The sequence below is a fragment of the Homo sapiens genome (genome assembly GCF_000001405.40).
Source record: "Homo sapiens chromosome 4 unlocalized genomic scaffold, GRCh38.p14 Primary Assembly HSCHR4_RANDOM_CTG4".
Taxonomy (NCBI): Eukaryota; Metazoa; Chordata; class Mammalia; order Primates; family Hominidae; genus Homo; species Homo sapiens.
Genome location: NT_113793.3, coordinates 1 through 64,979, shown reverse-complemented (window position 1 = coordinate 64,979; position 64,979 = coordinate 1). Strand labels below are relative to the sequence as shown.

The following is a 64,979-nucleotide window of genomic DNA, read 5'->3' as shown; positions in this document are numbered from 1 at the left end:
AACAGTGAGCTATGATCCCACTACTGCACTCCAGTCTGGGGAACAGAGTGAGACCTTAGAGTGAGACCTTATCTCAAAAAGAGAAAAAAAAAATAAAGAATTGTTTCATTCTTTTGTTTTTCTTCAGCCAAGTAACCTTGAATTGGTAACACCACAGACAGTAAGTCTTATCTCAACACCAGTAGACAAATCAGCAGATTCAAAGTAGGCAGGGAAAAAAAATAGATAGGCAAAAGAACTGAGAATTTTTCATTTTAGGGTTTTTAAAAATAGTAACTATTTGAGTTCTGAATTTTCTTTCATGTAATTTGGCCATCAGGTTTAAAGTGTGCGTGTAATCCCAACACTATGGGAGGCTGAGGCAGGTGGGTCACTTGAGGCCAGGAGTTTGAGACCAGCCTGGCCAACGTGACAAAACCCTATCTCTACTGAAAATACAAAAATTAACTGGGTGTGGTGGTGTGCACCTGTAGTCCCAGCTATTCAGGAGGCTGAGGCAGGATAATCACTCAAACCTGGGAGGCAGAGGTTGCAGTGAGCCGCGATTGTACCACCATACTCCATCCTGGGCAACAGAGCAAGACACTACGTCAAAAAGAAAAAGAAAAAAATGTATATATATATATGTATAGGCTGGGCACAGTGGCTCATGCCTGTAATCCCAGCAGTTTGGGAGGCCAAGGCAGGTGGATCACTTGAGATCAGGAGTTTGAGACCAGCCTGGCCAACATGGTGAAACCTCATCTCTACTAAAACCACAAAAATTAGCCGGGCATGGTGGCGCACACCTGTAATCGCAGCTACTCAGGAGGCTGAGACAGGAGAATTGCTCGAACCTGGGAAGTGGAGGTTGCAGTGAGCCAAGATCACACCACTGCACTCCAGCGTGGGCAACAGAGCAAGACTCTGTCTCAAAAAAGTGTGTGTCTGTTTGTGTGTGTGTGTGTGTGTGTATGTGTGTGGCTAGAATGGTCCATAATATATAGCCAGCTCGAGTCCCAGAAAACCTAGCAAGCTTAAGGTTAGAGCTTCTCATTTTGGCCTTTTCAAGATTAAATCTCCTTTAGTAAGCCCTTCCCCTCTAGGGAGGTACTTGCCGGAGCTCTGCCTGAAGTTGGTTTTCTGATGCCCTGTTTTTTTCTGTTCTGAATGGTTTATTTCTCATTATAAGAGCTCAGCAAAGCAGGCAGAGTTAAAAAGCAGAGACACGAAGGCTTTAAAATCATGGACTTCACTCCTACACTGAATCTCAGGTCCCCAGAAAGACAGAAACACCATGGGACCACAGCAAAGGCAGAAGGAGGAGTGAGAGAGGGAGGTGGACAGAACAACAAACAGGAGTTGGCTCTCATTTTTTCACGCGTGCCATTTTCTTTAGGTTTTTCTAGTTTATGGAGTCTCTTTGTTCCAGTTGAGCACACAGATAAACTAGAGATCTCACAAGGCTTTTGCTGAGAACATCAAAGCCTTTAACCTCTGTTGGGCCAAATATTTAGACCAAAAATACAGACAGACACACAAAAGCCAGAACCAGACCAGATTGAGTAGCTCAGTGGCTACAGCCTTTATTCCCTTTATTCTTTAGGATACGAACTCAAACCAGATTCAGGGTTCTAACCCAACCAGGACCCCCCTGGGGTGAAACTGAAACCCCACAGTCTAGACAAGGCTGGGGGTCTTTTTTTATTTTTTATTTTTGTTGAGATGGAGTTTCACTCTTGTTGCCCAGGCTGGAGTGCAATGGTGCAATATTGCTTCACTGCAACCTCCACCTCTCAGGTTTAAGCACTTATCCTGTCTCAGCCTCCCAAACTGGGATTACAAGCTTGTGCCACCACGCCCAGCTCATTTTGCATTTTTAGTAGAGACGGGGTTTCTCCATGTTGGTCAGGCTGGTCTCGAACTCCCAACCTCGGGTGATCCGCACACCTAAGCCTCCCAAAGTGTTGGCACTACAGGCATGAGCCACCACGCCCGGCCTGCTTGTTCTTTTCATTTCATCCTGATCTCCGAATACAGGAGAGTAGCTGATTTGGTGTTCGCTAACAAGCACAGAAGCTTTGTTACATTTACAGTGTCATTCTTGGCAAAACCTGAAGTTTTGACTCCCGGGTTCATGCCATTCTCCTGCCTCAGCCTCCTGAGTAGCTGGGACTATAGGCGCCCGCCACCTCACCCAGCTAATTTTTTGTATTTTTAGTAGAGACGGGGTTTCACCGTGTTAGCCAGGATGGTCTCGATCTCCTGACCTTGTGATCTGCCCACCTCGGCCTCCCAGAGTGCTGGGATTACAGGCGTGAGCCACCGCGCCCAGCCAGAAGCTCTAATTTCAGTGATGATTGTGCTTTTTATCTCTTCCTCAGCATCTGGCTCATGATAAAATTTCAGGTGTCTTGATGGTATCTAAATCAGTTGTTGATTCGGTCCTGGAGAAACACAAGCATAACCTCTATGCCAAGTTATAATTTTACCTATTTCCCAACTTTTTGTTATTGGATCTCTCCACCAAACCAGTTGTTCTGCTTCTGTCTTTGCAGCTGGTTTCTGTAGATGCTGTTCAGCTGCTGGCAACATCTGGCCTTTGGGCAGGCTCAAAAATTTGAAAGTTAATAATGCAAGATTCAATTGTGTATGGGCTATCCCGTAATCCCTGTTTCTCCCCCTTTTTTGTTTTTATTATCAGTTGTTCATCTGTATGAAATCTTAACTGAGCATTTTCAATTAACTGTGTGGAATGACCCATGTATGAAGAATCAGAAATCACATTAACAGGCATATCAAAAGCAGTCAATACCTCAATTACAGCTACAAGCTCTGCCTTTTGAGCTAAAGTATAGGGTGTCTGGAAAACTTTACCTTTTGATCCAGAATAAGAAGCTTTACCATTACTAGACCCATCTGTGAAACAATGAAAACGCTTAGCAGGCTGCAGGTTGTTTACTGCAGGAATTGTAAATGCAAACCGTTCACAGTCTAGCTCAGCTAAAAGGGTAGTAAAGAAACAGTCTTTTAAATCTGTGACTATTAAAGGCCAATTTTTTGGAATTATAGTAGGAGAAGGCAATCCTGGCTGTTATGTTTCCATAGGTTGTATAACTGAATTGATGGCTCTTAAGTCAGTTAACATTCTCCATTTACCTGATTTTTTCTTAATTATGAAAACTGGAGAATTCCAAGGGGAAAATGTTGGAGCTATGTGCCCATTTTCTAATTGTTCAGTAACTAATTTCTCTAAAGCATCCAGTTTCTCTTTGCTTAGCAGCCATTATTCTATCCAAATTGGCTTATCTGTTAACCATTTTAAAGGTATAGGTTCTGGAGACTTAACTATGGCCACCATCAAAAATGGTATCCTAATCTTTGGCAGGAACTTTGTCTTTCCGTTTGAAGCAGTTCTTTCAAACCTTGCAATTTTTTTTCTACTCCTATACCAGGGACATGCCCCATTTCGTGCATCATATGTTGACTTTGAGGGCTGTGTAATTGTTATGGAATTAGAACTTGTGCTCCCCATTGTCATAATAAATCTCTCCCCCGTTAATTTATAGGTACAGAAGTTGCAATTGGTTGAACAGTCCCAGGTTGTCCATCGGGCCCTTCACAATGCAAAGTATAGCTACTTTGATACACTTCTGGAGCTTTAGCAGTTTCCACTGTGTTAAATTGAGTAGGCTGAATTGGCCACATGGACGGCCAGTGCTATAGAGAAAAAATTGAAATGTCCACTCCTACCAAAAAAAAATAGTATCTACCAAACCTTTAAAGTTCTTTCCCTGGATAGTTATTTCACAGATAGGATGTTTATCAGTAATTTGATTTACCCAATAAGCTGCCTTGCCTTTTTTATTTGTGCTTCCAAATCCTCCAGTTCATTTAATTTCACTTTTTCCCATTCCCACATACGGCTCACTCAGGAGCTGTGCTATGCGCACTCCTGGCTGTGCTTTCCAGGGAACAGAACTAAATATCACAATTTGAATTTCCTCATTGTAATCTGAATCAATGACTCCAGTGTATATTTGTACCCCTTTTAAACTTAAACTAGACCTTCCTAAAAGTAATCCCATTGTCCCTGCTGGCAACGGTCCACAGACTCCTGTTGGGACCTTTTGCGGGGGTTCCCCAGGCAGAAGGCTCACAGCTATTGTGCAGCAAAAATCTACTGCAGCACTATGGGCTGTGGTGGGGGACAGATAACGTATGGGGGTGAGAGAATGGCCTGAGCTGGAAATGCCCTGGTTTAGAACAGGGCCTGGGATGGGCCCCTCAGGGAGTTTCCCAAAATCGGGTTCAAATCTTTATCAAACTTAGAGTGACACTGATTAGCCCAAAATTTCCTTTTTTACATTTTGGACATATTTCAGGATCAGCAGTTTTCTTTTTCCCCTATCTGGTGGCCTGACTCCGTGATTTTTTTTTACATTATTTTTAGTATGACCACGCTTCCCACAGTTAAAACAAGCTCCAGGAAATAGAGTATTTCCTTTATCCACTCTCAGTCCTGCCATCGCCTGTGCCAACAAAGTAGCTTTATGTAGATTATCTCTGATATCATCACAGTCCTTGTTATAATCAACTAAATGTGCTTTCCCTCTGATAGGTCGCAGAGCAGCCTGGCAATAAGGATTAGCATTGTCAAAACCAATAACTGCAACACTATATCCTAAGCAGCCAAATCTGCAATCATCTTTTTAAGAGACTCCTGTAACCAAGCTATAAAATCCACATATGGTTCTCTTGGTCCCTGTTTTATAGCACTAAAGGAAGGGTATTGTTCTCCACATGAAGTGATTTTTTCCAAGCTCTAATGCACACTCCTCTAAGCTGTTCTATGGCATCATCCTGCATGACCACTAGTGCATGTAAACCAGCCCAGCCACCAACCCCCAAAAGTTGGTCTGCAGTTATATTAATTTGAGGTTGGGCCCAGGAATTGCGAGCAGCCTGAATGGAAGCTTCATCTGCCTACTAAGTTTTAAACTGTAAGAACTGAGCAGGAGTTAGACAAGCTCGAGTAAGAGTGTCCCAGTCAGTAGGAATCATCCGACTGGAAACAGCAACATTCTTTAACAGTCCCATTTCAAAAGGAGAACCTGGTCCATACTGATTTATAGCTTGTTTAAATTTTTTGAGTAATTTAAAAGGAAAAGGCTCAAATGTAGCTATAATATTTCCCTGTTGATCTGGGGAGTGTATTCAAACAGGGAACTGCCAAGCCTCTAAATCCCACTTTTGTCTAGCTTGCTGTATTCCTGCCTGAATAGAACTAAGAGCAGTCGCTCAAGGCGCTGCTCGAACAGTCACCAGGGCAACTACTTTTCACCCAGTGTCCTCCAGAAAAGAAAGATCTGGAGGGTCGTTTTCTTCAAAATAATAATGACGGTGTGCAGAAGGGTAGGGATGAACCTCTCCCTCCTTTTATGCTTTAGCTTTAGGTGACAAATAAACCTGGTCTGTAACCTCTACTGTTACTTTGTTATACTCTCCTTTCTCCTCATCATCAGTGTGAAAAAGTTCCAAGGTAGAACGAACCACAGCCCACACTTGTCCTATTGCTACCCTGATGCTTCAGAGCTCCCCTTCTAACTCACCACGGGGATTGCTTTAAGAGTACTCGGGTGTCCTCCAGCTAGTTCCACATTCTCCAGTCGTTGCTCCAGTGATCCTTTGACCTGTATTCGAGTCCCCATGTATGGGCACCACTTGCTGAGACCAGGTCTGTTGGAGAGACCCTAACCCAGCAGCACTAGAGGAATTAAAGACACACACACAGAAATATAGAGGTGTGAAGTGGGAAATCGGGGTGGAGGGTCTTACAGCCTTCAGAGCAGAGCCCTGAACAGAGATTTACCCACGTATTTATTAACAGCAAGCCAGTCATTAGCATTGTTTCTATAGATATTAGATTAACTAAAAGTATCCCTTAATCTTAAGGCACAGATCACTCATACTATTGTTTGTGGCTTAAGAATGCCTTTAAGTGGTTTTCCACCCTGGACGGGCCAGGTATTCCTTGTCCTCATTCCAGTAAACCCACAACCTTCCAGCGTGGGTGTTATGGCCATCATGAACATGTCACATTGCTGCAGAGATTTTGTTTATGGCCAGTTTTGGGGCCAGTTTATGGCCGGATTTGGGGAGGCTTGTTCCCAACAGTTCTTCTGGGTAAGGGTGCCCTAACTCCTGTGGGGACCTTCTTTGGTGGCTCCCCAGGAAGTAAGGAGATGGGAATTGTGCTGTAGAGGTCTACAGCAGCACTGCTTGCTGAGGCGGGGGACAATTGCTATACATTTGTAAGGGCAGTGGCTGTGCTGGGTATGCCTCAGTTTGTTGAGGGGCTTGAGGCGGGTCCCCCTTCCTATTTCCTGAAAGAGGTTGTCCATCTTTGCTAAATTTAGAATGACACGGACTAGCCTAGTGATTGTCTTTCTTACACCAGGGACGTACATTGGGACTTTTCTGTTGATTGATGGTAGTAGTTTTCGTCTTTTGAATTCCTTTCTACATTCCTTTCTTGTGTGCAATTTGCCCACAATTAAGGAAAGAGCCTGAGAAATGAAGCATATTTTTTCCTTACTCTTAATCTAGCCACAGCCTGAGCTAAAAGAATAACCTTATGTAAGTTATCTCCAATGCCATCGCAAGCCTTAATATATTTAGTTAAATGGGCCCTCTCTGGGATCTAATAGCAGTTTGACACTGTGTATTAGCATTATTGTATGCAAGAAGCTGTATTACAACATCCTGAGCTGTTTTGATCATTTACGGCTTTATACACAGCCTCTTGGAGCTGAGCAATAAAATTAACATATGGTTCTTTAGGTCCTTGTCAGACAGAACTGAAATAAGGATACTTTTCCCCTGTAACATTTATCCTTTTCTATGCATGTAAGCACATGAAGCACAGCTGAACAATGGCAACATCTTCCATTAGTGCTTGATTCTCTAATCAACCCCAGTTAGGGCCAACTCATATTAACTGATCAAAGAAAACAGGCACAGGTGGCTGCAGTTGTGTGTTTTCTTTTGCCTGAGTTTGAGCTTCATCAGCCTACCAAGTTTTAAACTGCAAGTACTGAGATGGAGTGAGAACAGGTTTTGTCAAAGTATCCTAATTATATGGTAGTAATCTATTATCAAGAGCCATATTTTTAAATAAAGTTTGCACAAAAAGAGAGTTCAGTCCATATTGACTAATGGCTTGCTTAAATTCTTTAGTAACTTAAAAGAGAAAGCAGCCTAATTAGCTATATTCTGTCCTACTTGCTGGATTATAGTAACGGGAAATTGCCATGCTTCAAGGTCTCCCTTGGCTTTAGCTTTTTGAATAGAATTTTGTCTACCACCACCAATTGCTCCAGATTTTAATGTTGTAACTACAGGAGCAGTAAGTTTTTCAGCCAATTTATTTTCTCACCCATTTAGAGGAGAGAGAGGAGGTGGCCATTCACTTAATTCGGCAGGTGGAGCCAACGGGCTATTAAAACATACTTTTTAAAGTTTTTCTTTCTTTTCTTTAATCTCCTCTGGTAGCTGCTCCCCACACTCAGAATTTGAAGTTAGTTTTTTACACTCATCCTCCTCTTCCTCATCTGAGTCTGCCTCATCATCTGTTTGAAATGGCTCAAGGGCTGCCTTTATTAGTGCCCACACTGACCATACAGAACCTGGAATTTCTGCTCCATCTTTATATGCCTTTTAAAAAATCTCTTCCAATTCTCTCCCATTCATCCAACTTCATAGTCCTTTGTTCTGGAAACCATGGGCAAAACTGCTTTACTGTACTAAAGAGTGATAACAAATTCTAAGTACTAAATTTCATTCCCCATCTTTGTATGTCCTCGGGTGTCTTTTGATGTTGTGTCCTCTGCTTTCACATGCTCCAGCCTTCCTTCACCGGGTCTTTGTCACCCCATGTTGGGTGCCAGGAATGTTGGGGGTGATCAGACCCAACACTAGGTCATGGGGGTGATGAAGTCCGGCAGAGTCAAAAGAATGAGAAAAAGACAGTTTGAGAGAGAAAGTGGGACCAGGAGACCATCACGAGTGTGGAGTCTGCAAAGTCCCCAAGCTCTGGGAGCCTACGCTATTTGTTGGTGCTCAAACAAACAGGTGGTGAGGATTTAAGGGTTGAAAGGAAACGGTGTATCAAGTGAATGAGAAACATATGGCCCTGCCTCAGCTTCTCTTCCAACACTCAGCTTTTCTCCCAACACATTCCCCTTATGAACAGGAATAAAATAGGGATGCCTCTTCTCACCACTCCTGTTTAACAAGTCCTAGCCAGAGCAATCAGGCAAGAGAAAGCGATAAAAGGCATCCAAATAGGAAATGAAGACAAATTATCTCTCTTCACTGATGATATGATTCTACACCTAGAAATCCATAAAGACTGTGCCAAAAGGCTCCTAGAACTGATAAAAAAAGTCTTCAGCAAACTTTCAGGATTAAAAAAATCAACATATGGAAAGAAGTAGCATTTCTGTACACCAAAAATGTTTAAACTGAGAGGTAAATCAAGAGTGCAATCCTGTTTACAACAGCAACCCCCAAAATAAAATAAAATAAAAGAAGAATATGTCTAAGCAAGGAGGTAAAGGATATCTAAAGGGAGAACTACAAAACACTGCAGAAAGAAATCATAGATGACAAAGCAAATGGAAAACTATTCCATGCTCATGGATTAGAATGATCAATATTGTTAAAATGGCTATACTGCCAAAAGCAATCTACACATTCAACATTATTCCTATGAAACAACCAATGTCGTTTTTCACAGAATTAGAAAAAAAATATTCTAAATTTCATATGGATTTTTAAAGAGCCCAGACAACCAAAGGAAACCTAAGCAAGAAGAACAAAGCTGGAGACATCACATTACTTGACTTCATACTATACCCTAAGGCCACAATAGACAAAATAGCATGGTAGCGATATGAAAACAGACACAAAGACCAATGAAACACAATAGAGAACCCCAAAATAAACATGCACCTACAGCCATCAGCTTTCCCAGGATAACACAAAGAGAGCCAAGTGGCACCTGCACATTACACTGTGGAAGAAAAACCCAAGCTCAAGAAACCCCAACTTGTATTATGGGAAGTTCACTTGGCTGTACCCTTCCCAAGAGGGAGAAATTATCTGCATTATACTAGACAGTAAACAAACTTTTCCTTTGTTCCAGAAGGAGGTACTGGTTTTCTATTCCAAGGCTGTTTTCTATACAAACATTCTTGAAAACAATCATTTGGAACAAGAAAGTCAGCGTCCAAACTTGCAAAATTGCGGAAATTAAAGAGACCCAAAAACTGTTTCTCTACCAATTTCTATTTTTTAAAAATCACATTTTCCCCATATAATATGCCTTTAATATGTGATCATATTCTGAAATTGTCTTAGCATTTACCCCCATTTCTGAGTCCAGAAGGATACAATAAATTTAATTTAATTTAGTAACACTTCAAATAGTAGTGATTGTAATAGCAGAGCTAGTTTGAAGCATAAAGAAAAAATAATAATATTATTAGGTGACACAAATAATGCTAACCACCTTTCTAAATGTCATGGTAAGTACAGTGATTATTTTCTTTTTTTCTGACTCTTTTTTATTGTATTTTTTATTTTTTTTCCCATAGGTTATTGGGGTACGGTGGTATGTGGTTCCATGAATAACTTCTTTACTGGTTATTTGTGAGATTTGGGTGCACCCATCACCCGAACAGTGTACACTGCACCTTATTTGTTATCTTTTATCCCTCGCCCCCCTCCCTATTAAATAATAGACAAAAAATAATGGGTTTAGAATAAATGAGTTCAAATGAATTGTCAAATGTATGTGGGGAAAGTGGAATCAGTTTGTGAGAAAAAGCAAAAAACTCAACAGAAATTCTGATAAAGCATCATCCCTTCATGGCTAGAGCTACCAGGACACTAGAACACCAAAATCAGCTAGGGAAATTTTGTAGAAGTCCCAGATGTACTAAATGTTCTGTGAATACACAGAGATATAATTATAACTGTTACCTGCATGTAGAGTAAAGATGAGAAGGCATTGGTCATGGTGGCAGCTACCTCAGGAGTTACAAAGCAGACGTGGTTACAGGACAGTGTATGTCAGGGCAAAGCTGTCCTAGGAGGCTATTAGGAGCTGCTTACGGCACAGACATTGTAAGTCAGATGGTCTCATTACTTTCAATGACAAAACCAAAATTACTTTTGCATCAGCCTAATACAACGGCCTGGCAAGAGCACAGAAAAAGTCCCTGTGCTGTTAGGTGGGGACCTCTGATGCAGCACAATTCCTTCATCCCCTTCTCCAAAATCCCCCTCTTCCAATTCCACTGAAGAGAAAATCTGATGGAAGTGCTGTGTAAGTAGGCTCAGATATATCTACCACTATAGATAGTAGAGGTGATTCATAAATCCAAGCCTATCAAATACATCATAAATAAGTTACACATTTAATTTTTTTTTGAAATTAGGGATCATGATATAAAAGTTATCAGAATCAAAACTGTCACTAATGTTTAAAAAGAAAAGAAAAAACCTGGACAAATAGATTCAGAGAAGGCCTTGAAGAGAGGGTTCTCGTGCTTCTAGGCCTGATACAAACTATCACAAAATACCACAAAATCCACAACCTTGCACAAAGGCCATAGCAACCTTACACAAAATACACTTCTGTGAGGACATCTGTCCAGCAACCACCTGCCCAAACTTCAACTGACATCGACCTTGTTGTTGATCTTTATAGTCAAAGATAACTATAACAAAAAGTCATGCATATTCCCATTGCAGTGCCCTCCTCCCTAAGATGTGTCTTTTTCCTTTAGAGAGCCTTTCTCTGTTTGTTATTTAGGTTTACAATGAGAAGGCGTGTAAAGTATTTTTATTGTCTTCCTAGGAAAAAATCACTGACTTACAATATTTATATTTATTTATTTACATTCTTGTGGATGAGGAATTAAAGATTTCACAAGTTTTCTTATTGAGAAGATGGAAGTTTTCATGTGAGCAAAACTGAATATGTAAATTGATATGTAAATTATGCTGCAGATAATATGCTCAAATGTTTACTTGTATTTAATTTGTTACACATGAATATTGCATATGTAAGATAATATACTAAGAAATTATCACATTTAATGAAATGCTTTAATCAAATTCCTGATTGAATTTTTGATATCAATATCTTTTTCCTTGTTTAATCCATCTTTAGAGTGAACAGGGATGTCTAGGCCAAAGTCCTCACTTCTATCTAAATTGTCTGAGTTACAGAACTTTTTGAATTTATTATGTTGTCACAGGAAGTTTCTTATTGCTTGTTTAAAGGAGTCTCTCTCAATATGACGCAGAATCCAAAAGCACTGAAGGGCATATATCCTGAGTTTCTGTTACTGAAGCCAAAGGTTGCCAATTTCTTGTAGATCCTGCCAGAGTTAAACTTCATTTAAGTAATCATTAAAAGCTGCATTTATTCCCTCACTTGAACTTTTGATTTCACACTATTAGGACTAATCCTCTAAGTCTTTGCTAAGTTATGTTCCTCCTTTTCTTGTGGCTTGACTCTGATGCTCTCTATATGCAACATCAATTGACATAAAGTACATTCAGGGCAAGAGAATTTCTTTAAATATTACTTTGTTATTCAAAATAATCACAAAAGCACTCATCGTAGGAAAACTTGTGAGGACTCAAATATAGGGAAATAGTTTTTCTTTCTAAGGCACAATTCTCTAAAGAAGTTCACCTTAATTTGAATATACATGGGAAAATATCCTTGTTCACTAATAGTCTATATTCACTCTGTTTTCTTCCCTCATAGACCAGCCGGTTCACTGTTATTCTCCAAATGATGTGTGCCTCTCTGGAGTCCAGGCTATCTGCATATCTAATTTTTCCCACAAATTACTGTTTTGAATTGCACTGAATTCAATTCAAGGGGATGTCATTTATAAACAGTGCAAATATATACTGCACGAGGGATCTTAGAAATCATACACATGGTTTGATCCATAAGCTCATATGAGCGTGCAATGTCAACTTTTTCATGTTTTTTTAAATCCACTTAAATTCTATTTTAAGCCACCATCTGCCTGTGCTGTTAGGGCAGTTAGCCTTAAATCATTTTAAGATGCTCCCCTCTAAGTACTGTGATAGTGATAGAGATATCACCAGTCAGGTGTCCTAGGAAGCCGACTCCGAGTTGGAGATTTGCATGCAAGGAGGTTGAAGTGATATTCCCAACACCTGTGGAAGAGTGAAAGCAATAGGATTGGGTGGAGCAGGAAGTCGGCTGGAATGCAATCACTATCATGGCCGCAGTCCACTCTACAAGGATCTTGGTGAGTTTACCTAATGACCTCGAATTGGAGCAAGAGAACCAGGTCATTATATTTCTGTACCAAGCAGTTCTCGGATGTGGGATGCCTTGAGAAGGGACATGAACTTGGATGAAGGAACTTTACTGTGCTGTGAGTATTGTTGCCAGGAGTCAGCTGTCAACACTCCCAGGAGACGGGAAATTATGCTTTAGTCACTGAGGCGGCATGTAGTGTCAGACCACAGCCTTGTTAAACAGAGCCAGAATTTGGAGGATGGTTGGTGGGTTTAACATTTGGGGCTTGACATCTTGTCCCCACAAGCTGCTGCTGGCCTCTTCCTTGTCCATTTCTGTGTGACCTGTTTAGGAGCCGCAGCTTACTGCTTCTTCTTTACCATATTTGGAATGCAAAAATCTACACGTAATTTGGCCCATGGACCCTTCTGCTTAGACATATCCTTGTAGCTATTTTTTTTAAAAGATGACTATGCCTTCTAGAATATTTCTAAGAAACTGCCTAAGTCACCACTGCTCACCAAGAGGCCTTTGTTTTTTCCTCTTCTTAACCATGGGAAAGGAATGTAGGAGGGTAGAGAGTGGATATTTTCTAACCTGGAAAAAACTCATTTTACCCTATATGATTTTTGTTAGCAAATTCCTTCTTTGCACTTACTCCACAATCTTTCCAAATTCTCCCAAATGCTCAAGCTTTTAAAAAACAAAAGACAGAAAGATAGCAGGTTATTAGGTTTTCCAACAAACCTTTTCGTTCTATTCCTTTACATCAGTGAGCTTAGAATAACTCTGCTCCTGGAACTGGGAAAGGCACTTGGGAAAAGAAAGAAAAAAAAAGCTCTCAAAGTTTAACATCACAAAACATTATACTCACTGCTATTTTATTATTTATTTATTTATTTATTTATTTATTTATTTATTTATTTATTTTTGAGATGGAGTCTTGTTCTGCCACCAGGCTGGAGTGCAGTGGTGCGATCTCGGCTCACTGCCACCTCCGCGTCCTGGGTTCAAGCGATTCTCCTGCTTCAGCCTACTGAGTAGCTGGGACTACAGGCGTGTGTCACCACACCCAGCTAATTTTTGTATTTTTAGTAGAGATGGGGTTTCACCATATTAACCAGGATGATCTTGATCCCCTGACCTTGTGATCCGCCCGCCTTGGCCTCCCAAAGTGCTGGGATTACAGGCATGAGCCACCGTGAGTGACCTTGCTTTGTAATTTTTACATCATATATCCCCTTTGTTAGACCAAGAGCTTGTAAAAGCCAGAAGACATACACCATTTATAGTTCAATTAGAGATGTTCACTGATAAAACTGATTCTTCCATCTGAGGGTGGTATTTGTAGTTACAGTAATGTAGATGACAATCTAAGTTATGTTCTATAAACTGTGTCACTGACATCTCAATCTACAGCTAACTTTAATTTTTTAAAAGCAGAGGAGTGGGTTGTATAGGTTTAGAAATACATTCATCAAGCTAGTTAAGTGAGATAGATTCAAACCTTCAACTCACTGGAATATTTACCAAATTGACTATTCATTAGCTAAAGGAGCCATATAAACAAGGTACTTTTTAAAATTCAAAATTATGTAAGGTTTTGTTTCCTTTTTATGCTGTTATGAATTGGATTGTAGAGGTTATAAGGTAAAATAAGGTTACTTTTACAGTAAAGCATACAACACATTGTCACAAGAGGGCAGCCTTTGAACATGAATTGCTTCTCAGGCATTCCTTGAAATTTTGAGACAGTTACTTTAATTAACACAACTAAATAATAAAACACTACAGAGGATCTAAGAAGATACTTTGACTTATGCATATTGTTATTTTTTTATTACTGCTAGTGGAAGATGTAATCTACAAGGAAGGCAAGGGCTGAATTTGTTTTATGTAAAAAGACAAATTTCTTTGGGTTTTAGCTTTCAAACATCAAGATAGTAGGTCAATGTCTAAATGAGTGTATCAAAGTTCTCACACTAGCACATGTAAATCCACCTCTTATCTACCCAAAACTCTAACCAAGCAAAGGCAAGTTGGAAGAATCAGACAAATGTAAGGGCCTAGGATACATAAATGCCACTGGATTTTATGTTTTTAACTTTCAACCTCCCAAGTTTCACTAAGAGACATGTTATTTGGAGAGGTTGCTAAAGTGTAGTTGTATGATGTCTCTGTGTACGGTTGGTCTGGACCTCTTTCTGTCCAGTGGTTGCCCTCAACTGATTAGAGTCACCTCTCTAAAGATCATGCTTACGTCCCTGGAGCAGTCCACAGCACTATGAATGTCTGACCTCCACCTTTTTCCAATTAATATTTCTGTACTTACTGAATTGGAAAACATACAGGTGTTTTTTGCCTGGACACTTGTGGTTTTACAACACTCCCCCCGCTTCCGCACCACTGCCCCAGGTGATTTTGTTGCCAGCCAAAGTGTGAGAACTACTGGCAGATGCTGGCAGACAGCAGCAAAGGCCCAAATCCTCTGTGTGATTTCAAGACCCCTATCTGGTTTTCAGCCATATTTCCTTCTCCTTCTCACAGCTGAGCCCACTCCTCCTCCCTCACCACCTGTAGGCTATGCTTTCCAGCCTGTGTCCAGGATTAGTCCTGATGTAAGGCACTTGGGGTTTAAGGATCTCTCTCTTCAGTCTTATTTCCGCACCATTGCTGACAGATATATTCCAGTTGTAATCATGGGGCTACCTCCTTTTCTTTCCAGTCCCATGCTCATTTTCTCTATCACTTTCTACCTTGTAATAACCTAAATCTTCTGGTGGGCAAGCTTCTTCCTCAATCAAATTTGTGTTTATGATTGTGTTGGGGATTGGCTTAGTAATCCAGGTACTGCTGCTGCCTTGAAAGCGGAGACTGCATCCTTCTGTCTGGATATCTTGAGTTTCTGGATTGTAAACCTTATTAGGGCCCATTTTTCCTAGAATTGGAGCCTCTACTTTGTTCTTGCTACTTTAGTTCACCCAGAAAGCACGATCTCTGCCTGAATTTCAAAGTGTTGGCTAGCTTAAATATCCTTTTGTGAGACTTTCGTCTTCCTGCGGGGTGATTTTTTCATCTTACATACCATTGCTAATCTTTTTATCTTGAATGTAATTGAAATAGTTTTAATCTGTGTTACCAGCAACAAGAACCCCTTTTATGAGTTGGAGAGGCCAGGTCAGTCTCATAACATGTGTCCCCCTCCGTGTGTTGAATTTATGTCAGAGCCAGGTTCTTTCCTATTTGACGTCTCTCACCAAATTCCAGTGTTTGTGTCCTAGGAGGTGCCTAATAAATTCTAGAGTTGATAGAAGCTGCAATTTTTGAGAAATTAAATTAGCAAGTAGAATTAGATTATATACAACCTAATCAACTTTTTTTTTTTCTGAGGATGACCAAGATTTGGGCTTCAGTGACAATAGTTGTCCCCTAAATATTTATACTCAAAATCTAGGATCACCAGTACAATGTTGAATAGAGGTGATGAACACACACATCCCTTTCTTGTCCTAATCTATGTGGTTTAAACATTTACGCTTTCACCATTAAATATAGTATTGTTTATATGTTTTGTTGTGGATGCTTTCCATCACTTCGAGAAAATTTCTTTATCTAGCTTGCTGAGAGTTTTTTTTTAAATCAGCAATAGATATATCTCCAAAGAAAATATCCACATGACCAACAGATACATGAAAAAAATGCTCAGCATCATTAATCAGGGAAATGCAAATCAAAACCACAAAGAGATATTGCCTCAAGCCCTTTAGAATGGTCTTATTAAGAGAAAAAGATAACGAGTGTTAACAATGGGGAGAAATTGGAACACTTCTACAGCGTTTCTGGGAAAGTAAAACTGTGCAGCCTCTATGGAAAACAGTACGGTGGTTCCTCAAAAAAATTAAGAAAGTAGAACTACCATATGATCTAGTAGTCTCACTTCAGGTTATTTATCTGAAAGAATGGAGATTGGGATGATTCTCAGGCTCATTGCAGCATTATTTACACTAATTAAAATGTGGAAATAAGGTTAATGTCTATTGGCAGATGAAAAGATAAAGAAAATGTGGTATATTCATACAACGGAATATTATTCAGCTTTAAAACAAGAAAGCCCGGCAATATGCAACATGGATGAACCTAGAGGACATTAATGCTAAGTAAAGTAAATCAGTCACAGAAGGACAAACTGTATGATTCCACTTGTATAAAGTATCTAAGATAGCAAAATTCATTAGAATCACAGATTAGAATGGTGATAGCTCTTTAAGTTGAAGTCAATTTTGCATTCCTAGGTTTTGTAATTTTGGTATCAGGATTCTGACTCATAAAACAAGTTTGGAATTTCCCCCTTCTTTATTTCTGAAATAATTTAAAAATTTTATTTTTTTTAAACGTTTGAAAGAATTCACCAGTGAAATTCTTTAGATCTGGGGTTTGCTTATTTTTTTATTTATTTAATTTTATGTTTTTATGTGCAGGTATTTTACAATTAATTTAATTACTTTAATAAATGTCAATTACTTCATATGTTCCATTAAATCTTGTGAATTTTTTTATAAGTTTTTTTCAAGGAAGTCACCCTTTCATCCAAGTAATGAAAATTTGTATATAATGTTTCACAATATTCCATTATCTTGTTAATGTCTCTTGTGTCTACAACTGTACAATCTCATTAATCCCTGATATGTATAATTTGCATTTTCTTTCTTTCTCACAGATCTAACTTTTGGCCATGTTGATTTTCTCCTGTTTCTGTTTTCTGTCTCATTGATTTCTAATTTCTGTTTTATTTCCTTTCCTCTACTTGTTTTGGACTTAATTTGCTCTCTTGTTTTAGATTTTCTTTTTAAGGTAGAAAATTAGTTCACTTGTTTTGAACTTCTCTTTTCTAGAATAAGCATTTATACAAAAAATTTACTCTGGGTCTGCTTAACTTTATCCCATACATTTTGATATAGTATATTTTATTTGTATTCAGTTCAATGTATTTAAAGGTGTTTCTTATGATTTCTTCATTGAGCTAAAGGGCATTTTAAGGTGTATTTAAATCTTCCAATAGTGTAGACTTTCCTGGGTAGCTTGTTTTTACCCATTTCAACTCATTTTCATTATGGTCAGAAAGCATACTTTCCATGATTACAGTGTTTTGAAACTTCTTGAGAGATATTTTGTGGTCTATAGCCTATTGATAAATGTTTCATGTGTAGCATAATAGAACATATATTCTATTGTCTTGGTCAATATCGATTAGGTCAAGCTGTTGTCAAAATTATTTTATCTTAATTTTCTTTAGTTATTCTGTCAGCAATACAGCATTATGTCTTCATAATTACTTGACATTTTATCATTATGAAATAGCTGTCTGTTGTAATATTGCTCGTTTGGAGGTCTACTTTTTCTTATATTAATAAAGCCACATAAGATTTCTTGTCCTTGTTTTTTCCTTGGTATACTTGGAAATTATTTTACTCTCAACTTATCTATACCATAATATTTGGCATGCATCTCTTATAGGTACTTTTATTATCCAGTTGGACAATCTGTGTTTTATTTGGAGTATTTAAATTACATTTGAAATAATTACTGAAAAGGTTGGATTTAAGCCTACTATTTTTTTTTTTTTTTTTTTTTTTTTTGAGATGGAGTCTGGCCCTGTCACCCAGGCTGGAGTGCAGTGGCGGGATCTCGGCTCACTGCAAGCTCTGCCTCCCGGGTTCACGCCATTTTCCTGCCTCAGCATCCGGAGTAGCTGGTACTACAGGCGCCCGCCGCCATGCCTGGCTAATTTTTGTATTTTTAGTAGAGACGGAGTTTCACCGTGTTAGCCAGGATGGTCTCGATCTCCTGACCTCGTGATCCACCCGCCTCGGCCTCCCAAAGTGCTGGGATTACAGGCTGAGCCACTGCGCCCAGCCTATTTTGCTCTTATGTTCTATTTGTTCCATCATTTTTTGCTCCTCTTTCTTTCATGCCTTTTTATATTAACTGAACAATATTCAGCGTTCCATTTTAATTCCTTTATTGGCATTTTAGAAGAATATCTTCATATAATGTGGTGGTTCTCTAGGGATTATAATAAACATCCTGGGCTTATCGCAGTCCACTTAGTGTTAATAGTCAGCGTTTTCATGTAACATAAAGAAAAGTTGCGGCAAAATTGTTGCGTTTAGTCTCCTGTCAGAGCTATTAATTTAGAATATTTTACACACATTATCAATAGTACACTTAATTTTTTATTCAAAGCATCAGTTGTTTGTTATAAAACTAAAAAAAAAAGCGTTAGTTTTTCACGTTTATGCACATGCCATTCCTAGAGCTTCTCCTTGCTTCCTGTAGGTCAGAATTTCCATCTGTTGTTATCTTTCTTTAGCCTAAAAAATTTCCGTTTGCATTTCTTGTATCTAGGTCTGCTAATGACAATTGTTTGAAGCTTTCTTTTATCTGAATAAATCTTTCTTTTCTCAAGAATTACTTTATCTAGTTATAGAATTTGGAGTTGACAGTTTTCTTTTGAAGATGTAGTTTCATTGCTTTTTAAAGTGTCATTTCTGATGACAGGTCATCTGTCTATTTGTTTCCACGGATGTAAATTATTTTCTCCCTCCCTTTAGCTACTTTCAAGATTTACTCTTTTTTTTGCCCAGTGGTTTGACTATGGTATGTCTACATTTGGTTCTCTTTATTTTTATTCTGTTCTTTGAGTTTCTTAAACCTGTAAGTTGATATATGCTGACAATTAGGAAAACTTTTGGTCTTTACTTTTTCAAATAGCTGTTTCTGTCTCATTTACTTCTCTACTCTTTCTAGGACTCCAATTATATTAGTGCTAGACTGGCCCTATTTTTATTATTTTTCTTCCTTTGTATTAACTGTATTGGGAAATTGTTCTTGATCTGTTTTTAAGTGCACTGATAATTTTTTGTGCCATCTTTAATTTACTGGTATGAACATAAAATGACATTTTTATATAAGATATTCTGTCTCTCAGTTCTAAAATTTGTCCTATTATCTCTTTATCATTTTTACTTCTCTGTTGAGATTCTCCATATATTCCCTCTTATGACCATCTATTCCTTAAATCCTTGAATATGCTTATAATAGCTTATTTTAAATTTCTTATATTCTAATTCCAGCATGTGGGCCATTTCAATGTCTTAATCCATTGTTTACTTTTTTTGTTATGTGTCATATTTTCCTGGTTCTATGTCTAGGCAGGTTAAATTATATGTTAGATTATGTGTATGATATTTTGTAGAGATAGGTTCGTTTATTTTCCTTTGAAGAATGACTCTTTTCTAACATTAGTCTTCTTTCCGTAGTCAAACACCAAACTTTCACTCCTGAGCTATATGCAATGGTTGAAATCTCTGCTCTGTACTAGCAATTTAGCTGTTGTTTTCTGCTGGATTCTATGGAGTCTCCTTTTATGAATGTGAAATGTAGCAGCCATGATATATCTGAATGAAGTTGAAGTGCTGATTTTAGATTTTTACTCTGTGATATTCTCCTCTGTGACTTTCAGTTGTGTGAGATTTCCTCCCATGTCATTCAAATTTCCCAGTTGCTCTTTTCTGTCAGCCTGGAACTCTGTGCTCTTATTCCTCAAGCTAGTAAAACTCACCGCTTTACTCATAGACATCTAATTTTGCACAGACTGGGAAGCGTCATCAGGTGTGAAGTTGCATTGATGCAAATTTAAATCATTGCAATTTTCTTTATTCAATGGTCAAATACTTCATCATTAGTGGAGTATTCTACTATTTCTGCCTGTTTTCTGTTTCTCATTACCATCAAATGTGTATTTAATTTTTTTAGAGTTAATAGTTTTTTCCCTGCATTTGGGTTAGACCTGAGCTACTACCATATTTTGTAATTCAAACTTTTTGTCTAACAATGTTTTAGAAAACTCTTTATTTGGAGGGAATTCTCAAACTTCTAAATACTCTACAAACATTAGGATCAGTGCTCACATTCCCAGTTTCCCTTGTAGCCAGATGTACATATGGAACATGGCCTCAGCTAATGAAGCATACCCACATATTTGAAAGTAAGAAAAGTGTTAAGAGGAACTGTAGATATCATTTTAGTTGATGCAAGGATGGAAAAAATTAACCAACTTTCATTGGTGAACTTTGTCTTCAATCATTGTTTTCCCATGGGTAAGTGGCTAATTTTCTGGCCTAGAGGTGGCATTGGTGTGTTGGTAACAATTGATTTGATGATAACCTGCTTTTGTCTTTTTAAAAATTGCTAATCCACCATTGTTTCTGGTCCTGTTTTATATTTATGCAGTGTATAATGTCTCATGCAAAATTTAGTTATTTGTTTCTCAGCTTAAACTGGATTTTGATGAGCAGTTTTCACCTTCAAATGAAAGAAATGGCTTTGGTTGATGTTAGACAAAAATAATAAGAAGGAATTAAAGAAATATGTTTGTCCTCTTGTAACATTAAATAAATGAAACTGAAAATTCAATAATTCTGCTTCATAAAAAAATAGAAAGTTTCTACTGTTTTTCATTATTTTTGAGGCTGTATCATTAAATGAAATTTCTGCCTCATGGAAGGTTTTTAGAACTATGTAATAATACCATACAGACCATTAGGAGAGAAATGAATAAAAACTGAAAGAAGTAAGCACTGTGTGGTAACATAGATGGTGCACAGTTGTGTGCGTGGAGCCCTAATACATTTGACCATGGAATTTATACAATAAATATTAGTTTCCTGTGAACCTGCTAATTAATATGACTTTTGCAGACATTTCCTTAACCTAAACAGTTTGGGTTTCCTGTATATAGACTGCATGTATTCTCACCTTTAACCTTTCCATAATCTTCCCTAATTACAGATGTCATTGGTTCTTAACAGCAAAAGAACAGCAGTAGCTTTTAAAGTTATATTATTTGTTTTTTACTAATATGTGAAGTGATTTTGTCTTTCATTTCACCTGTAGAGCTAATTATGTCTTCTAGGTTAACAAAAATTCCAGATCATACCATCATTAGTTTAAACTTTACAATGAAATCCTTATTTCCATTTATTACTAGCCTGCATTATAGCAATATTTAGCTAATAAATTATCAAAATATTACTTGAAAGGTGAAAGAGTACCTCAAGTAAATGGTGTAATTTATTTATTTATCAGAATTTTAAATTAATTGTTCTGTTTAATCTCAAAGTGGTACCAATGAAGTCAGGGCATAAGGACTCCGTGGTTAATAAAATGGCAAGAATTAAAAAGGATTATTACATTTTTTCCTCATACTATGATGGCTATAATTTTTTAAAACAGTAGAAATGTTTAATTTTTAAAGGCTACTAGTGTCTATTTCATTCAAAGATGTGAGCTCTTCAGTTCAACTTGTTGTTTGAAATTTGAACAGCTTTTTCTTGCTCTTGTTCAATACAGTTATTTAACAGTCCAGGCAGGCCTCCGGAGTTACATATATGTATGTGGCTATGTGTGTATATATACACAGAAGTACAAATAGCATATAAACAATTTACATAAGACTTTTGCTTTTGATGAAAATTCTTCTAAAAGTGAATATAAATTAATAGCATATGGAGCCTACAAAAATTGTCTAATAGGGAACTAGGAAAAGATAATTTGTGAAGAAAGAGTTTGCTAAAACAGACTTTTTATTTTTACATGTAATAACTTTATATTGAAGGGTTTCCAGAAATATAAAATGTTATAGGGCACTTATCCTGAGACACACGAAGGAGACAAGGGATAGAGCTAGGATGGAAGTGAAAATAAAGGACAAATAGAGATAGATACTTAAGTGGAAATGAAACACTGCATGTTCTCACTCATAGGTGGGAATTGAACAATGAGAACACATGCACACAGGAAGGGGAACATCACACACCAGGGCCTGTTGTGGGGTGGGGGGAGTGGGTAGGGATAGCATTAGGAGATATACCTAATGCTAAATGACGAGTTAATGGGTGCAGCACACCAACATGGCACATGTATACATATGTAACTAAACTGCACGTTGTGCACATGTGCCCTAAAACTTAGAGTATAAAAAAAAAATCATCAAACAGGTGGTAATTTCAAAACATGGCTTTTCCAGGCAACAAATTTTCTGAATGTATCGCAAAAGAAGATAAATTGCATGTCTATGTAGATCATGTCAATGAAATAAACAATAAAGTTACTTATTGGAATATTGAAAGTGGTTGATAATAAATAAATTATTTATATTTATGGTAAAAGCAATAAACTTGATTTTTAGGGGGTTCAATGACTTCCTGAAAATATCCTCTCACAGATTTTCTCAGAGTGTCTAGTTGGCAAAACACAGCTCCAAATAGCTATTTCTGTCAACGTCTACAGAACATTTACATTTTGATTTCCAAAAGTTTCCATTTCTACTGACCTTACAAATTTGTAAAGTGAATGCCCACCAGGATAAAATATTAAGTAATAAAATTAATTGGATCCTACAAGTGAAAACCTAGGCAAGGAAAATCTTCTTCCTTCTTAATGAATGATTTTTATGTCTCTTCATTCTTGTCATTCTAGGTAAAGCAACACTCTGGAGACCTTCTTCTGAGGCATTTCACCACCAGAGTAAGTGTGATGTATGACTAATTAGTCCACCCACAGGGAGCTGGTGAAATTAAATGGGAAGTTATTTCCTAACTGGCATATCTTGGAGTAAAATTAATCTAATAACAGCTTTCATAAGAGAACATAAGCTTAAAAGACAACATTTTTCATTCAACTTTACCAAACAAAGTGCAAATTTAGGTGTCCAGTTGTGAAGTTTGGTTGTGTGTGGATTGTACGGTGAAGGTACCAGTGGACAACAGTTGCTCATCAAGCAAGTTTATACAAAAGCTTTTGGACAAGTCCAACTCTAGATAAAATTCGAAAGTATTTCATGCTTGTGTTCAGAGTTTCTTTTTCTCTCTCCAAGGTAACCCACATATCAAAAGACATATGGGTTGTGGGTAGAACTTCCTAAAATTGCTGGTGAGAAGTGTGCCATGCATAAGCATACTTCACTAGCTTGAATTTTCTGTTAGCCTCACAGGCAACAATTACAATCCTGTATGTTTTTCTATCTCCAGACACTCCTGAACATAAAAAGACCAAGTAACATCCCTGGTTAAGATGTGTACAGGTTACAAGACATGTCTAAATATATTCACCAAGAGGTTTATTATTTTCACAGTGGCATTCACTAAATCAGTTGTCAGTGTAGCATTACTCAAGGAATACGCAGGGTCTTTAATTTATCAAAGTTTGGAGTGCACCCCAAGTTGGATCACTGAAGCACGTAACTATAGATAAGGTCACTCAAAAGCACAAATCCAGGTAATAAATATTCACTAGTAGTTTATATGCATTTAGCAATTTGAATGCTGTGAAGTGTAGCCCAGAAAATCAATCGACATGGAGCTATTAAAGAGGCATTCATGGCACCTGCACTTTGAATCTCTTCAGACTCAGGTTAAACAGGAGACATGGTAGCTCATATATACTGCAAAAACCCTTCCTCTTTCCCTTTTTATCTATGAACCTGCACTTTTCAATGTTATATAGATGCCTGAAGGTATGAATACCCTTGATCTTGGTAAAAAATGGTACCACCCATTCAGCAAAATCTCACTGATCAGTGTCTATGTTACCTCACTGAGTTAGCCTTTTGTGTTGTTGTGGCCCAGAATGACAATGTTGACACAATCCAAACCAGTAGTTGGAAAGTTAATGTTGGATGCGTCTTTGACAATTGATGGAATGACCTGAAATCAAATGTGAGGCAGTGGAGACACAAGAATGCTATTCAGGAAGTTAGTGATCTGTGGAGATACTAAATGAAATATCTGGAAGGAATTGTAATCTTGCAACTATGCTTTTATGTGTTTTTTGACATAAACAATTTCTATTTATGGTGGAGCTAGAGTGTCCATTTCCCATGAAGTTCCCATAGTGTTAACTAATACAGTCATGTGTCACTTAATGACAGGGTTGTGTCTGAGAAATGCATTGCTGGACAATTTTATTATTGTATGAACATCACAGAGTTTACTTACACAAACCTAGATGCTATAGCTGATTACATACCTAGGTTAGGTGGTATAGCCTATTCCTCCTAGGCTACAAACCTGTGCAGCATGTTCCTGTACTGAATACTGTAGGCAATTGTAACACAACAGTTAAGTATATCTATACTTACTTATATCTATACAGTAAGTGTATCTATACATGTCTAAACATACAAGAGGTACAGTACAAATACAGTGTTATGATTTTATTGCACCACTGTCATATAAGTGCACTATCCTTGACCAAAATGTTTTTATGTGATGCATGATTGTAACAAAAGAATTAATTAAATATAATATCAAAGTGCCTATTGAGATTTCAATGAAGAAAGGAATATTTGTAAATTCTGATTACCTTAAGTGGGAATTGACTTTCTTCCTGTTTCCATGGCTGTTCTTGTGAAAGAGCATAGCTTTCCAAAGACCTGAAATCTCTGACAAATCTTGCAATTCTCTATAGCCTGCATTATGAAGGTCACCTGGTATCAAAAGGGGCAAAATGGTAGATTATAAAGACCTGTACTTTCTTGTCACTTCCTAAACATAGCAAGCATTGGTCTATCTTGAACATTTCTGCAGTTATAAATGAGCCTTGGGTCATGATTTTCTGCCTTTTTATCATAGACAAGATTTAATTTAGGAGATGTCCTTTTAATGTGTAATGTGAATAGTAAGTGACACTTATGAAGCCTATTTTCTTCCAGCCATTTTAATTGTCAAATCTGTCCAGTCAAGATGCAATGTTAGAGGCTTCACTGACAACACCGTCTGTGTGTGTGTGTGTGTGTGTGTGTGTGTGTATACATACATATGATTGAGCAGGATTTATTGTAAGTCAAAACAGTCTCAAATTTCTTAGGACAATACAGCTTCCTTGGCCATTCCCTTGGAGCTCTGAGTTGAGGAGCTGGTGATGTGTATTTCTTTTGCATGTTCTCCACATTATCCATATGCAGGCCTTCCATGGGCTTGGTTTTGGAACCAGTGATGAGGAAGATCATTAGAATTGTTGTTCTCAAAAAGATTCCTCCATTCTTCTGCATAAGCAATGGCAATTTTCCCAGACCAATATTTCTTCTTTTGAAATGGTAAATTTTGAATATTAACTGGTTAGTATAATCCCATAAAATAACAAAGTTTGAGCCCTATGATCTGTGTTTTAGGCTCAAGTTGTGTTTTATGCTAAATCATCATTTACTCCTTGTATGATCTTTTTTTTTTTTTTTGAGACAGAGTCTCACACTGTCACTCAGGCTGGAGTGCAGTGGCACAATTTTGGCTTACGGCAAGCTCCGCCTCCCAGGTGCACACCATCCTTCTGCTTCAGCCTCCTGAGTAGCTGGGACTACAGGTGCCCGCCACAACACCCGGCTAATTGTTTTTTAAAATTAAGGATGAAATAAAAGCTGCTCCCCTATATTACATTCATAAATCAGAATTACTAAAGCAAGCTATGTATTTATTAGAAACACATACTCCAAATTTAGCATCTAAGACATGACAATCTTTCAAGAGACATCAATTTACTTTTTAGGGTCTATAGCTATATTTGTATTCATGTTATTGGTGTCCATATATTTCATTAGATGTTCTGGGTAAATTGATAAATGAAAATAATATATGTGATAAGGAGAACAACCTAGGCCTCCTGGAGGGCCCCTTACAACTCAGCTGGTGTTAGCAGAAATGCCTGGGTGTAACAGTGAGAAACAACCTTTCAAAAGTGTTGAGCAATTTTTCAGGCAGAGGAATATGTATACCAATCCAGGCAGCAAGATAAGTGGAGGTCAGTTAAAAGATCAGGGTGTGATTAAATTTTTTTTTTTTAGGTTTCTACTGAGAGGAAATATAACACTCAGTTATTATTTTCTCCACATATCTCTGGTTATTTTGTCACAACCTTTTATGTAAGCTACTACCAAACACTGGGTTATCCAAGATCTATGGGTCGTGTTCAATATTTGCTTTTCCCTCAACTACTAACACATTTGATTCCCTTTGTAACTTTCTCCCCTATTTCTCCTTTCAACCTGTTTTCTCCAACCACACTGAGTTAATAAGCCTCCTATATACTCTCATAACCTGTTTTATCTAAGGAGATTTCCTTTTTCTACTATTATACCCATCTCATTCCCTAATTTATTTATTCTTATTTCTCACTCTATTTTTTATTCTTTTAGGCACAGCTCATGTCTCATGACTTTCAAAAAGTTTTTCTTCTGATATTCCCAGCTCGAATTAGGTACATCCCAATCAGTTTCCTTAGTCTTACAACTCTGCATATTATTGGCTTGCAATCTGTCTTAGGCTGGGAATTAGCTCCTTGTAGGCAGGGGCTAGAATTTATTTACTCTTATGTCCATAATGCCTGACACAGGAACTATTCTCACATACAAATTGTAGGGCCATAATTCCTGAGAACATATGTACATTGTAGTGACTCATAAAGGCTTGAAATAAATTTTTAAAATGATTAATTGGGAAGTCCATGAACTTGACATCTTGATGTAGAAGAAAAGCAAGGGCAGATGAAGAAGTTATACAGGATACTTGAAATACCAGAAGAATATAATCAGAGAGCAATAAATTAATCCTAGATTTTTAGATGTGAAGAAGTTCTGAGAAATATTTGAAGACATGGCTCTAGGGATGAGTACATAACAGAGACCAGTAGCCAGAGTCAGAGCTTTTCAGAGTGAAGAAATTGCATTGCGGGGGGAAGGACTCTTGTATACTAAATAGAAATTGTCATTAAATGGAGACTAAGCAAGAGGCTGATGATCTGTGGATGACAGACGCAGAAAGGTGTGGAGATAGAGGTAAATGCCATAATCTACAAAGAAGATATTTTTGTGCCAGAAAGAAATAATAGGTCTAGAACGTAATAAAAGATAAATAGTTAACTACATTGCAATGTGGTCTGAGAACTCACTGAAGGCATAGCCATTGATATTAACTTCCACTTCGCTTCCAGACAAAAGATTTTAAATATCTTAAAAATTCCATTTGATATTGTATGATTCATCAAGACAGAAAGTAAAGCTGTAGTTGCCCTGGGAGGGCGGGGAATGGGGAGTCACTTTTTAATGGGTACAGGATTTCAATTTTACAAGACAAAAAGAATTATGGAGATGGGTGGTGGTGATGCTTGCACAACATTGTGAATACATTTAATGACACTGAATTGTATACTTAACAGTGGTTAAGATGCAAATTGTTGAGTGTGTTTTGCCACAGTTAAAAAACGGAAAAGAATAGTATTTGAAGATATAGCCCATTTCATCTGGTAGCTAGCTGTATGTGTCTGCTCAGCTGTGGATAGATATTTATGCTGTTTCTGAACTGGAGGTTACTGGTATTCTCTAAGGTATAGGAAAATTGATCTTATGTGGCTAACTGAGGTGGATATGGTTGTATCAGTCAGCCAGTAATGATATAATCATGATAGTTTACATTTAACACAACTTACATGTGTTATACTTTAGAAAGCACTTCATTCATATTATTACTTCATACCATTTTCCCCTTACCATATTTGTCTCTCGTTTCTCTGCTGACTTCAGAAAATGTCTCTTCCACACTACTCAATTCATCTCCTTATTTTGTCAAAATTTTAAGTCTCAGAGTCTCCAAAAAAAAATCCAGACAAGTCTCATGAGCTTTCAGTCATTGATTAATCGACATCCTTAGAGGCTTTCCCTTCCCCTTCTCAATTTAACATAGCTTCCAAATACACTTGCCAGTAAAAAAAGTTGTTTATATGGTTTTGTATTTCTTCCTGCTGAATTATGAACATTTTTTCATATTGACATTGATTTCCATCTGGCCATGAAATACTCAAGGTGAAGAAAATGAAACAAAATTGTTAATATTTATCAAGAGCCAGGTACTGTTTTCGGTGTCCTAGAAGCATAAACTAGTGTAACGCTCACCAGATCATATGAGAGGCAAAAATGGATGAAACTATAAAATCAAGACACAGAGAGTTAAAGGAAATTTCCCAAGATCACACAGCCACTGAGGATATGAACTAGATTTTGACTTCAGGCTATTTACCCCAGAACCTGTGCTTTCAACCATTATTTGTACTGCTTCCCTAAATTACTCTTGAGTACACTGTGACATCATATTTCACCTATGACACTGATTATCTGGGGAACTTTGCAACTTATTCTGAATGTGATTCAGTTTTCTTTTCTGTACAGAGATAAAGTCAGTATATACTCCATAGATTCGTTATAAGGATTATATGAAATGACACATGAGAAGGCTTTAAAAGGACTTGGAAAGAAATAAGCTTTTTTGTTTTCAATCATTTTTCAATAGGTTATCAGTGTTGTGAATGGTTCATGAAAAATGACTTTGGGCTCAGTGAGTAACTGAAATGTTGTTGCTTAATAGTGTGTTTAATATTAATATAATAGTAACAAATGTTGTTATTGTTGAGTAATACTTATTTGGCTTTTCACTGCTTTTCTTTTCTAGTGTTTTAGTCAGAGACTTCTTAAGTCTCCTCAAGTGTGTACACATTTCTTAAATTTGTTGGAAAGTACCAAATTTAAGATATCTTGCATTTTTTTCTTCCTTAGTAAACACTAAATTCCATCACGCAGCAGAAAAAGGGCTCTGTTATTGTTGGCACAATGGCTTAATATTCACTTTTATTCCCTGTATCGTAGTTCTGATATAATTGCTATTTAGAATAAAACTTGTTCCTTATTATATGCATTCATAATTATAAAATTTGTGTTTTAATGCCTTCTTCACATATACTGTGCTTTTCTTTATTTCCTTATATCTCTTACTGTTTCATGATCCTGGTATTTGAAATCTCATTAAGTGTTGTTTGGGGATTTGCTGGGAATGTCATCTACATAGTAATGTCTCAAGTTTGTAGCATCTTTAAAACATAATAGGAGATGGAATTCACGGCAGAGTAATAACCCTCCCACTTTAGGCAATGTATTTGTGATTGGTATGACTTTGTTCCCAGAGGGCAGTTAGCAACACAATATTAAGGCTATGTGTACAAGGAAAACAAATTTTAAAAATCTCCTTTAAAAAAAAACAGTTCCCGATCCTAACCAGTATCATGCACAGAATCCGTTTCCACCTCTTCATATGGAAGCAGCTCTGGGTGGACATCTAGAAAGTTGGATAACTATTTATCACATATGATCTGTAAAGGGAGAGATTTACAAGAAAGTGTTAAATTTAATCCATAGGAAAGCAAAATCAAAAATCAATGAATTTTCCATTTGTAGTTTTCCCTAGGGGCTCCACTCTCTAGATGGCTTAAATGCGTTAGAATTAAATGACTAGGCACAATTGTTTGTTAGTGACATAAAAGCAAGGTAAGCATTTCTGCTTTATGAGTCCAAGCACAGGGACACTTGGTTTTCTTTGGAAGGATATCATAAAGGCAATGTTTATGAGTAATCCCTCATTGTCTTTCCTTCTGTAGCATTCAATGGTATGTACTATAATTTAGAAATGAAAACTACTTAAAGACCACTTGCTAAGTTTCATGTATTTCAAATTCTCAGATTCTGAGTGTTTAAATATGCCTATATTTCTTCATGAAAAAAACATAATCTTTGCCAAGTTAGAAAAAGAAAGTCATATTCCCATTTTTCACTCAATGTAATCAGAAATTTGGACAGTTTTTAGCCTTCAATACATTATGTAATTTAGGTAACAGGCTGAATAAAAGTAAGGAACTTCAGTTAAATTCAGAGAGAAGCTAGTAAGTATTTCTAATACTCGAATGTATAGAACAGATCTCTGATATTAAGGATAAGACCCTCAAAGGTGACCCAAAATGGGTAGTTGTGGGATTATTTTGGGAGGAATCATCATAGATTCTTACTGCTATAAATACAGTCAAATGTCAGATAAATATACTCCACTGAAATGTTTTCTAGGAATGATGTTGGAACCAATGTTGGTAATTTTGAAAGTCATGGAGAGGATTTCAGATGATAGAAGTCGGGCAACTATCCCAGGTTTAAGAAATAAGCAAATGGTGACTTCCAAAAATGCTGTATCAATGAGCCTCACATTGATCCTGAGCACAATTTCAGGAAGGTCCATTAAATGGGTCTTTGGAGAGCACTTAGGATAAAAGGCTGGCAGCAGGGTTTCACTAAGACCAATGGTGCCAAGCTTGCCTCTTTGACATTGTTATCTGACTGATAAAGGTAGGCTATAGTGGTACACAATACAGATATTTCCAGGATAAAGCTGTTGAGCTGCTGTAATTTTCCTTGCCTCTTCACTATCTTCTCCTATAGTTGACTCCCAAGGAAAAGATAGTTGACTTTTAATCTAGAAATGTATGTTAATTGGCAAAAACAAACAAATGAAACCAAAAACTATCCTTTAGGCTTCTCTCTGCTCAGTTATTAGATCATATGAATGTGCCCTTAGGAAACACAGAAGGCCCACACTATTATAGAGACAAATTTCTTACATTCTCTGCTGTTTAATGCTCTTCAAAAGACTTACCATACTTCGCTAATTTGATTACCAACTACTTGAACACAGGGACCAATGTGCTTATTAAAAATTTTGCATATTATGAGGGCACTAACTTTTAAGTATTCGATTGTTAAGACAATGCATGTTATTATAAACCATAGAAGGCACACTTATTACCTCCTTAAGAACCAGTCTCTATTTCTCTGGTTCATAGAACTCCAAGGTCATAGAGGGATTGGACATTTGTGTCTTCAGTTGGCCCTCTTCAGCCCTAGGATAAATAGTGATTAATCTAAGCCAATGGTTTTCGGCTCTGTCTGACCCAATGCCTCTACTTCATAAGAAATTCTTCAAAGACCCCTTCATTATTCTAAACTATTAGTGAGAACACAATGTATGCATTCAAGTTGTTGAAAATATTAATGTTATGCTGAAGCTAACAAAGGAGAAATAATTTGCTGTCAATATATGATCCAAAATGTATATAATTGTGCCAGAACATTTACATATCAAATACAATAGAACATAATGAAATTTTCATATCTTCGCCCATACCTTGAAACATTGTAAATAAAAAGCTACAAATATAGTTTCATTGAATAACCAAATGCCAAAACTGCCATTTCTGTTTTTGACATGATTGATCTGCATTGGTAAATGTAATAGATACTTTCTGTTTGGCCCTTGTCCCCTGTTATACTCCCCTATTTACTGGCTTTTGTCCAAGTGGAATGGTCCATATTGAATATCTCAATCTGTTCCCTTGCTCATTGCCTTCTATGCATGTTCATGAGTTTAAAGGGAAGGAGGAAATGGGATTGGGGGTTATTGCCTAAACTCCCTCTCTGCTAGGTCTCTTTGACCAATCTTTTTCATAAGAAAATTAGTGTTTCCTTGCGTGATCAGGGAAGTTTACTCCCCAGAACTCTGCCTGCTGCTACTAACCCAGAGTTATTGTGGGGTGTGATTTCTGTGATTCCTTCACCCTTCTCCCCTGACATTTTCGTAAGTAGTCTCTTTGGAAATAAACCCATGTTAAATTATCTTAGTTTGAGTGTGTTCTGTTTTTCCTATTGAGACTCTGAAATGAGTATCTAAATGAAAAAACCTACCATCTTTTCTCATATACATAGTAGTTTCATTCTTGCAAAATTCATGGCATATTAAAACCATGCAAAAGTACTTGGCACTTAGGCAGTTACATTTGGGATTGTATAATTAAACAAAGCAGGTTATTCACCTTCATTACATTAGAAAGTCATTCAGGACATACAGCAATCCTTAATTAGGAACGGCTATCCCATGTTACTGGACATACGGCATCCCTGTTTTCCAATCCTTAAAGTTTTTCCTTAAAGTTCCAAAATGCCATCACTTATTATTTCCTGCCATTGGATTTTGTCACATGAAGTTGTAAGGCTGGGAATGCCATAGCCATCTTGAAAACATAGGTAGAAAGATAAGAGAATCACAAAGTGGATCATGTTGAATTAACTTAGCATTGATACCATCTATTTGTTGTGCGATTTGGTAAAAGTTGCTCCTTGTTTTTTTCTTTAATTAGTTGACTATTCTGTTACTTGAAGCTAAAAACTTTTTTTTCTTTTCTTTCCTTCTGTTTTTTTTTTTGACAGAATCTTACTCTGTTGCCCAGGCTGGAGTGCAGTGGCATGATCTTGGCTCACTGCAACCTCTGCTTGCCTAGTTCAAGCAATTCTCACACCTCAGCCTCCCTAGTAGCTGGGATTACAGGCACATGCCACCACACTCAGATGATTTTTGTATTTTTAGTAGAGATGGGGTTTCACCCTGTTTGCCAGGCTGGTCTCAAACTCCTGACCTCAAGCGATCTGCCCACCTCAGCCTACCAAAGTGCTGGGATTACAGGTGTAAGCCACTGACCCTGCCCAAAAACATTTTAACCAATAGCAAAGCACATTATTTCATTACATTTTTTCAAAAGTTGCCAGTAATTTCAATTAAAAATATATATAACATGTTTAATGCAATACAAATGCTTTTCAATGTACAATGGGGTAAGTCTTGATAAGCTGATTATAAATTGAAAATACAGTAAGTTAAAAATGTATTTAATATCTAACTTACTGAATATCACAGCTTAGCCTGGCATACCTTTAATGTGCTCAGAACACTTACATCAGCTGACAATTGGGCAAAATCATTGAATACAAAACCCACTTTATAATAAAGTATTGGATATTTTATGTAATTTGTTGAATATTGTACTGAAAGTGAAAAGCAGAATGGTTATATTCTATTCAAAGCTATCACTTGCTTCATCATAAAGTAAAAAAAATCATAAATTGAACCATTATAATTTGTTGACCATCTGTGTATATGTATGTGTGTGTGTACCTATATAAACATCTATGTTTATATATATATTTGTGTGTGTATATATCCTCGGTGTGTGGGTATGTGTGTTTGAGAGTGTGTGTGTGTATGAAATTGTAGGAAAGTAAAATTTCTTATCTTATAGATATAGCATGTTAACATGTTGGTACCTATCTTCCTGAGATGTAAAATTTTACATGGATAGATGTGTACATTTACTGTTGTACACAAAGAGAAACATATTCTGTAGGCTCTTTGTTTTTCTGTAATTTCATTCAACACTATCTGGTTTATATGGATGATTACATATATAATGCTAGGATGAAGGTTCTTCTCTATAACTTTGAAACTTCCTTGATTATCAACCCTTGGTATATTCTTAGAATAGGATTTTATTTTAGAATTAAGATCCTTGTTTCAGGACTCTAGACTGTTAACACACAGAGCCAATAATTATTCAGAATGGTTGGGTTAGTTCACATTCCCACAGATGAGACATCAAATGTCCAGGCTGCACAGCCTCATTAACACTAGATTTTCTGGACATTTTATGTAGTATTTCATCTGATATAAAAAGTAGAATTCTAATTTAATTATGGTTGTTAATTTATTTTTATCTTTTTAGTCATTATGAAAATGTTTAACTATATGAAAAGCTAGGAAAGAGTTTTATTTTTTAAGGTAGTATTTCAGAAATATTTGTGATACTTAATTTTTAAAAATTAACTCTAAAAAATCTTGAAATGTCTGTTTAATGAAATAGGACATAAATACTGGTCACATTAGTGAAAAATATTTGTTTAAAATTAAAATATCTGCAGCAATCCTGTAGATATTAATAATTTTTAAAGAATGACATCTTTAAAATATAAATGTTCTAAACTTATAATCAGTTAAATATGTCTCTATTAATACATATAGATACATATATCTAAATAAATTTGAAGACTTCAAATTCCAGGTACAATATAATTCTTTTCTATCCTGTGATTTGTCATTCAGTATTTTGTAATTTGAACAGAAATATTTTGCCCTAACCACATGTCTGTATTTTCTCTCACCTAGAAATGTTATTTTATGCAAAATTGTTTTAAAGCTCAGTTTGCATGTTTGAAAACATCTTGTAGAATGTTACATAATATATTGCATATTTGGTTACATTGTTTTAACTGTGAAAATATGGTTTAAATCTATGATGCTCTTTAGTGCTGATCATGATGCAAAGCAAATTTATCTGTATAAAAGTCTCCTGTTAATTTTTTTTTATTATTATATTTTAAGTTTTAGGGTACATGTGCACAACGTGCAGGTTTGTTAGATATGTATACATGGGCCATGTTGGTGTGCTGCACCCATTAACTCGTCATTTAACATTAGGTATATCTCCTAATGCTCTCCTTCCCCCCTCCCCGCACCCCACAACTGTCCCCAGTGTGTGACGTTCCCCTTCCTGCATCCATGTATTCTCATTGTTCAATTCCCACCTATGAGTGAGAACATGTGGTATTTGGTTTTTTTCCTTGCAATAGTTTGCTGAGAATGATGGTTTCTAGCTTCATCCATGTCCCTACAAGGGACATGAACTCAACATTTTTTATGGCTGCATGGTATTCCATGTTTTATATGTGCCACATTTTCTTAATCCAGTCTATCATTGTTGGACATTTGTGTTGGCTCCAAGTCTTTGCTATTGTGAATAGTGTCACAATAAACATACATGTTCTTGTGTCTTTATAGCAGCATGATTTATAATCCTTTGTGTATATACCCAGAAATGGGATGGCTGGGTCAAATGGTATTTCTAGTTCTAGATCCCTGAGGAATCACCACACCGAGTTCCACAATGGTTGAACTAGTTTACAGTCCCACCAACAGTGTAAAAGTGTTCCTATTTCTCCACATCCTCTCCAGCAGCTGTTGTTTCCTGACTTTTTAATGATTGCCATTCTAACTGGTGTGAGATGGTATCTCACTGTGGTTTTGATATGCATTTCTCTGATGGCCAGTGATGATGAGCATTTTTTCATGTGTCTTTTGGCTGCAAAATGTCTTCTTTTGTGAAGTGTCTGTTCATTTCCTTTGCCCACATTTTGATGGGGTTGTTTGTTTTTTTCTTGTGAATTTGTTTGAGTTCATTGTAGATTATGGATATTAGCCCTTTGTCAGATGAGGAGGTCGCAAAACTTTTCTCCCATACTGTAGGTGGCCTGTTCACTCTGATGGTGGTTTCTTTTGCTGTGCAGAACCTCCTTAGTTTAATTAGATCCCATTTGTCAATTTTGGCTTTTGTTGCCATTGCTTTTGGTGTTTTAGACATGAAGTCTCTGCCCATGCCTATGTCCTGAATGGTATTGCCTGGTTTTTCTTCTAGGGTTTTTATGGTTTTAGGTCTAACATGTAAGTCTTTAATCCATCGTGAATTAATTTCTGTATAAGGTGTAAGGAAGGGATCCAGTTTCAGCTTTCTACATATGGCTAGCCAGTTTTCCCAGCACCATTTATTAAATAGGGTATCCTTTCCCTAGTTCTTGTTTTTGTCAGGTTTGTCAAAGATCAGATAGCTGTAGATAAGTGGCATTATTTCTGAGGGCTCTGTCCTGTTCCATTGGTCTATATCTCTGTTTTGGTACTAGTACTATGCTGTTTTGGTTACTGTAGCCTTGTAGTATAGTTTGAAGTCAGGTAGCATGATGCCTCCACCTTTGTTCTTTTGGTTTAGGATTGACTTGGCAATGCAGGCTCTTTTTTGGTACCATATGAACTTTAAATTAGTTTTTTCCAATTCTGTGAAGAAAGTCATTGGTAGCTTGATGGAGATGGAATTGAATCTATAAATTACCTTGGGCAGTATGGCCATTTTCTCGATATTGATTCTTCCTACCCATGAGCATGGCATGTTCTTCCATTTGTTTGTATCCTTTTTTATTTCATTGAGCAGTAGTTTGTAGTTCTCCTTGAAGAGGTCCTTCACTTCCCTTGTAAGTGATATTCCTAGGTATTTTATTTTCTTTGAAGCAATTGTGAATGGGAGTTCACTCATGATTTGGCTCTCTGTTTGTCTGTTATTGGTGTATAAGAATGCTTGTGATTTTTGCACATTGATTTTGTATCCTGAGACATTGCTGAAGTTGCTTATTAGCTTAAGGAGATTTTGGGCTGAGACGATGGGGTTTTCCACATACACAGTCATGTCATCTGCAAACAGGGACAATTTGACTTCCTCTTTTCCTAATTGAATGCCCTTTATTTCCTTCTCCTTCCTGATTGCCCTGGCCAGAACTTCCAACACTATATTGAATAGGAGTGGTGAGAGAGGGCATCCCTGTCTTGTGCCAGTTTTCAAAGGGAATGCTTCCAGTTTTTGCCCATTCAGTATGATATTGACTGTGGGTTTGTCATAGATAGCTCTTATTATTTTGAGATACATCCTATCAATCCCTAATTTATTGAGATTTTTTAGCATGAAGGTTTGCTGAATTTTGTCAAAGGCCTTTTCTGCATCTATTGAGATAATCATGTGGTTTTTGTCTTTGGTCCTGTTTATACGCTGGATTACATTTACCGATTTTCATATGTTGAACCAGCCTTGCATCCCAGGGATGAAACCCGCTTGATCATGGTGGATAAGCTTTTTTATGTGCTGCTGGATTCGGTTTGCCAGTATTTTATTGAGGATTTTTGCATCAATGTTCATCAAGGATATTGGTCTAAAATTCTCTTTTTTTTGTTTTGTCTCTGCCAGGCTTTGGTATCAGGATGATGCTGGCCTCATAAAATGAGTTAGGGAGGATTCCTTCTTTTTCTATTGATTGGAATAGTTTCAGAAGGAATGGTACCAGCTCCTCCTTGTACCACTGGTAGAATTCGGCTTTGAATCCATCTGGTCCTGGACTTTTTTTGGTTGGTAAGCTATTAATTATTTCCTCAATTTCAGAGAGTGTTATTTGTCTATTCAGAGGTTCAACTTCTTCCTGGTTTAGTCTTGGGAGAGTATATGTGTCAAGGAATTTATCCATTTCTTCTAGGTTTTCTAGTTTATTTGTGTAGAGGTGTTTATAGTATTCTCTGATTGTAGTTTGTATTTCTGTGGGATCGGTGGTGATATCCCCTTTGTCAATTTTTATTGCATCTATTTGATTCTTCTCTCTTTTCTTCTTTATTGGTCTTGCTAGTGGTCTGTCAATTTTGTTGATCTTTTCAAAAAACAGCTTCTGTATTCATTGATTTTTTGAAGGGTTTTTTGTGTCTCTATTTCCTTCAGTTCTGCTCTGATCTTAGTTACTTCTTGCCTTCTGCTAGCTTTTGAATGTGTTTGCTCTTGCTTCTCTAGTTCTTTTAATTGTGATTTAAGATGTCAATTTTATTTCTTTCCTGCTTTCTCTTGTGGGCATTTAGTGCTGTAAATTTCTCTCTTCACACTGCTTTGAATGTGTCCCAGAGATTCCAGTATGTTGTGTCTTTGTTCTTGTTGGTTTCAAAGAACATCTTTATTTCTGCCTTCATTTCCTTATGTACCCAGTAGTCATTCAGGAGCAGGTTGTTCAGTTTCCATGTAGTTGAGTGGTTTCGAGTGAGTTTCTTAATCCTGAGTTGTAGTTTGATTTCACTGTGGTCTGAGAGTTTGTTATACTTTCTGTTCTTTTACATTTGCTGAGGAGTGCTTTACTTCCAACTATGTGCTCAATTTTGGAATAGGTGTGGTGTGGTGCTGAAAAGAATACATATTCCATTGATTTGGGATAGAGAGTTCTGTAGATGTCTATTAGGTCTGCTTGGTGCAGAGCTGAGTTCAATTCCTGTATATCCTTGTTAACTTTCTGTCTCGTTGATCTGTCTAATGTTGACAGTGGGGTGTTAAAGTCTCCCATTATTATTTTGTGGGCGTCTAAGTCACTTTGTAGATCACTAAGTACTTGCTTTATGAATCTGGGTGCTTCTGTATTGTGTGCATATATATTTAGGATAGTTAGTTCTTGTTGAATTGATCCCTTTACCATTATGTAATGGCCTTCTTTGTCTCTTTTGATCTTTGGTGGTTTAAAGTCTGTTTTATCAGAGACTAGGATTGCAACCCCTGCCTTTTTTTGTTTTCCATTTGCTTGGTAGATCTTCCTCCATCCCTTTATTTTGAGCCTATGTGTGTCTCTGCAGGTGAGAAGGGTTTCCTGAATACAGCACACTGATGGGTCTTGACTCTTTATCCAATTTGCCAGTCTGTGCCTTTTAATTGGAGCATTTAACCCATTTACATTGAAGGTTAGTATTGTTATGTGTGAATTTGATCCTGTCATTATGATGTTAGCTGGTTATTTTCCTCGTTAGTTGATGCAGTTTCTTCCTAGCCTTGATGGTCTTTACAATTTGGCATGTTTTTGCAGTGGCTGGTACCAGTTGTTCCTTTCCATGTTTAGTGCTTCCTTCAGGAGCTCTTTTAGGGCAGGCCTGGTGGTGACAAAATCTCTCAGCATTTGCTGGTCTGTGGAGTATATTATTTCTCCTTCACTTATGAAGCTTAGTTTAGCGGAATATGAAATTCTGGGTTGAAAATTCTTTTCTTTAAGAATGTTGAATATTGGCCCCCACTCTCTTCTGGCTTGTAGAGTTTCTGAGGAGAGATCAGCAGATTGTCTGATGGGCTTCCTTTTGTGGGTAACCTGACCTTTCTCTTGGCTGCCTTTAAAATTTTTTCATTCATTTCAACTTTGGTGAATCTGACCATTATGTGTCTTGGAGTTGCTCTTCTCGAGGAGTATCTTTGTGGCATTCTCTGTATTTCCTGAATTTGTATGTTGGCCTGCCTTACTAGATTGGGGAAGTTCTCCTGGATAATATCCTGCAGAGTGTTTTCCAACTTGGTCCCATTCTCCCCGTCACTTTCAGGTACACCAATTAGACATACATTTGGTCTTTTCACATAGTCCCATATTTCTTGGAGGCTTTGTTCATTTCTTCTATTCCTTTTTCTCTAAACTTCTCTTCATGCTTTATTTCATTCATTTCGTTTTCCATCGCTGATAATCTTTCTTCCAGTTGATCACATCGGTTACTGAGGCTTATGCATTTGTCATGTAGTTCTTGTGCCATGGTTTTCAGTTCCATCAGGTCCTTTAAGGACTTCTCTGCATTTGTTATTCTAGTTATCCATTCGTCTAATTTTTTTTCAAAGTTTTTAACTTCTTTGCCACTGGTTCGAACTTCCTCCTTTAGCTCGGAGTACTTTGATCTTCTGAAGCCTTTCTCTCTCAACTCGTCAAAGTCATACTCCGTCCAGCTTTGTTCCATTGCTGGTGAGGAGCTGCATTCCTTTGCAGGAGGAGAGGCACTCTGATTTTTAGAGTTTCCAGGTTTTCTACTCTGTTTTTTCCCATCTTTGTGGTTTTATCTTCCTTTGGTCCTTGATGATGGTGACATACAGATGGGGTTTTGGTGTGGATGTCCTTTCTGTTTGTTAGTTTTCCTTCTAACAGTCAGGGCCCTCAGCTGCAGGTCTGTTGGAGTTTACTGGAGGTCTACTCCAGACACTATTTGCCTGGGTATCAGCAGCGGTGGCTGCAGAACAGTGGATATTGGTGAACTGCAAATGCTGCTGCCTGATCGTTCCTCTGGAAGTTTTGACTCAGATTGGTACCCGGGCATGTGAGATGTCAGTCTGCCTCTACTTGGGGGTGCCTCCCAGTTAGGCTACTCAGGGGTCAGGAACCCACTTGAGGAGGCTGTCTGCCCGTTCTCAGATCTCAAGCTGCATGCTGGGAGAACCACTACTCTCTTCAAAGCTGTCAGACAGGGATATTTAAGTCTGCAGAGGGTATTGCTGTCTTTTGTTTGTCTGTGTCCTGCCCCCAGAGGTGGAACCTACAGAGGCAGGCTGGCCTCCTTGAGCTGTGTTAGGCTCCACCAATTTCGAACTTCCTGGCTGCTTTGTTTACTTACTCAAGCCTGAGCAATGGTGGGCGCCCCTCCCCCAGCCCCACTGTAACCTTGCAGTTTGATCTCAGACTGTTGTGCTAGCAAACAGCTAGGCTCCGTGGGTGTAGGATCCTCCAAGCCAGGTGCTGGATACAATCTCCTGGTGTGCCATTTGATAAGCCTGTTGGAAAAGCGCAGTATTAGGGTGGGAGTGACCTGATTTTCCAGGTGCCATCTGTCACCCCTTTCTTTGACTAGGAAAGGGAATTCCCTGACCCATTGTGCTTCCCAGGTGAGGTGATGCCTTTCCCTGCTTTGGCTCATGCATGGTGCGCTGCACCCACTGTCCAGCACTCCCCAGTGAGATGAACCTGGTACCTCAGTTGGAAATGCAGATATCACCTGTCTTCTGCATCACTCACGCTGGCAGCTGTAGACTGGAGCTGTTCCTATTCGGCCATGTTGCCTCCATCCTCTAATTTTTAACTTTCAACTGATTAGATACATTTACCCTCTTCTGAATTTTAATTCCTGATGAAAAGATTGTGAAATCTCAAGAGGATAATGAATCAGCTTCTGATTATATTCTGGAATTACGATTTGATCACCCATCCAAGAATGCATATTCACTTTCCTTTACATTACACACGTGCATAATACCATGCTGAGTGATGCTGGAAAAAGTGAGTCTTCAGTAATGCCCTCATGAAATTACAGTCTCACTACACCGAAGTATTTTCTTTTTAACACTTTTTTTCTTTTCTGCTGTGAATATGTGCCTTCTAAGAGGTGAACAACTGGGAAAAACTGAAAAAGAACCTTCATCTAATTCAGTAACTAGCTTTTGTATCTTCTAAGAATTTTTATCTCCAGAAAGCTCTAATCTTCATTCCTTTACAAGCTTTATTTCTCTCTCCTTTCCAACACCAGACTTTTCTCTGTTTGTTTTCTATAACTTTTTTAGAGATGCCTACAATAGAAAAAAACTATGACATATTCAATGCATCTGAAAAGTTTGCATTGCCATAGATAAGAATGAATTATCTGTTTATAAAGAAAAAAACAATAAAAATATGAACCAAGAAAGCACAGAAGGTAGTAACCACATTTAGATGTTTATCATGGAATCATCTTTATAATCCATCTGTTACAATTCCACAGAGCAAATTACAAGTAATTGTGAAGTTTCCCCTCATTTTATAGGTTTGGTCTTATAAGGCATACAACACAAATTTTAATTACTTTTCTTTTTGGTATTTGGATCTTAATTTGGTGAAGTGGCCACTGGGTAGATGATGGAGCCTCTTGAGACATACAGTCTTCTTCTAGCTTTGTTGATGTAAATATTACGGTGTAGTTTTCATTCACTTATTATTTTACAAGGCATGCTTCATTAAAAACATGTCAGCATCTCATTGACAAATCACAAAATTTAAAAGGCACAAGAAAAAAACAATTTATTTGAAACATTCCTGTGTAAAAGTAGTCACCACTCTTACTATTCTTCAAATATTTTTATTATATTTAAACACAAGCCTAGTTTTATCTTGAGTGTCTCACCTTGGTGATATTGTACACTTTAAACTTAGAAAAAGTTGAACTCTATTGGAAATTTCCTACAGATCAGCTTTTCTAGATGCCAAGCACCTTGTTTCAGCTGTGGTGATGACAGCAAATTGGGTTCTCAGGGATTCTGGCCTCTGGCATCATCTCAGTTGTTTATAATTGAAGTTGGCTCTGATGAGAACTCAGCTTAGATGCATGGTTGGACTGCTGGGCTTAAGGCTGGCCTGCCAGGAGGTTGCATTGAGGTGTAACTAGGCAAAGAAAGAAGGAGTTTATTGAGGCACTACTGACAATAGCAAAGACTTGGAACCAACCCAAATGTCCAACAATGATAGACTGGATTAAGAAAATGTGGCACATATACACCATGGAATACTATGCAGCCATAAAAATGATGAGTTCATGTCCTTTGTAGGGACAAGGATGAAGCTGGAAACCATCATTCTCAGCAAACTATCACAAGGACAAAAAAACAAACACCACATGTTCTCACTCATAGGTGGGAATTAAACAATGAGTACACATGGACACAGGAAGGGGAACATCACACACCGGGGCCTGTTGTGGGGTGATGGGCTAGGGAAGGAAAAGCATTAGGGGATATACCTAATGTAAATGACGAGTTAATGGGTGCAACACACCAACATGTCACATGTATACATATGTAATGAACCTGCACGTTGTGCACATGTACCCTAGAACTTAAAGTAGAATAAAAAGAAAAGAAGGAGGTTGGGCAAAATTACCAACAATCTTCAACTATGAATTTTTATGAGTAGGGGCTTCCCACACCATCAAGCACTCCAAGTTGGAGAAACAAGGGATGTTGAATTGAAAGTTTAATTTTTTAGGCTTGATAGTCAGATTAGGGAAGTTTTGGGTACACCTTTCCCACTCTAGAGCCCTCTCCCTAACTCACGGCCAATTTGGGACATGGGCTCAATGGAAAAGAGTGCTGAGATCAATTAGAAATATCCTTCATGAACATAGGAGGCAGGCATTCTGGCCAAGGGGTGCGTCTTCCCACTTTGTAATCCAGAGTGCGATTTCTTCTTGCTATCTGTCCCTCCGTAAATAAGCTTTGGGTGAAGGACAAGGTAGTTACAACTGAGGATGGAATGAGATTCTAGCAGAATTGCAAAATGAACTGAGAGCCACGAAAGTGTTCCTCTGTGAACCAGCAGAGAGATCTGTGGAAGTCAAAGGAAGAGGAACCAAGAGGCCAGATAATATTCCTGCTTCCCCTACATTGTGAGAGTGAAATTATCAGCAACGTATATCAGTAACTAACCAGAGGCTTTTTGGAGAGTAAGACTTCTGATAGATACCTCAATAGCTGAAGTTGCTCTTCAGTACTGCACATAACCTGTGGACAGATTTTCATCATTATTAATTCATTTATTCAACAGATAGATATTAAATTCAAGGCATAGTTCTAAACTATGCAGTCAATTACAAAAAAATAATGAAGGGCATTAGCTGTGCCTCATAGGACGTTAAAACTCTAGGTGCTGAATGAGACAAATAGGGTTCCCACATCAAGTGCCTGGGCTCCTGTTATAACCTGGACTGTGCTTCCAATGACTTCTCTTGTTTCTGTTTTGGTAAACCCATCATTTGGCTTAGTCCCTATCCTTGCCATGCTCACCCACCAGTAGGTGGACCTCCTTGACCATAACTACAGGCATAGATCTTTGAGTTTCTTTTCAAATGTTTGCTTACTTTAGAGCTGCAGTCAAATGTTGTTTGGACCATAAGACTCTGAGGATGTGTGTGGTTGAAACTGTCTTGAGACTCAAAGAGCTATTGAGGAAGGGATTTGGTAGCTGAACTTTTTTGAAGTTTTTCTCTGTCTCTCACAATCTGGGTCTGAATAGCTTAATATATTGTTTAATTTCTACATCAATGATAGTTTAATAGGCATTCATGAAAATCAGTTCTGCTGGGAGTTTATTATCCTACTCCAATAGCAAGTAACGCATTCCTTAAATTTAGTGTACGTATAAATTCTACATGGTAAGTGAAGCTGTCTTTATGAATTGCTGCTATAGAATATACTAGATTGTGTAGGTTTTAGTACAATCCAGGTAATTATCAAGCCTTTGTAATATTTTCAGGAAAGTGATCCTTTCACTTCAGTTTATGGAACTTGGAAAGTTTTCGGTTGCCACCCACTTGTTAGATCATAAACTTAATTCTATTTGTCTGAATTTATTTTTCTATTTATAAATTTATCTGGATGTTTTCTCAAAGGTTTCCCAGATTAAAAACCTATGGCTTTGTAAAATTAAAACGGAAGTAATAAGAATTGTGTTAAAAAACAGAATCGGGCCAAGCATGGTGGCTTATGCCTGTAATGCCAACACTTAGGGAGGCCGAGGCAGGAGGATCATTTGAGGTCAGGAGTTCAAGACCAGCCTGGGCAACATGGCAAAACGCCACCTGTATTAAAAAAATACACAAATTAGCTGGCGTGGTGGTGAATGCCTTTATTCCTAGCTACTCAGGAGGCTAAGGCAGGAGAATAGCTTGAACCCAGGAAGCTGAGGTTGCAGTGAGTCAAGATAGAGCCACTGCATTCCAGCCTGGGTGAGAGAGTGAGATCCTGTATTAAAAAAAAAAAAGAAAAAAAGAAAAGAAAAATAAAGAAAACCAGAATCATACAATGAGAGAGATTGTATAGCCCTTTTAATTGTCCATAATGGATACATTTCTTTTTCTGTGTAATAGTTTATCAGCATGAAAATTTTCTTTTTCTGCGTAATAGTTTATCAGCATGAAAAACAAAGAGTCACTGAACACTGATAATTTTTTTTCTCTCTCTCTCTCATTTTTTCCTTTTTTTGGAGATGAAGTCTCACTCTGTTGCCCAGGCTGGAGTGCAATGGCAACATCTCTGTTCACTGCAACCTTCACATCCTGGGTTCAGGCGATTTTCCTGCCTCAGCCTCCCAAGTAGCTGGGATTCCAGGTGCATCCCGCCATGCCTGGATAAGTTTTTGTATTTTCAGTAGAGACGGGGTTTCATCATGTTGGCCAGGCTGGTCTCAAACTCCTGACCTCAAATGATCTGCCCGCCTTAGCCTCCCAAATTGCTGGTGATGATTTTCATTTAATGGTGTTCTACAAAGTGAGTTTAGGCAATGAAAGCGCACATGTCATCTATAGTTTACCAGAAAGTAGTACTGGTCACCAGCATTGAAGCATACTCCTAACACTGGAAAATTTCTTCAGCAGCCAGAATTAATCTCAGATTTCGAGACTGGAGCAAAGACTAATTTGGTATGTGTTCATTCAGATTAGTAAATCTCCATGGTGTTTGAACTGTATAATATCAAATCTAAAATAAGTCAAAAGAGTTGAACAATATCTCATCTCTGAGAAAAAAATGCATTATTTTCAACAGATTTAAGACTGAATTTAAAATCCAACTGCCTATTCCAGTGTTTGTTTCTCTAGAATAAGGCCAAGCCCTACAAATTCTGGATAGTGTCCTCCAAGTTGTATTTAAGTGATAATTGATAAATCTATGGTTTAGATACATATGGAATTCCATATAACTCTAGCTCCAGCCTTTGTGAGTAAAAATTGGCAGTGATCATGGCCTTAATGGGGGCATGTGGTTAATTGGAATTTTCAGTACCAAAAGTCGTCTTCTTACTAGTTTATCAGGGTACCCTATAATAGTATCCATAACTCATTGCCCACTTGTCTGTTTTGATTTCTTTTTTAAAAAGACAATTTTAAACTTAGAGGATTTGTACCTCAAGTCACATATGTGGCACATTTATAAAATAATCATGCCTTTGCATATTTTTCCTTTGATAACTTAGCTATATATCCAAGCCATTTATGTTTTTTAATTGCCACAAATATTGCACTGAAATAGAGCACTAGTTGCAAAAATGCCTGGTGTAACATTTCTTCTTGTTCTTGAAAGTTATTTTAATACCCCATGTTTAAGATATTCCTAGACAACTATATGTAACTATAATTATTTCTGCTAGGTAGAAACATCTTTGTGGTCAACATTTGTGAAGTGCCTTGTAAATAAAAATATGCTTGAGTTGAAATAGTATTTTGCAAATATAGCCCTAAATAGAGCTACTGATTTTACCAAGAATTAAAGACTCCAAACTCTGTCTTTGTCTTTCAAATTAGGTTTATAGGAACATCTCATTACAATGAGCCAAAAGCCTATCTGATCATTAATGAGATAATTTTGACACTTCAAATGACACAGTTAATTTGTAGTAGGTTTTTGAAGTGCAAATTACATGTTTCTGTTTAAATAATGACAGTAAAATATGGACACTATTCACACTCTATATACACAACTACAACTTGTCTCTAGAAGAAAAGTTTAATTTTTCAGGTCTCATCCACAAAATGAAGTGTTAATAAGCTGTATCTTTATTCTCATTTTTAAGTAATTTCTTCTTAACCATTGTATAACACTACCACAGTTTGTATGGAGATAAAATAACTCATGGTGAGAAATCCAGTTCTTTAAAAATCATTTTACCTTCAATCACTTTTAGGATATCTATGGTTTTAGAGTAAGGACGAAAATTTATAAACATTAGTTAAATTATGCAACTGTTTTTGAAGATGTTTCAAAATTACATTTTCCTTATTTTACAACTAGTTTTCATGTATTCACAAATGAGACACATGAGAATTATTAATGCAAAAGCACAGCATATCAACAAAGTTTATAATGTAAATAGTTTAGTTAGGAAAGAATGTAATGAGTGAATTATCAAAGCTATTTTATTGGTTCCTAGATTTACCATAGAAGAAAATAAAGCAGCCTTATAAAAATTTCTCAACACTGAGTCCATTTAAGGTCTATTTTGTATGCCGTAAGTTCTAAAAAATGTTATTGCCGGTAAAAATAGGATGCCTATCTAAAATTGTCTTTTTAAAGGTTCTCTCTTATTCTTCTTCCTTTCCTATGTGTGCACAGAATACTGTCATCATCTTGATTGGAACACTGTCTCTCTTTCTCAGAGGGTATACATTTGTAGAAGGGAGAAAATATTTGTTAATTTTGCTTCCTATAAGATAAGGTCTCAATGGTTGAAGGTCAGTTAACAAACATTTTTTTTTGTCTTCATACTATTATCTTGGAATTACCAACTGGCTTCTATTTACATTTTGAATTATGAAAGAAAAGAACTAGCATTTGTTAGAACTTACTGTGTTCCAGGAACTTTATTGATACCATTTCTTCTCATTATCACATTTGTTCTTTCAATTAGTCTTATTTTTTTCCATCTTAATAAGGTGGGACCAGAGGTTTTGTAATATCCACTAACCCACTGTGGATTTCATGGCTTGCAAGAGGAAGAAAGCATGGTGGAACTCAGGTTTCTCTGATTGCAAATTCACATCCTTTCATGTCTCCATGAAAAATAGAAAGGATAAATTGGGCTCTATTCTAACAAGAGAAACACAATTTTCCGACAGTTAAATGAATAATTCTTAAACCTCAAAAATAAAACGTAGCAAAACCTCAATTCAAGAGTAGACATAAAGGTTGTGGCATGGGTAGAAGGGACTTATGTCTAGTGACATAGATTTGCTATGCATATCTGACCAAAAATCCCCCTCATGATTTTCAAATCAGATGCATAACTGCATTTAATGAGTTTCACGAATCATTAATATCAGGCTCTGAAAACAGGATCATTAAAAATGATTAAGATTTTCAACAACAAAGATTTTATCTAAATAGTAAGGAAATTATATTAGATGGCTCCATTCCCTGGGCAGTCTAGTTAATAATTCAACTTGTTCAAAGCTATAAAATATGGCAACTTAAAAAATTATGAAAGTTTTTCTAACTTTTTCTTAAGGTAGTTGGCCATTCTTCCTCTTGGGAATAAGAAGGACAGATTTTCTGTCGAAGCATTTTGCTATTGCTTTTCAATTTCCATTTATGGAAAATAGATAATATAGCAATTTTTTAGTTATAAATTCAAAATGGAGATAATTAAGTATCTCCATTAATTAACTAAAGATTAATTTTTCAAAAAATAGCATTTACTAAATTCTAATCAATCGATTGACTATTTTTATCCCTGGCTCAATGTAACTCTCTTTGACATATTCTTGTCTTAATTCTAGTTTATGTCAACAATGTGTAATCATAGATGACTCTTTGCCATTTTGATCTCTCAGATCTATTAACACCTTTGATCTAACGATAATGTTTTCCAACAGAGTTATTTCTACTCAAACTTCTGAGATGAAATTTGTGGATTTATTCTCACCCCAATCAATTTTTCAACTCTCAGGACACCAAATGGTGTCCTACAATTCAATTCAATCCTGAGACTATCTATCTGGAGATAGCATCAGATCCCACAAGTTCAGGGTTCAGGCCCACAAGACTGCCCCCCCCCACCATTAGAGAGGAGTTGTGGGCCTGTCATACTCCTGACCAACTGGCTATAAATTAGGACTTCCATGGATTCCTTTCCCAGGTTCTATAATTTGCTAAGATGGCTCACAGAACCCAAGAAAGCACTTTGCTTACAGTTACTGTCTGATACAAATCAGGAACTGTCAAATAGAAGAGACACATAGGGCCAGGTATGGTGAAAAGGGGCACAAAGCTGCCATATGACCTCTAAGTATATCATTGTATCACCCTCCCAGCACCTCAGAGGTGATGGAGGAGAGGGCTGACAGTTTTAACCATCTAGTTATGCCTTCATGTTTCTGGTGTCAAGCACCCACCTTGAAGCCATATGGGTCTCCAGCCACCACTCATGTCATGTCAATAGCATAAACTCAGGTATGGCTAAGAGGGACTTATGACTAGTAAAGGATGGTCCTCTCATCTCTATCAGGAAATTTCAAGTTTTAGGAGCTCTGTACTGTGAACCGGGGAGGAAGACCAAATAAGACATACACTAGACCAGTTGTGCTAACTACTGTGTGCCTCAAAATTGCCTACAGTTGTGTTACAATAAGAGATTGCTGAGACCTGCTATTGGAATTTCAGATTTGGAAGATCTGGGGGTGTAACCTGAGAATATGCAGTTCTAGTAAGTTCCCAGGTGATGCTGTTGCTGCTAGCACAGGGACCACACTTCCAGAGGGACTGAGTGAAGCATCGTCGTTACTTATAATAACAACTCCTCTGTAGTCACAATTTCATTCATCCCATTCTCTGAACTCCTCCTTTAATCATTCCCTTTCATACGCTGACATAAAATTTTTCAATCTCTCTGAGACCTCCAAACTATTATTTTATCATATTCATAATGACCCTTACCTACTGATGTACTCTATTTCCTGTTCTCCTGCCTAAATTCCGTGGCCAACCATTCCCAGGAAACTTCAACTTCCTTGTTTCTCTTTCACTTTGCTGAATCTAACCAGGAAAATAACCCTGGTTAGATCCAAATTTCCACCAAATCCCCACATACATTTGAGCAACTAGCTATATGGATCAAATTGAAAAATATCCCACTTGAAACTGAGAATCTGAGTGCCGCCTATCAATCAATCATACTACATATGTTCCAATCTATTCACTCTCTAATTTACCTAGTTTTGTATCTTATCCTGTCTCTAATCCCTAGCACTTCCCCAGAAATCCTCAATGTCTTTTTGGGTGTGCTTCCCTGAGAACATTGAATCATCCAAAGACAACTTCCCCAGATTCCTGAAACCATTTAAACTCACTTTCCCATGTCTACACCCACATACTCTCCATTTTCACCTATTATTATCTGTGAAATAACTGGCCCCTATCTGTATATTGTCTGATGATGATTTCTATATTACAGGTGAAGAAAATGAGAATAGGGTTAGAGCTACTTTCTCATTATAGCATAGCTTAGAATCAAATCCACGCAGTCCACCACTGAAACTGGGGTTCCAAGTCAGTGTATTTGGAGAAGGAGAGCTAGTAGAAAAACAAGGATGAAAAGATCCAGGATGAAGTTTCTGATGGAAGAAAAGGACATTTTTACTATTATGAACTCCTTCAAGTAGACCTTAAGCATTCTCATCTAGACAAATATCCATTCATCCACTCCAGTGAGCTGATTAAGTTTTAGGATTTTAAGGGTCAGTGAACAATTATTACTCATTCAGCAATTAAAGAAGGATTAATATGAATATTATATTGGAGAAGTTTCATTTAAAACATATTTGATTGATTTTTGGCAATTGTCTTCTATCAGATCATTACCAATCCATATGAGTTGGTAGGAAGGGAGAAAACCCAAAACTTAACCAGATGCCTGAAGTTAGGGAACATTTTATAACCAACCCAGGGGGAAAAATGCTCAAAAGGGGAAAGATGAGGACAGAAAATACATTTCAAAGATTTTAACTTTTTGACAAAATGTCAATTCTGTGCAAGAAAAACTGATTGTGTGAATATAACTTTGTCATTTACATCTGCCAATGTGTTCAGAAATATTTAATTTATAAGTTTTTTTAATAGTAGTTTGTTACCACAAAATTTATTCATCAAAGTATCTAAAACATTCTAAAAATACTAAAAATTTTCAATTTAAAGATTAAGCTAAACAGCTCTGTATATATAAGTAAGCTCAAACAAACGTGCATGCTCCCCAACAATAACACTGCTACAGATATTGACTGGTGGTTTTGGTTTCATTTCATTTTATAATGGCAAATCTGGTTAAGACCCAGATTCTGGGCTGGGCGCAGTGGCTCACGTCTGTGATCCCAGCACTTTGGGAGGCTGAGGCAGGCAAATCACAAGGTCAACAGATCCGGACCATCCTGGCCAATATGGTGAAACCCCATCTCTACTAAAAAAACATACAAAAGTTAGCTGGGTATGGTGGCACGTGCCTGTAGTTCCAGCTACTTGGGAGGCTGAGGCAGGAGAAATGCTTGGACCTGGGAGGCAGAGATTGCAGTGAGCAGAGACTGTGTCACTGTACTCCAGCCTGGTGACAGAGAGAGACTACATCTCAAAACAAAACAAAATCCCAGATTCTGAATTGAATCTCACAATAAGGATCTCAATTGCCTCAAAGAGAATAAAATACCTAGAAATCCAACTTACAAGGGATGTGAAGGACCTCTTCAAGGAGAGCTACAAACCACTGCTCAATGAAATAAAAGAAGATACAAACAAATGTAAGAAACTTCCATGCTCATGGGTAGGAAGAATCAATATTGTAAAAATGGCCATACTGCCCAAGGTAATTTATAGATTCAATGCCATCCCCATCAAGCTACCAATGACTGTCTTCACAGAATTGGAAAAAACTACTTTAAAGTTCATATGGAACCAAAAAAGAGCCTGCATTGCCAAGTCAATCCTAAGCCAAAAGAACAAAGCTGGAGGTACGACGCTACCTGACTTCAAACTATACTACAAGGCTACAGTGACCAAAAGAGCATGGTACTTGTACCAAAAGAGAGATAGAGGCCAATGGAATGGAACAGAGCCCTCAGAAATAATGCCGCATATCTACAACTATCTGATCTTTGAGAAACCTGACAAAAACAAGAACTAGGGAAAGGATTCCCTATTTAATAAATGGTGCTGGGAAAACTGGCAAGCCATATGTAGAAAGCTGAAACTGGATCCCTTCCTTACACCTTATACAAAAATTAATTCAAGATGGATTAAAGACTTACATGTTAGACCTAAAATTATAAAAACCATAGAAAAAAACTAGGCAATACCATTCAGGGCATAGGCACGGGCAAGGACTTCATGTCTAAAACACCAAAAGCAATGGCAACAAAAGCCAAAATTGACAAATGGGATCTAATTAAACTAAAGAGCTTCTGCACAGCAAAAGAAACCACCATCAGAGTGAACAGGCAACATACAGAATGGGAGAAAAGTTTCACAACCTACTCATCTGACAAACGGCTAATATCCAGAATCTACAATGAACTCAAACAAATTTACAAGAAAAAAACAACCCCATCAAAAAGTGGGAGAAGGATATGAACAGACACTTCTAAAAAGAAGACATTTATGCAGCCAAAAAACACAAGAAAAAATGCTGTCACTGCCCATCAGAGAAAAGCAAATCAAAACCACAATGAGATACCATCTCACACCAGTTAGAATGGCAATCATTAAAAAGTCAGGAAACAACAGGTGCTGGAGAGGATGTGGAGAAATAGGAAAACTTTCACACTGTTGATGGGACTGTGAACTATTTCAACCATTGTGGAAGTCGGTGTGGTGATTCCTCAGGGATCTAGAACTAGAAATACCGTTTGACCCAGCCATCCCATTACTGGGTATGTACCCAAAGGATTATAAGTCATGCTGCTCTAAAGACACATGCACACATATGCTTATTGTGGCACTATTCACAATAGCAAAGACTTGGAACCAACCCAAATGTCCAACGATGATAGACTGGATTAAGAAAATGTGGCACATATACAACATGCAATACTATGCAGCCATAAAAATGATGAGTTTATGTCCTTTGTAGGGACATGGATGAAGCTGGAAACCATCATTCTCAGTAAACTATCACAAGGATGAAAAGCCAAACACCACATGTTCTCACTCATAGGTGGGAATTGAACAATGAGAACACATGGACACAGGAAGGGGAACATCACACACTGGGAACTGTTGTGGGGTGGGGGGAGGGGGGAGGGATAGCATTAGGAGATACACCTAATGTAAATGACGAGTTAATGGGTGCAGCACACCAACATGGCACATGTATACATATGTAACGAACCTGCACGTTGTGCACATGTACCCTAAAACTTAAAGTATAATAATAATAATTTAAAAAAGAAATGAAAACATATGTCCACACACACACAAAAAAAGAAAAAAATAAGGTTCTCAAAGAGGTCAATATGTATATAATCTATTCTTAAAAAAATTTTCTCCAATTGTTTATTGAAATATCACACAGGCTCTGACTTTATTTATACCCTTAAGAAGTACGTAGATTTATGTGTAGCTTTTGTAAAGTGAAAACTCAGAATGTCTACTCTGTTCTGGTACCACTTTAATTGTTGGAAAATATTTAATAAAAATGAATTACTCAACAAATGGAAAATTTGAACTTTGCATACTAAATTTTTACTTCTTATTATCAACTCTTGAAAAATAAGTGTGTCTGTTAGAAATGACACTCATTTGACTATACCATAATGTATTTCAGACTTTTTATCTTCAGCTACAGAATTTCTCCGTCCTTTGAATTATGTTAGCGGGCTTTATTTGGCCAGTATTGGTGATCCACCTCCACTAATTCGCAACTCTATTATCTTACCCCCAGGGATGCATTTCCATAGTTCTGCCTTGTTATGAGTGTCATTTTTTTCTTCTGTTTTGTTGACTGCCATTCAAGTAGTTTTGGCTTTATCAGAGATTTTCACTTTATTGTTTATCACCTCCTCATTTTTTTTAGCTTCTCATAATTTACTGTATTATATCTACCTGGGCTTTTGGTTCCTTTACAGATTTGTTTCATTTTATTTTTAGCTTATGATACTTCTAAAGTCTGTACCCTTTTAATTTTCACTTGCTTCATCGTCACATTCTTGTGTTTTGTTTTTATTTCAAAATACCAGAAAGTAGGATGTCTCAGCATCTTGGTGAGTGGAATAGTTTATTTATAATCCAAAAAAACCCCATACTTTTTGTGAGCTATCTGCTTCTGAGTAAAAATTTTATATAAAAATTCTTGAAAAAAAATCTTAAACTTCTGAAGGATTGAATGAGATTTTAAAAATCATTCTATACAACAGGTGCAAAATTTTTATTCCTCTACTCAAGAGAAATAATGAACATTTGTTATTCCTTTACTAACATCTAAATGTTAATGTATTCAATTATACATTATTAAAACACGATTAAGCTTAAGAGGTGGAAAAGTATAAAACAAACAAGTGTATAATTTACCTTTATTAATATGAAACATCTTTTTCTCTCCTGAAAATAAAGATTAACCAGTGGTGTGCTGAGGCGGGAGGGGGTGTGTTGGAGGGAGAAAAGCCATGATTTACCAATTTCAGCACAAAAATGAAAATGGTTATTAATCTTTACTAGCTCCAGAAATCTTTTAACACATATTGAAATCTATTGCCCTTAAAAAGAAAACATATATATAGATTTTTACAAAACTTTGCAGTTCCACTCATGGATCCCTGTGTAAGAATCGCTTTTCTATGTGTGTTTGCAATTTCAAGAGTTCAGACTTTATGATTCACAGGTGACAACTCATGATTTAATCTGAACACTTAGGCTTTTATAATTTGGGAGTCAGGTGTTTAACTGCTGTAGTAGTAACTGCTTCTTCTCAGAGAAACTTAGTAGCTAAGACCAGGAAAATATCCCTTGGTGTGCAACACACCTCTTCTTTCTGAACGTACCGTATAAGACGCTAACTTTGTCTCAAAGTTTATATGACTTTTGCATTTGCATTACTAGCTATTTTCTTTTGGAACTGTAGGACTTGGAGACCTTTCCCTCTACCCTCTGAAGGTATGATAACTGAGTCTATTGAATAAATGGATAACAGGCATGTCAAAAGAAGAAAATGTGTACACATTTATTACACGCATGGGGGAATCACAGGAAAGAAAAGTGGAATCAAAAACAAAACAAAACAAAACAAACAAAACACCACCAAGAAAAAACCCCAGTGAGATTTAGGAGCTTGTAGGGAAGGCAGGAGGAAGAATGTAGGAAACTTAAGGGAGAGCAAATGACTTTTGGGAAAGATGACCAGACCCCTAGGAGCATAGATGATAGTTTGTGGCAGTGTGCCTTGGTGTGGAATGGACTCTTAGTCTTGTCTCCTGTGATATGAGGAGTCAATTTTCCCTGGCTGATGAAACTCCTAGGAAGGAGATGAATGTCTTTGTGCTGACAAGACAGTATCTTGAAGCTTTGTTTTCCAATTCAGTTCTAAATCTGCAGTGTATAAAAATCTCCTCATCATGCTTTGGATGTTATGGTAGATAAATGGTATCTTTACAAAGATACATTCATTCTGGTATTGAAAATTCCTTTTGGAGGATCTCTCTTGAGGAACGTAAAGGGAGTGCAGAGAAAGCATGTTCCACAGTTGTTATTTTTCAAATATTTTCAGTTCAATGTAATCAGTACACCAAAGCAATCCATTTAGGACTGGCATTTCCTGAACACCTTCAGAACTCTTTTTATCCCATGTTATTTCTATGAGATCACGTGATTTAAGAACAACTTTTACTTGCCACTTACATATATATTGAAAAGGCAAACTTTCCTTTCATAGTTTCCTAATTTTGGCAAAGTACTTTAACAAAAGTTAAATTAAGTGAGTAAGTGAAATTTTCTGTTCTATTGTTTTGAAAACAATTCTAGAAACTGTCCTTGTAAGAACAGCAAAAAGAGAAAAAGATAATTCTCAACTGCAGCTTCAACTACTCTTTGCGTAACAATGTATCTAATTAAAAGGCAAAACTCTCTATTTCAGGTTTATATGTATCAATTGCTTGATTAGAAAGTAAATTATTTACCCCACATAATCTGGTGTCAAAAAACTTATAACAAAATTACTTTGATTTTATTGCTTATAAGTTTGTGAATTTAAATATCAACTGACAGTGATGAATTTATTTGCTTTGTGCTGACAAGACAGTATGTTGAAGTTTTGTTTTCCAACTCAGTTTTAAATCTGCAGTGTATCAAAATCTCCTCATTATGCTTTGGATGTTATGGTACATAAATGGTATCTTCACAAAGATATATTCATTCTGGTACTGAAAGTGCATACTTAAAATTCTTCATGAACAGTTTTATTGAAAAAAATATGTAGACAAGCCATTAATTATACACAGTGATCTGGAACAAATTCTTACAAGAAGCCTAGCATGTCTTCCATTAACTGTATACAATTTATAAAAAGTTACTGAAAGTCTTCCTGAGGTTAAACAATAAATCTTTTAAATTTAATCACTGTGCTCCCTCAAAGGTAATTTTTTCTTTATGACACTCAGGGGATACAGTCAGATCTCAGCCTACTTTAAACAACTAGGCAGTATTTTTAGTGCACTTTTCTGTTTGTTAAAAAGCTAGTTGTCAAGAATAAGTTGCTCAATTATCTTCCTCAATTACTTTTTATTTTGTTTTGTAATTATTATTCTATTTTGGTTTTCCTTTAGAATTGTGGACTATCTTGAATCAGAAATTGCAGAGAATATATAAATAAGTAAGAATGCACTCTTCAATCAAACTAGATCTCGAAAGTGTTTTGTTGTAGTTTATACCTTGATTTCGAAGGCCATTCTATACAGGGCACTTGAAAAATTTTCAAGCTCTTATATTTCATAATAGTACAGAATTTATTGTTCTTTTATTTGCAAGGAGATAGACCAGATAAAATATCACTTTATTTTTTACAGTGTTGACTTTGATATTCTAAACTTGTCAGTTTATACAGATTAATGAAGACTCCATACATGTAAAATTCACTATAATTTTTTTTCTAGTATGACAGTCCAAACAAATAGTAACTACATACCCAAACAGGTAAAGTAAAAATATACAATAGCTTGACAAAAAAAAAGAAGAAAAAAGAAACCCCTATACATTCCTTAACATTCTAAAACTCTGAGGACCAAATTGGATTCAAAAGAAACATTTCTGGTGGGCAGGGAAAGGGCTAAAAAGCTAAAGTATATAATAAGTAAATTCCTCATTGCTGTAACATATATGACCAGCATGACATTTCAATACATGTTCAAGTTTTCTGAAAAAAGTTCTAGGATAATAGGATTTCAACTTTTGATTCTACAGATATCATTCTTGTGATTGGTATGGTAGAATCATCCTCTTCATGTATTAGAGGATTCAAATGAAAAAAAATCAGGCAGCTAGTTCCTTTCCAAGAAGCCTTAGAGATTGTTGTACATAAAAATATGAACCATATTTCTGATTCAAATTTTAATTAGAGAATTCTCTTTATTCCCTCTTCTGCATAAAATTATGCACTTGCTCTCTGCTCTCCAGACAAGTAAAACTTCTTACCTGCTATAATTTGAGATAATCAAGACTCAGAACATATTATCTCCTAGCTGAAAGTCCCAATAAACTTCTCAGGACAAAAACAGCAAAAAGTTAAATATGCAGAGATAGAGTATAAAACAGTGGTTACCAGGGGCTGGGGGTGAGAAGAGAAAATGGAGATAGAGAATTCGAAGGATGCAAAGTTGCAGATATGTAGAATTAACAAATTGAGGGATCTAATGTACAACATGAGGACTGTAGGTATTAATATTTATTGTATATGGCATTTAACTAAAAGGGTAGTTTGTAGGTACTCTTTCCTCACACACATATCCAAAAGAAAGGTAACTGAGATTTTCAAAGGGAATGCTTTCAGGTTTTGCCCATTCAGTATGCTATTGGCTGTGGGTTTGTCATAAATAGCTCTTAATATTTTGAGATACGTCCCATCAATATCTAATTTATTGAGAGTTTTTAGCATGAAGGTTGTTGAATTTTGTCAAAGGGCTTTTCTGCATCTATTGAGATAATCGTGGTTTTTGACGTTGGTTCTGTTTATATGATGGATTACGTTTACTGATTTGCGTATGTTGTACCAGCCTTGCATCCCAGGGATGAAACCCATTTGATTATGGTGGATAAGCTTTTTGATTTGCTGCTGGATTCGGTTTGCTAGCATTTTATTGAGGATTTTTGCACTCCACTCCACTCCACTTCATTCCATTCTATTACATTCCATTCCATTCCATCTCATTTCATTCCATTCCCTTCCACTCTACTCCACCTCATTCCACTCTACTCTAGTCCACTACACTCCATTCCATTTCATTCCAATCCATTCTATTACATTCTTTTATTTCTTCAGGAACTCACTCCGTCACCCAGGCTGTAGTGAAGTGGCACAATCTCAGCCCACATTTCATTTCACCGTGCCATTCCATTCCATTCCATTCCATTCCATTCCATTCCACTCCACTCCACTCCACACCACTCCACTCCACTCCACTCTACTCCACTCCACTGCATTCCTTTCCATTACATCCCATTCCATTCCTCTTTATTCCACTCTACTCCACTCCACTCCACTCCACTCTACCCCACTCCATTCCATTCCACTCTAATCCGTTCCATTCCTTTCTTTCGATAGAATCTCACCTGTCACCCGGGATGGAGTGCAGTGGCACAATCGCAGCTCACATTTCATTTCACCATTCTATTCCCTTCTATTCCATTCCATTCCATTCCATTCCACTACACTCCTCTCCACTCCATTCCATTCGATTCCAATCCACTCAACTCCACTCCACTCCATTCCATCCCATCCCATTCCATTCCACTCCATTCCACTCCACTCCACTCCACTCCATTCCATTCCACTCCATCCCATCCCATTCCATTACATTACATTCCACTCCACTCCACTCCACTCCACTGAATTCTACTCCATTCCATTCCACATCATTCCATTCTATTCCTAATTCTATTCCATGGCATTCCATTCCATTCCATCCTTTCCAATTACACTACATTCCACTCCATTCCTCTCCTCTCCATTCCATTCCATTCCATTCCATTCCATTCCATTCCATTCCACTGCACTCCACTCCATACCATTCCATCCCATTGAATTCCAATCCACTCCACTCCACACCACTCCTCTCCATTCCATTCCGTTCCACTCCACCCCATTCCATTCCACTCTGTTCCACTAGACTCCACTCAAATCCAGTCCCCTCCACTCCACTCCACTCCACCCCACTCCATCCCATTCCATTCCCCTCCATTCAATTCCATTCATTTCTTTTGACAGGATATCAATCTGTCACCCAGGCTGGAGTGGAGTGGCACTATCTCAGCTCACATTCAATTTCACCATTCCATTCCATTGCATTGCATTCCATTCCATTCCATACCATTCCATTCAATTCCATTCTAACCCACTCCAGTCCACTCCACTACACTCCATGCCATTCCCTTCCATCCCATTCCATTCCACTCCATTCCACCCTAATCCACTGACATTCACTCCATCCCACTCCACTACATGCCATTCGATTCCATCCTATTCCATTCCACTCCGTTCCACTTGACTCCACTCCACTCCACTCCAATCCACTCCACTCCATTCCATTCCACCATATTCCATTCCATTCCTTTCCTTTGACGGGCTCTCACTGTGTCAAAAAAAGGCTGGAACACAGTGGCACAATCTCAGCTCACATTTTATTTCACCATTCCATTCCATTCCATTCCACTCCATTCCACTCCACTCCATTTCCCTCAACTCCACTCCACTCCCCTCCATTCCATTCCATTCCATTGCATTCCACTCCACTTCATTCCACTGCAATCCAGTCAAATCCACTCCATTCCAATTCACTCCACTCCACTCCACTCCATTCCAGTCCATCCCATTGCATTTTACCTCATTTCTCTCCACTCCACTCCACTCCACTCCATTCTATTCCACTCCTTCCCATTCCCTTCCACTCCATTAAGCTCCATTCCTCTCCACTCCACTCCAATCCATTCCATTCCAGTATAATTCACTCTCTTACATTCCATTAATTTCTTTCAACAGGATCTCACTCTGTCACACAGGCTGGAGTGCAGTGGCACTATCTCAGCTCACATTTAATTTCACAATTCCATTCGATTGCATTCCATTGCATTCCACTCCATTGTATTCCATTCCATTCCATTCCATTCCATTCCATTCCATTCCATTCCATCCCATTCCATTGCACTCCTGTGAACTCCACTCCACTCCATTCCATTCCATCCCATTTCATTCCACTCCATTCCATTCCAACCCACTCCACTGCACTCGACTCCACTCCATTCCATTCCATTGCACTACTGTGAACTCCACTCACCTCCACTCCACTGCACTCCAATCAATCCATTCCATTCCATTCCATTCCACACCTTTCCATTCCATTCCTTTCCTTTGACAGGATCTCACTCTGTCACCCAGGCTGCAGTGCAGTGGCACAATCTCAGCTCATATTTCATTTCATCATTCCATTCTATACCATTCCATTCCTATCCATTCCATTCTATTCCATTACACTCCAATCCACTCTACTCCACTCCACTCCATTCCATTGCATTCCATTCCATTCCACTCTACTCCACTACTCTCCACCCCACTCCACTCCACTCCATCCCATTCCTTCCAATTCCATTCCATTCCACTCCTCGTCCCTCCACTCAACTCCATTCCCCTCCACTTCATACCATTCGATTCCATCCCATTCCATTCCATTCCACTCCACTCCACTCCACTCTGCTCCACTCCACTGCACTCCATTCCATTGCACTCTATTCAATTCCATTCGACAGGATCTCATTCTGTCACACAGTCTGGAGTGCAGTGGGAGAATCTTAGCTCACATTTCATTTCACTATTCCATTCCATTCCCCTACACCCTTCTCCACTGCACTCCACTCCACTCCATTCCACTACATTACATTACACTCCATTTCACTCCATTCCACTCCATTCCAATACACTCCACAACATTCCATTCCATTCCATTCCATTCCATTCCAATTCCATTCCATTCCATTCCATTCCATTCCATTCCATTCCATTCCACTCCACTCCATATCATTCCATCCAATTGAATTCCAATCCACTCCACTCCACACCACTCCTCTCCATTCCATTCCGTTCCACTCCACCCCATTCCATTCCACTCTGTTCCACTAGACTCCACTCAAATCCAGTCCCCTCCACTCCACTCCACTCCACCCCACTCCATCCCATTCCATTCCCCTCCATTCAATTCCATTCCTTTCTTTTGACAGGATCTCAATCTGTCACCCAGGCTGGAGTGGAGTCGCACTATCTCAGCTCACATTCAATTTCACCATTCCATTCCATTGCATTCCATTCCATTCCATTCCATACCATTCCATTCAATTCCATTCTAACCCACTCCAGTCCACTCCACTACACTCCATGCCATTCCCTTCCATCCCATTCCATTCCACTCCATTCCACTCCATTCCACCCTACTCTACTCAAATTCACTCCACCCCACTCCACTACATGCCATTCCATTCCCTTCCATTCCATTTCACTCCATTTCACTGGACTCCACTCCACTCCAATGCACTCCACTCCAATCCAATCCACTCCGTTCCATTCTACTCCATTCCATTCCACCCCATTCCATTCCAGTCCTTTCTTTTGATGGGATCTCACTATGTCAAAAAAGGCTGGAACACAGTGGCACAATCTCAGCTCACATTTTATTTCACCATTCCATTCCACTCCACTCCATTCCCCTCCACCTCCCTCCACTCCCCTCCATTCCATTCCATTCCACTCCACTCCATTCCACTTCAATCCAGTCAACTCCACTCTACTCCAATTCAATCTACTCCATTCCACTCCATTCCATTCCACTCCATCCCATTCCATTCCACTCCATTACGCTCCATTCCACTACACTCCACTCCACTCCATTCCATTCCATTCCATCATACTTCACACCCTTACATTCCATTAATTTCTTTCGACAGGATCTCACTCTGTCACACAGGCTGGAGTGCAGTGGCACTATCTCAGCTAACATTTAATTTCACAATTCCCTTCCATTGCATTCCATTTTATTCCATTCCATTGCATTCCATTGCATTCCATTCCATTGCATTCCATTCCATTCCATCCCATTCCATTCCGCTCTTGTGAACTAAACTCCACTGCATTCCATTCCATTCCATTCCATTCCATTCCATTCCACTCCACTACACTCCAGTGTATTCCTCTCCATTCCATTCCATCCCATTCCATTCCACTCCCTTCCACTATACTCCACTCCACTCCACTCCACTCCACTCCACTCTATTCCATTCCATTGCATTCCAGTCCTTTCCATTCCATTCCTTTCTTTCAACAGGATTTCACTCTGTCACCCTGCTGGAGTGCAGTGGCACAATCTCAGCTCATATTTCATTTCATCATTCCATTCTATTCCATTCCATTCTTTTCCATTCCATTCAATTCCATTCCACTACATTGCATTCCACTCCACTCCACTCCACTTCACTCAACTCCACTCCATTCCATTCCATTCAATTCCACTCCAGTGTACTCCATTCCTCTCCACCCAACTCCACTGAACTCCATTCAGTTCCATCCAATTCCAGACCACTCCACTCCTCTCCACAAAACTCCACTCCACTCCCCTCCACTTCATTCCATTCGATTCCATCCCATTCCATTCCATTCGACTCCACTCCTCTCCACTCCGCTCCACTCCATTCCGTTCCATTCCTTTCTACTCCGTTCCATTCCACTCCACTCCACTACATTCCATTCCACTCCATTCCGCTCCATTCCTCACATTCGACAGGATGTCACTCTGTCACCCAGTCTGGAGTGCAGTGGCAGAATCCCACCTCACATTTCATTTCACTATTCCATTCCATTCCATTCCATTCCACTCCACTTCACTGCACTCCAATCCACTCCATTCCATTCCATTACATTCCACTCCATTCCACTCCAGTCCACTCTATTCCACTCCACTCCACTCCATTCTATTCCATCCCATTCCGTCGCATTCCATTCCACTGCATTTCACTCCATGCCACTCCACTTAATACACTCCATTCCATTCCACTCCATCCCATTCCATTCCACTCCATTCCACTCCACACCACTCCACTCCACTCAGCTCCACTCCAATTCATTCCATTCCATTCCTTTCTTTTGACAGCATGTAACCCTGTCAACCAGACTGGGGGGCATTGGCACAAAATCAGCTCACATTTCATTTCACCACTCCATTCCAATCTATTCCATAGCATTCCATTCCATTGCTTTCCGCTGCATTCCATTCCATTCCATTCCATTCCACTCCACTCCATTCCACTCTACTCCACTCCAATCCAGTCCACTCCATCCAGTCCACTCCACTCCACCTCATTCCATGGCATTCAATTCCATCCCATTCCATTCCACTCCATGCTAATCTACTCCACTCCAATCCACTCCTCTCTACTCCACTCCATGCCATTCCTTTCCATCCCATTCCATTCCACTCCATTGCACTCGACTCCACTCCACTCCACTCCACTTCACTCCATTCCATTCCATACAATTCCACTCCATTCCATCACATTCCTTTCTTTCCATAGGATCTCACTCTTTCACAAAGGCTGGAGTGCAGTGGCACAATCTCAGCTCAAATTTCTTTTCACTATTCCATTTCATTCCATTCCATCCAATTCCTTTCCACTCTATTTCACTCTAGTCCACTCCACTCCATTCCATTTCACTCCATCTCATTCCAATCGACTCCATTTCACTCCAGTCCACTCCACTCCACTCCCCTCCACTCCACTCCATTCCATTCCATTACATTTCACTCCATTGCATTCCATTCCTTTCTTTCGACAGGATATCACTGTGTCACCCAGGCTGGAGTGCAGTGGCACAATCTCAGTTCACATTACATGTCAACTTTCCATTGCATTGCATTCAATTCCATTCCATTCAATTCAATTCCATTTCATTCCACTTCTTTCCACACCACTCCACTCCACTCTACTCCACTACATTCCATTATATCCGATTCCATTCCACTCAATTCCACTCCTCTCCTCTCCACTGCACTCCACTCCTCTCCATTCCACTCCATCCCATTCCATTCCGCTCCATTCCACTCCATTCCAATGAACTCCACTCCACCCGACTCCACTCCACATCATTCAATTCCATTCCATCCCATTCTACTCCTCGCCATTCCACTCCACTCCACTCCACTTCACTCCACTCCACTCCACTCCAGTCAACCCCATTCCATTCCATTCCATTCCATTCCATTCCACTGCATTCCATTCCATTCCTTTCTTTCGAGACTATCTCTCTCTCTGACACATCCTGGAGTACAGTGGCACAATCTCAGCTCCCATTGCATTTCTCCATTCCATTCCATTCCATTCCATTCCATTCCACTCCACTCCATTCCATTCCATTCCATTCTACTCTACTCCACTCCACTCCACTCCAATCCATGCCACTCCACTCCTCTCCATTCCACTGCACTCCACTCCTTTCCATTCCATCCCATTCCATTCCACTCTTTCCACTCCACTCCACTCCAATCCATTCCATTAAATTCCACTCCATTCCACTCCATTCCATTCCATTCTTTTCTTTTGACAGGATCTCACTGTGTCACCTAGGCTGGTGTGCAGTGGCACAATAACAGCTCACATTTTATTTCACAATTCCACTCCATTTCATTCCATTCCACTGCACTCCACTCCACTCAATTCCACTCCACTCAACTTCAATCCATTCCATTCCATTCCATTCTAATCCCTTCCATTCCACTCCTTTTCTTCGACAGGATCTCCCTCTGTCACATGCTGTAATGCAGTGGCACAATTTCAGCACGCATTTCTTTTCACCATTCCATTGCATTCCATTCTATTCCACTCCACTCCCCTCCACTCCTTTCCACTCAACTCCACTCCATTCCATTCCACACTACTCCACTCCACTCCATTTCATTCCATCCTATTCCATTCCACTCCTTTCCACTCCATTCCACTACATGCCATTCCAGTCCACACCATTCCATTCCGATATTTTCTTTCGACAGGATCTCACTCTGTCACCGAGACTGGAGTGCAGTGGCACAATTTTAGCTCACATTTCATTTCACCTTTCCATTTCACTCCATTCCATTCCATTCCATTCCATTCCACTCCATTCCATTCCAACCCATTCCATTCCATTTCTTTCCTTTGACAGGATCTCACTGTGTCAAAAAAGGCTGGAATACAGTGGCACAATCTCAGCTCACATTTCATTTCACCATTCCGTTCCATTCCATTCCATTCCGTTCCACTCCATTCCACTCCACTCCAATCAAATCCACTCCACTCCACTCCACTCCACTCCATTACATTCCATCCCATTCCATTTCACTCCACTCCTCTCCACTCCACTCCAGTCAACTCCATTCCATTCCATTCCATCCCATTCCATTCAACTCCATTACAATCCATTCCACTCCACTCCCCTGCAGTCCATTCGATTCCATTCCATTCCATTTTACTCCATTCCATTCCATTCCTAACTTTCTACAAGATCTCACTGTGTAACCCAGGCTGGAGTGCAGTGGCACTATCTCAGCTCACATTTAATTTCACCATCCATTCCTTTGCATTCCATTGCATTGCATTGCATTGCATTCCATTCCATTGTATTTCATTGCATTCCATTGAATTCCATTCCATTGAATTC

General features: G+C 38.1%; 10 annotated features.

Moving 5' to 3' along the window:
* Nucleotides 42,996–43,578: an enhancer, noted in NCBI's record as "OCT4-NANOG hESC enhancer chr1:142556836-142557418 (GRCh37/hg19 assembly coordinates)". NCBI's record gives its function as "activates a minimal SCP1, AML or CMV promoter by ChIP-STARR-seq in primed H9 embryonic stem cells {active_cell/tissue: H9 hESC(primed)}" and the evidence as "EXISTENCE:reporter gene assay evidence [ECO:0000049][PMID:30033119]".
* Nucleotides 47,116–47,617: an enhancer, noted in NCBI's record as "NANOG hESC enhancer chr1:142552797-142553298 (GRCh37/hg19 assembly coordinates)". NCBI's record gives its function as "activates a minimal SCP1, AML or CMV promoter by ChIP-STARR-seq in naive H9 embryonic stem cells {active_cell/tissue: H9 hESC(naive)}" and the evidence as "EXISTENCE:reporter gene assay evidence [ECO:0000049][PMID:30033119]".
* Nucleotides 57,446–57,987: an enhancer, noted in NCBI's record as "OCT4-NANOG hESC enhancer chr1:142542427-142542968 (GRCh37/hg19 assembly coordinates)". NCBI's record gives its function as "activates a minimal SCP1, AML or CMV promoter by ChIP-STARR-seq in primed H9 embryonic stem cells {active_cell/tissue: H9 hESC(primed)}" and the evidence as "EXISTENCE:reporter gene assay evidence [ECO:0000049][PMID:30033119]".
* Nucleotides 57,988–58,530: an enhancer, noted in NCBI's record as "OCT4-NANOG hESC enhancer chr1:142541884-142542426 (GRCh37/hg19 assembly coordinates)". NCBI's record gives its function as "activates a minimal SCP1, AML or CMV promoter by ChIP-STARR-seq in naive and primed H9 embryonic stem cells {active_cell/tissue: H9 hESC(naive and primed)}" and the evidence as "EXISTENCE:reporter gene assay evidence [ECO:0000049][PMID:30033119]".
* Nucleotides 58,560–59,375: an enhancer, noted in NCBI's record as "OCT4-NANOG hESC enhancer chr1:142541039-142541854 (GRCh37/hg19 assembly coordinates)". NCBI's record gives its function as "activates a minimal SCP1, AML or CMV promoter by ChIP-STARR-seq in naive and primed H9 embryonic stem cells {active_cell/tissue: H9 hESC(naive and primed)}" and the evidence as "EXISTENCE:reporter gene assay evidence [ECO:0000049][PMID:30033119]".
* Nucleotides 59,376–60,191: an enhancer, noted in NCBI's record as "OCT4-NANOG hESC enhancer chr1:142540223-142541038 (GRCh37/hg19 assembly coordinates)". NCBI's record gives its function as "activates a minimal SCP1, AML or CMV promoter by ChIP-STARR-seq in naive and primed H9 embryonic stem cells {active_cell/tissue: H9 hESC(naive and primed)}" and the evidence as "EXISTENCE:reporter gene assay evidence [ECO:0000049][PMID:30033119]".
* Nucleotides 60,192–61,007: an enhancer, noted in NCBI's record as "OCT4-NANOG-H3K27ac-H3K4me1 hESC enhancer chr1:142539407-142540222 (GRCh37/hg19 assembly coordinates)". NCBI's record gives its function as "activates a minimal SCP1, AML or CMV promoter by ChIP-STARR-seq in primed H9 embryonic stem cells {active_cell/tissue: H9 hESC(primed)}" and the evidence as "EXISTENCE:reporter gene assay evidence [ECO:0000049][PMID:30033119]".
* Nucleotides 61,825–62,640: an enhancer, noted in NCBI's record as "OCT4-NANOG-H3K27ac hESC enhancer chr1:142537774-142538589 (GRCh37/hg19 assembly coordinates)". NCBI's record gives its function as "activates a minimal SCP1, AML or CMV promoter by ChIP-STARR-seq in naive and primed H9 embryonic stem cells {active_cell/tissue: H9 hESC(naive and primed)}" and the evidence as "EXISTENCE:reporter gene assay evidence [ECO:0000049][PMID:30033119]".
* Nucleotides 62,641–63,457: an enhancer, noted in NCBI's record as "OCT4-NANOG-H3K27ac-H3K4me1 hESC enhancer chr1:142536957-142537773 (GRCh37/hg19 assembly coordinates)". NCBI's record gives its function as "activates a minimal SCP1, AML or CMV promoter by ChIP-STARR-seq in naive and primed H9 embryonic stem cells {active_cell/tissue: H9 hESC(naive and primed)}" and the evidence as "EXISTENCE:reporter gene assay evidence [ECO:0000049][PMID:30033119]".
* Nucleotides 63,458–64,273: an enhancer, noted in NCBI's record as "OCT4-NANOG-H3K27ac-H3K4me1 hESC enhancer chr1:142536141-142536956 (GRCh37/hg19 assembly coordinates)". NCBI's record gives its function as "activates a minimal SCP1, AML or CMV promoter by ChIP-STARR-seq in primed H9 embryonic stem cells {active_cell/tissue: H9 hESC(primed)}" and the evidence as "EXISTENCE:reporter gene assay evidence [ECO:0000049][PMID:30033119]".